Source organism: Ranitomeya variabilis, chromosome 5, assembly GCF_051348905.1.
Source record: "Ranitomeya variabilis isolate aRanVar5 chromosome 5, aRanVar5.hap1, whole genome shotgun sequence".
Lineage (NCBI taxonomy): Eukaryota > Metazoa > Chordata > Amphibia > Anura > Dendrobatidae > Ranitomeya > Ranitomeya variabilis.
The window spans coordinates 14,251,486-14,323,574 of record NC_135236.1 but is presented as its reverse complement, the minus strand read 5'-3'; the positions used below and the strand labels follow the sequence as shown (position 1 = coordinate 14,323,574).

At 44.0% G+C, this 72,089-nt stretch overlaps 1 protein-coding gene across 1 annotated transcript; it reads right to left on the bottom strand.

Moving 5' to 3' along the window:
• Nucleotides 1-39,552: 39,552 nt before the first annotated feature.
• Nucleotides 39,553-40,539, bottom strand: LOC143774618 (olfactory receptor 10A3-like). The gene has a single exon (XM_077262369.1). The coding sequence runs from the start codon at nt 40,537-40,539 to the stop codon at nt 39,553-39,555; it is 987 nt and encodes a 328-aa protein (XP_077118484.1).
• Nucleotides 40,540-72,089: the final 31,550 nt, after the last annotated feature.

Genomic DNA, 72,089 nt, shown 5'->3' with positions numbered 1-72,089 from the left:
GAAGTAAAAGCGGCTGGGCACACTGTACTGTGGGACTGCCAATGACATCAAGTCATGGAAGCTGTCAGTCTCCACCAGCCTGAATGACAGCATTTCCAGTGACAGAAGTTTGGCAATGCCTGCAGTCAGAGCCTGTGCTCGTGGGTGGTTTGACGAGAAAGGCCGCCTTTTCTCCCATGCCTGTACTACCGATGGCTGTAGACTGGGCTGGGAGTGTGTGGTTGACTGGGAAAGTGGTGCTGCGGGTGGAATGACAGCGGGTCTCTGGACAACAGGGCCAGAGGTTCTTCCACGGCGATCCTGGGAGGAAGCCGAACCAGCTGCGTGTGAGCTAGAGGAAGAGGCAACACGAGCTGAAGAGGTGGTAGCTGCCGCTGTTGGTTGGCCTAGCTCTTCAGTGTGTTTGTCTAACTCCGCCGGGTGCCTGTTGCGCACATGTTTCCACATGTTGGAGGTATTGAGGTTGGCGACTTTTTGACCTCTTTTGATTTTTTGATGACACACCTTGCATCTGACATAGCAAATGTCATCTGCAACTGTGTCAAAAAAGGACCAGGCACTGCAAGTCTTGGGAGCCCCCCTTTTGACTTTTGGAAGAGACATGCTCCTTACGGGTGCCAAAGCGGAGGCTGCAGGATCCGCAGTCTTCCCCCTCCCTCTCCCTCTTTGGGCCGTACGGGGAATCTCTTCCTCAGAGCTGCTCCCACCACCTTCCTGTCCCTGATGCCAAGATGGGTCAAGGACCTCATCATCTACACTACCCTCTGCCCCCAACTGCTCCTCCTGGGTAGTCTCAGCAGCAGAGCACGCACCAGTAAGTGGCACCTGAGTGTCATCATCAGCTGATGCGGCCTGCGAGGTGGTGACCGGAGCCACTGGCCCACCCGCCTCTTCAGAGGAAGACAGAAAAAGCTGTTGGGCATCACTGCACCCTGCCTCTTCTTCCATTTCTCCAATGCTGCTTGGCTGGCCCCCTGTTTCCAAGCCAAGAGATGATTCAGAGAACAGAAGTAGAGACTGCTCCTGTCCTGGGATCTCTGTCTGCCTGGGCAATTTTGCAGGTGGTGAAGAGACAGATGGCTGCTCTCCAGTGCTCTGTGTCTGAGAGGATGTGGCACTAATGGAAGTTGATGCATTAGCTGCCATCCATCCCACAACGGCTTCAATTTGGTCTTCACGCAGCAGCGGTGTACGGCGCTCGGCGACAAAGCTGCGCATGAACGACTGTTCCCTTGTGAAAGTGGGTGCTGATGACTCACCGGTGCCCGCAGCAGGCACAGAATCCCCACGTCCCCTCCCTGCTCCGCGCCCACGCCCACGCCCACGTGCCTTACTCACTGCCTTCTTCATCTTGGTTGACTGATAAAGATAAGCAGAAAAGTACTAACGGCTTTGTGTGCTTATTCCTGAGCAACTCCTCCTAACAGGTATAAGACACACTAATTTTCTAAAGTGTGGACTAGACTTGAATATGAGCTAATGTGGCCTACACAAATGTAAAGTGGTGTAACTGGTGTGTTTGGTGAACTTTATTATTTATTTATTTTTTTGGGGCTGAACTGACAACGGATAGAGCTGCAATCACACGGAGACCGTGCAGACAGCCGTAAACGGCGCTGCAAGGCCCAAAAACCCTCCTCTACTTTATCCTATCTAGTGTTTTTCCACAAATTAGCTGGAGACGGGTGGAAAGACACTAATAGGATTTTTTAAAATAAATTAGCAGCAGACTACACTACTTTGAAAAAAAAGAAAATTGATTTGGCGGTATGACGCAGTGAAAAACCCTGAGCTGCAGACAACCAGGCTATGGCTGCTCACAGACTACAGGGCGAGCTGCAGTCACACGGAGACCGTGCAGACAGCCGTAAACGGCGCTGCAAGGCCCAAAAACCCTCCTCTACTTTATCCTATGTAGTGTTTTTCCACAAATTAGCTGGAGACGGGTGGAAAGACACTAATAGGATTTTTTAAAATAAATTAGCAGCAGACTACACTACTTTGAAAAAAAAGAAAATTGATTTGGCGGTATGACGCAGTGAAAAACCCTGAGCTGGAGACAACCAGGCTATAGCTGCTCACAGATTACAGGGCGAGCTGCAGTCACACGGAGACCGTGCAGACAGCCGTAAACGGCGCTGCAAGGCCCAAAAACCCTCCTCTACTTTATCCTATGTAGTGTTTTTCCACAAATTAGCTGGAGACGGGTGGAAAGACACTAATAGGAATTTTTGGAAAAAATGTGCAGCAGCCTGCACTACTTCAAAAAAAAAAAAAAAAAGGACAGTATGAGGCAATGAACCACCCTCCCTGAACTGAATACAACCAGCTATGGATGGCCTATGTGGCTGCACTCAGACTAGAGAGTGGGCTGCACTCACACACACACACACACAGACCTTGCAGATCGCTGTGAAAACAGCGCTACAAGGCAAAAGGAAGGTGAATAGTAGGTGAACACAGCGGTTGCTAAATTAGCCTTTGGAAAGCACAAAGAAGCAAATCGCTATCTCTAAACTGTCCCTCAGTCAGCAAACAGCGTCCTGTCACTAACTGAATTCACAGCAGAGTGATCGCAAAATGGCGCCAGCGACTTTTAAACTGCATCATGACATCATTTCAGCAGCCAATCACAGCCTTGCCAGTAGTTTCATGCCCTCCATGCTAAACAGGATGTGCCCACACTTGGAATCTTTCTCATTGGCTGAATTTCTGAATTTTGAATCATTGAACTTCCGATTCCGGTATCCGATACGTGCCAAGTATCGGAATCCCGGTATCGGAATTCCGATACCGCTAGTATCGGCCGATACCCGATACTTGCGGTATCGGAATGCTCAACACTACTCCTTATCCCTACCTATTCTAATAACTTCAAAATGTATTGTGAGGTCCCCACCACGGTCTCTTTCAGCTTGTATGATACAGACCCCTTGGGTAATTTTTGGAAAACGTTGTGCAATGATCAAACTTCTACTCTCAATCTCTATACTGATGTTTTGGGTTGTCATTATGATTTAAAAAGAAAACACAGTAGTTTAACAAAAAATGGCTTCACCCAACCACTAACCATGAGCGGAGAAAAAGATTTGTTGTTATCATTCACATTCTCTCAAAGAAGGCCAAGAAAGCAAAAATTCTGCCGGGGTATGTAAACCTTTGAGCACAACTGGTAGCGCATCTAAGACACTGGATTAATACACTCCACAGACCTATTCAGGCCGCAGCTTTGCACATATTGGAACCTGAGCTCTATAGCACTGCAGGTCACCTGAGTAATACAGCTCTGGCAAAAATTAAGAGACCACTGCAAAATGTTAATGTTTTATCTCAGGGAGAGTTCAGAAATCAATATTTTGTGGAATAACCATAATATTTAATCACAGCTTTCATGCATCTTGGAATACTTTCCATCAGTCGTTCACACTGATTCTGGTACAATAATGTCAGCAGTTACTAATAATAATAATAATAATAATAATCTTTATTTATATAGCGCCAACATATTCCCCAGCGCTTTACAGTTTAACAGTTTCAAACACAACAGTCATAAGTGACAATGTTAGCAATACAATAATAAAGCAAAATAAGACAAAAAGTTCTTCTTTGTTTGATGGTTTGTGACTATCCATCCTCCTCTTGATTACATTCCAGAGGTTTTCAATGGGGTTCAGGTCTGGAGATTGGGCTGCCCATGACAGGGTTTTGATGTGGTGGGCTCTTAATTTTTGCCAGTGTAATACACTTCACAGACCTTGACACTCTCAGGGACATATCCTGGAATTTCTCCATTGTTGCTCAAAGCCATGCAAAAGATCCATTCTGCCTGGCTGTGTAGTTTCCAGAAGAACTGCTTGGTCTTGTGCAGATTGGTCAATGGCGCTCCTGGCTCTTTCCCCTGAGGAGGCTGCTTCCAAGCAAAATGAGGCTTGTACGTGTTCCTGACATGCGTTTCAGACCTGACCACAATACAGGCCCTCGCTTGTATACACTGTTGTCAGAATTTAATTCTAAAGCTTTTGGTGTCTGGTAGAAACCAATTTCTTGACATTGATCATACAGCTCCCCCAACTCCTGTATTATATTCACCTTACAGCAGATTCACTGGCTATGACAGTGGCTCCATAGGGATCTGGTGGCAAAATCGAACTGTGGACCTTACAAAACCCAGGTTTCACAACACCTGGTGGCCCTTTGAAAATTTAAAGTGAGGACCGCATAATGACATGGCGGTGGACTTTGTGGTGGCGGGCAAAGCCTAAAATTCAAATCAGCATGTTTGAAATGGAATTGTAAAGGGATGGGGAATATGTATTACACTATCCAAATGTATGATACAGGTCCATCTGCCGCCCTTACCAATCTCAGGTTTCACAGCACCTGCTGGCATTCTGCAAATTGCAAGCGAGAGTCGCATAATGACATGGTGGTGGTGGTGAGCAATAGCATTGTAAAAGGATGGGGAATATGTAATCCACTATTTTGCTAACTTTGTGGCATGAGGGAGGGACCTCCCAAATGTAGGAGTGAGAGCCCTCACAAATTAAAGGAAAAACTAAAGCCAAAATGATCCGTGTGAACATAAGCTAAAGGGGAGGTATAGTTTTTTAATGTTTTATTATTTTTATTTTGAGTTATATACATGTAACTATGAAGTAAATTATGTTTCTTAGCATTTTTCCCTTTAAAAAAAGTAGGTTTCGTTTGGTAGGTCTTCTTATAAATCCATAAAACCAGCCCAATAGTCTGACAACATTATTCCCAGATACCATATTTGAGTCAGAAAGGCATGCAGGAATCAGCATTTAGTTTTTGCTCTTTCCCTTCAATTTCAGCTGTTTTTTCATGCTCTCCTGTAATAAAAACCCAGGAAACTCCAAAGTATAGGCTCTGTAGGAGTGGCTACACTGGACAACAACTACAACTCTCCCCCACTGACTCTGTTGGTTACCATTTCCTGTGGCAACATGTGTTTCATAGAATTTACCTATTTGGACAGGAAATTTAATTCAACAGGCCATTGTGGAGGGGTATCAGATCCCCATTCAACATCTACAGAGTCCTTTGGATGTATCATATGTGGATAAGAAACCTCTATCCAAGGCTGTCATTTTCATTTCAGAACCTGTAGAACTTCAGGTAGAAATATTGCACTCTCAAAAAATCCATCTTTATGTACTATCAGGTCTGTACCATAATCTGCTCGTGGGCCTGCCATGGCTGCGTACACACTAGCCTGTCTTGGATTAGAAATATGGAGAATTACTTTTTTGGGGTTAGGCCTGTCCTGAGATGTCTTGTACCCATTCGTCCTGCTCGACTTGTGACTATCACATCACACTTACCTGGCTTGCCTCATGCTTATTGGACCTATGAGTATGTTTTCAATAAAATGGAGGCAGAGACGCTACCACCACACAGGCCGTATGACTGCCCTATACACCTCCTCCCAAGCTCTTCCCCTCCATAAGGCCATATCTACTCTTTTCCCATGCTGGGATCCAAGCCATGTCCAAAAATATCAAAGAGAACCTAGCCAGAGAATTTATTCTGAAGGCATCCTCTCCAGCTGGAGAAGGATTCCGCTTTGTAAAGGAGGATGGCTTGCTTTGTCCCTGTATTGACTGTAGGAATCTCAACCAGATAATGATCAAGAATAAATATAATCTGCCTTCTTTGATTGTCTCAAACTTTCCACAGACTTTAATACACTTTACGTGCGGTGGGCATATAACCTGACCTGACCAGGGGGCAAGTTGGAGACTGCCTTTAACTCCCTAGATGAAAATTATGAGTATTGTGCAATGCCGTTTGGGCTCTGTAATGCCCCAGCTGTCTTCGAAAAAACTGGTGAACAATATCTTCCGGGATCTTCTCTACTCTTTTGTAGTGGTGTACTTTGATGACATATTGGTGTTCTCTCCCAATCTGCCAACACACAGGAGAGAAGTCCACCAAGTTCTTCAAAGATTGAGGAAGAACCATTTGTATGTCAAGTTTGAGCAGTGTGTTTTTGAGAAAACCTCTTCCATTTCTAGGGTACATCATCTCTAAGACTGGACTCAGGATGGATTTGAAGAAAGTATCTGTTCTCCTGTCGGACAACGCCAATCTCTTATTATTTTTTTTTTTAAGATAAACATAAACATAAACCTCTTTTTTTTTTTTGAACGGTAACTCAAGGGAGCGGCTATGATCATTACATTATTATAGTATTCAGATGAATTCCAATATTGTCCATCGCTCAAAGTAGAAGTCTCCTGAGCATGAGTTAGGGAAATAATAAAAGAATAAACAGAGAAGACAGAGATATACGTGAACAAAGGAAGAGGGGGACGTATACAAGGGTAGGGGCGTGGAGGGTGGGGGAGGTGGGGGTGATGAATCTTGTTTTAGTTTAAGCGTCGTAGGTATTTATTCCTTTTTTGACTGTGACAACTCTCTGGCAGTGATCCAGGGATTCCATATCTCTCTGAACTTTGTATGTGTATGGTTTACTAGGGCCACTACTTCAGCTATGTGGTATAGCTGATCTATTTTCTTTAATAGTTGTTGAGAGTTTGGTATGTTTTTGGTCTTCCAGTATGTGGGTATTAGTAATTTAGCAGCAGCCAATATATTTTGGGCTAGGATGTTATCGCGTGTATGTCCAGGCCACACGGCGAAGTTCAGGAGTGTGACTTCTGGTGTTAAATTTACTTTTTTCCCTAAAATGTCTTGGATGGTTCTCTCCGTGAGCGACCAAAAATTGCGTATGTATGGGGCCAATCTCTTATTTAACTCACAAGGGAGCTAACCCTAGGGTGTGGACTCCGGAGACTGAAAGCACCTTTGTCTCCTTAAAATATGACATCTCCTCCTCTCCAGTGCTGCAATGACCTGACAATAGTAAGCAATTATGTTTGGGGGTTGATGCTTCTTCTTCTGGGGCAAAAACCATCCTCACTCAAAAATTTCCTTCCAGCCTATTGTGACCTGCAGTTTCTTCTCCAAAGGCTTATAGGCTCCAGTACACAACTACTTGATACTCGATAGGTACTTCCTATTGAGGAATTGTGCTTTTTGTCAGAAGGAGTTGTGCATCCAGTAATTATTTACACTGAACACAAGAACTTAGACTACCTGCAATCCACACAATGGCTAAATCGGCATCAAGCTAGGTGGTCTCTGTTCTTCATCTATTTTGATTTTATTCTTCATTTCCAGCCAGCATACAAGAAAGTCAATGCGGATGCAATTGGGAATGTATCAAGGAAATTCCTTTCTTCATTACCTTTGTGATACTTTGATAACCCTAACACCAAAACAGGTAAATTTTGGAGTAACCACTATAGTATCTGTCCAAAGACTTAGATTCATTGGTTAATGCTATACGCCAACCTTTGTCAATTATACATTACCTACTTCTTTGATAAGTATTTTTTTTTAGTTTTTATTCTTTATTTTTCACACTTTTGTTGTAAACCCTAATGATATGTATTCTACAACAAACAATGTCATACAATGTAGAAAAAGAAGAAAGATATGTGTAACTAAAATTTAACATTTATTCCATTAGTGTTAAATTATAATGTTTAAAATCACTGTACGCACATCCATTACTGGTGTATGTTGGGTCACAGAAAGAATATAATAATGTGACCCACTGATTCCTATAGGTATATTGATGTTGTGAAAATATGATCCTTGCAAGGGATTATGACTGTTGGCCCCATAAATTCACAGTCGAATACACCCACTAATACATCAGGATCATTGACGACAAGCACCAAAATATCTAACACATAATTTGAAGATGTCAGCGCAATAAAATCAGAGCAGTGTTCAAGTTAGAGCCACTGCTAATTAGAACCCACTCTAAACTAGTGTGCCAGAATTGATGATTGCGCTGTTATTCCCTTCAAGAATTGCTAAGGGTTAATTGTGTAATCTAGCCCACTACCATCGGGAGTGAACGCTGCCAGAAAGCCGCAGTAAATAATAATCTCCTGTGGTAGCTGTTGTGAATTCCGTTCTTGGGCTCCCTCCTGTGGTTATGAATGGTACTTTTGTGAGTTCTGCCCTTGGGCTCCCTCTGGTGGTTTCGAGTGGAACTGCTGCTCCTTGACGTTCTGCAGCAGCTGCTTTCACTAATCGGCTCCACTGGCCTTGCTATTTAACTTGGCTCTGGTCTGTAGTCCATGCCAGCTGTCAATGTTCTCTGGGTTGGATTCAGATCTTTACTTGGATTTCTCTGATGGCCTGTCCATTTCAGCATAAGATAAGTTCTTGCTAGTTCTTTGGTTGTCCATTTGCTTTGGACCTTACTGCTCAGTTAAGTTATGTTTCTTTTGTCCAGCTTGTCATTATGAAATATTCAGGCTATCTGGAAGCTCTGGGGAAGCAGATTTGCCCCTCCACACCGTGAGTCAGTGTGAAGATCATTTTTGTAAACTCTGCGTGGATTTTTAGTTTTTAATACTGACCGCACAGTATCCTTTCCTATTTTCTGTCTATCTGGATTATAATTGGCCTCCTTTGCTAAAATCTGATTTCATTTCTGTGTATGTCATTTCCCTCTCTACTCACAGTCAATACATGTGGGGGGCTATCTTTCCTTTTGGGAATTTCTCTGAGGCAAGATAGTTTTCTGTTTCCATCTTAAGGGGTAGTTAGTTCTTAGGCCGTGATGAGGCATCTAGGGAGAGTTAGGAACGTCCCACGGTTATTTCTAGTGTTGGTGTTAGGAGTAGGGTTTGCAGTCAGTAAAGTTACCACCTCCTCAGAGCTTGTCCCATGACTCATTTTACCCACCAGGTCATATCAGTGCTTCTCCGTAACCACCAGGTCATAACAGGTAGCATTGACAGATGTCTGCCGCTCAAAATTCCTGATGCAATCTCTCCGTGTGCAGTATCACGAATCACTGTGACCGCTATCCAAACCATCTGGATCTTCGTGAGAGAGATATGGATTATCTTCAAGTTGGACAGGTGAAGGATATGGTTATTTTTTTCTTCTTTTTCTGGTGACAAGGAAATCGGTGGATTAGGTGTAAAGGTGAGTATTATGATTGTTTTTTACTTTCTGCCTTTTACAGGTGACATTGACTTCTGCTTGTGCTTCTCCATAACCACCAGGTCATAACAGTACAGCTGGCCCACAATATGTTAAATGCATCTCAAAAGAGGGAAAAGAAAGTTCTGAGCCATTTTTTTTTCCTTTGCAGCTTGTTTTGTCTTTGTTTTCCCCTTAATCTTTGGGTGGTTCCGGATTTTGGTGCTGATATGGAGTTTCAGGGTTTGTTCTCGCATGTTGATCACCTCGCTGCAAGGGTACAGAGTATCCAAGATTATGTTGTTCAGACTCCGGTTCTAGAGCCTAGAATTCCTATTCCTGATTTGTTTTCTGGGGATAGATCTAAATTTCTGAACTTTAAAAATAACTGCAGATTGTTTTTTGCTTTGAGACCCCGTTCCTCTGGTGACCCCATTCAGCAGGTGAAGATTGTCATTTCTCTGCTGCGTGGAGACCCGCAGGACTGGGCATTCTCCCTAGAGCCAGGGAATCCTGCATTGCTCAATGTAGACACATTTTTTCAAGCACTTGGACTGCTGTATGACGAACCTAATTCTGTGGATCAGGCAGAAAAAATCTTGCTGGCTCTGTGTCAGGGTCAGGAAGCAGCAGAAGTATACTGCCAGAAATTTAGAAAGTGGTCTGTGCTCACAAAATGGAATGAGGATGCCCTAGCAGCTATTTTCAGAAAGGGTCTTTCTGAAGGCCTTAAGGATGTTATGGTGGGGTTCCCCATATCTGCTGGTTTGAATGAATCAATGTCTCTGGCCATTCAGATTAATCGGCGCCTGCGCGAGCGTAATGTTGTGAACCATATGGCGGTGTCCTCTGGGCTGAGTCCTGAGCCTATGCAATGTGATAGGATTTTGACTAGAGCAGAACGGCAGGAATTCAGACGTCAGAATGGGCTGTGTTTTTACTGTGGTGACTCTACTCATGCTATTTCTGATTGCACGAAGCGTACTAAGAGGGTCGCTAGGTCTGTTACCATTAGTACTGTACAGCCTAAATTTCTCTTGTCTGTTACCCTGATTTGCTCATTGTCGTCCTTTTCTGTAATGGCATTTGTGGATTCTGGCGCTGCCCTCAACTTAATGGACTTAGAATTTGCCAAGCCCTGTGGTTTTTCCTTGGAGCCTTTGCAGAATCCTATTCCCTTGAGGGAGATAGATGCTATGCCATTGGCCAAGAATAAACCTCAGTACTGGACACAGTTGACCATGTACATGGCTCCAGCACATCAGGAAAATATTCGTTTTTTGGTGTTGCATAATTTGCATGATGTTGTTGTGCTGGGTTTTCCATGGTTACAGCTACATAATCCGGTGCTGGATTGGAAATCTATGTCTGTGACTAGTTGGGGTTGCCAAGGGATGCATTGTGATATTCCTTTGATGTCAATTTCCTCTTCCCCCTCTTCTGAAGTTCCTGTGTTTTTGTCGGATTTCCAGGATATATTTGATGAGCCCAAGTCCAGTTCCCTACCTCCTCATAGGGACTGTGATTGTGCTATTAACTTGATTCCTGGCTGTAAGTTCCCTAACGGTCGACTCTTCAATCTGTCTGTGCCAGAGCATGCCACTCTGCGGAGTTATGTAAAGGAGCCCTTAGAGAAGGGGCATATTCGCCCGTCTTCGTCACCGTTGAGAGCGGGGTTCTTTTTTGTTGCCAAGAAGGATGGCTCCTTGAGGCCTGTATAGATTATCGCCTTCTCAATAAGATCACGGTCAAATTCCAGTACCCTTTACCTTTGCTTTCTGATTTGTTTGCTTGGATTAAGGGGGCTAGCTGGTTTACCAAGATCGACCTTCGAGGGGCGTATAATCTTGTTCGTATTAAACAGGGCGATGAATGGAAAGCAGCATTTAATACACCCGAAGGCCATTTTGAATATCTTGTGATGCCTTTCGGGCTCTCTAATGCTCCATCTGTGTTTCAGTCCTTTATGCATGATATTTTCCGGGATTAACTGGATAAGTTCATGATTGCATATTTGGATGATATTTTGGTGTTTTCCGATGATTGGGAGTCTCATGTGAAGCAGGTCAGGATGGTATTTCAGAACCTTCGTGCTAATGCATTGTTTGTGAAGGGGTCTAAGTGCCTTTTTGGAGTTCAGAAGGTTTCTTTTTTGGGTTTCATTTTTTCTCCCTCGGCTATTGAAATGGACCCTGTTAAGGTCCAGGCCATTCATGATTGGACTCAACCCACATCTGTGAAGAGCCTTCAGAAATTTTTGGGCTTTGCTAATTTTTATCGCCGCTTCATTGCTAATTTTTCTAGTGTGGTTAATCCTCTGACTGATTTAACGAAGAAAGGTGCTGATGTGGTGAATTGGTCCTCTGCGGCTGTGGAGGCCTTTCAGGAGCTTAAACGTCGCTTTACTTCTGCCCCTGTACTGCGTCAGCCAGATGTGTCTCTCCCTTTTCAGGTTGAGGTTGACGCTTCTGAGATAGGGGCAGGGGCTGTTTTGTCTCAGAGAAGTTCTGATGGCTCTTTGATGAAACCGTGTGCTTTCTTCTCCAGAAAGTTTTCGCCTGCTGAGCGTAATTATGATGTCGGCAATCGGGAATTGTTGGCTATGAAGTGGGCATTTGAGGAGTGGCAACATTGGCTTGAGGGAGCTAAGCATCGCGTTGTGGTCTTGACCGACCATAAGAATCTGATTTACCTCGAGTCTGCCAAGCGGTTGAATCCTAGACAAGCTCGATGGTCTCTGTTTTTCTCCCGTTTTGATTTTGTGGTTTCATATCTTCCGGGATCTAAGAATGTGAAGGCTGATGCCCTTTCTAGGAGTTTTTTGCCTGATTCTCTGGGAGTTCTTGAGCCAGCTGATATTCTCAAGGAGGGGGTTATTCTTTCTGCCATCTCCCCTGATTTGCGGCGGGTGCTTCAGGAGTTTCAGGCTGATAAACCTGACCGCTGCCCAGTGGGGAAACTGTTTGTTCCTGATAGATGGACTAATAAGGTAATTTCTGAGATTCATTGTTCTGTATTGGCTGGTCTGTTGTGAATTCCGTTCTCGGACTCCCTCCTGTGGTCATGAATGGTACTTTGGTTAGTTCTGCTCTTGGACTCCCTCTGGTGGCTTTGAGCGGAACTGCTGGTCACTGAGGTTGGCTTTATCAGCTGCCCTCGTTTATTGCTATGCTGGTTTCCCTATTTAACTCCACTCAGATCGTTACTTCATGCCAGCTGTCAATGTTCAGTATTGGTTCAGATCTCTCTTGGACTTCTCTGAAGACCTGTCTACTCCAGCAGAAGCTAAGTCTTTGCTAGTTCATTTGTTGTTACTGCTGCCTGAATATATTTCTTAGTACTGCTAATTCTAGTCCAGCTTGCTATCATGATATTTCCTTGCTAGCTGGAAGCTCTGGGAGTGCAGTTTTGCGCCTCCACACCGTGAGTCGGTGTGGGGGTCTTTTTGCATACACTGCGTGGTTTTTGTAGTTTTTTTGTGCTGACCACATAGTTTCCTTTTCTATCCTCTGACTATTTAATGAAGTCTGGCCTCCTTTGCTAAAACCTGTTTCATTCCTGTGTTTGTGACTTTCCTCTTAACTCACAGTCAATATATGTGGGGGCTGCCTTTACCTTTGGGGAATTTCTCTGAGGCAAGGTTAGGCTTCTATTTCTATCTTTAGGGGTAGTTAGCTCTTAGGCTGTGAAGAGGCGTCTAGGGAGAGTTAGGTACGCTCCACGGCTATTTCTAGGTTGTGCGTTAGGAGTAGGGTTTGCGGTCAGCAGAGTTCCCACTTTCCCAGAGCTTGTTCCGATTACTAGTTTACTCATCAGGTCATTCCGGGTGCTCCTAACCACCAGGTCCATAACAGTACAGCTGGCCCACAAAGTGTTAATGCATCTCAAAAGAGGGTTAAGAGGAGTTCTGAAACCATTTTTTTTTCTCTGCAGTGTGTTTGTCTCTCTTTTCCCCTTAATCTCTGGGTGGTTCAGGACTCAGGTGTAGATATGGATATTCAAGGTCTGTCCTCTTGTGTGGATCAACTCGCTGCAAGGGTCCAAAACATTCAAGATTATGTAGTTCAGAATCTGATGTTAGAGCCAAGAATTCCAATTCCTGATTTGTTTTCTGGGGATAGATCTAAGTTTCTGAATTTCAAAAACAATTGTAAACTGTTTCTTGCTTTGAAACCCCGCTCCTCTGGTGACCCCATTCAGCAAGTAAAAATTATTATTTCTTTGTTACGTGGCGACCCTCAAGACTGGGCATTCTCCCTTGCACCAGGAGATCCTGCATTGCTTAATGTAGATGCGGTTTTTCTGGCACTTGGATTGATTTATGATGAACCGAATTCAGTGGATCAGGCAGAGAAAATCTTGCTAGCTTTGTGTCAGGGTCAGGATGAAGCAGAGGTATATTGTCAGAAGTTTAGAAAATGGTCTGTGCTTACTCAATGGAATGAGTGTGCCCTGGCAGCAATTTTTAGAAAGGGTCTTTCTGAAGCCCTTAAGGATGTTATGGTGGGGTTCCCCACGCCTGCTGGTCTGAATGAATCAATGTCCTTGGCCATTCAAATTGATCGGCGTTTGTGTGAGCACAAGCTTGTGCACCATTTGGCGATGTCCTCTGAGCAGAGGCCTGAGCTTATGCAATGTGATAGAACTTTGACCAGAACTGAACGGCAAGAACACAGACGTCAGAATGGGCTGTGTTTTTACTGTGGTGACCCCGCTCATGCTATCTCTGATTGTCCTAAGCGCACTAAGCGGTTCGCTAGGTCTGTCACCATTGGTACTGTACAGCCTAAATTTCTTTTGTCTGTTACTCTGATTTGCTCTTTGTCATCCTACTCGGTTATGGCATTTGTGGATTCAGGCGCTGCCCTGAATTTGATGGACTTGGAGTTTGCCAGGCGCTGTGGTTTTTTCTTGGAGCCTTTGCAGTATCCTATTCCATTAAGAGGAATTGATGCCACGCCGTTGGCCAAGAATAAACCTCAGTACTGGACTCAGTTGACCATGTGCATGGCTCCTGCACATCAGGAAGATATTCGCTTTTTGGTGTTGCATAATTTGCATGATGTGGTCGTGTTGGGTTTGCCATGTCTACAGGTTCATAATCCAGTATTGGATTGGAAATCAGTGTCTGTGTCTAGTTGGGGTTGTCAAGGGGTACATGGCGATGTTCCGTTGGTGTCAATTTCTTCTTCCACTCCTTCTGAAGTCCCTGAGTTTTTGTCGGATTACCAGGATGTATTTGATGAGCCCAAATCCAGTGTCCTACCCCCTCATAGGGATTGTGATTGTGCTATAAATTTGATTCCTGGTAGTAAGTTTCCTAAGGGCCGACTTTTCAATTTATCTGTGCCAGAGCATGCCACTATGCGGAGTTATATTTAGGAGTCCTTGGAGAAAGGGCGTATTTGCCCGTCTTCATCACCGTTGGGAGCAGGGTTTTTTTTTTGTGGCCAAGAAGGATGGTTCTCTGAGACCCTGTATAGATTACCGCCTTCTCAATAAAATCACAGTCAAATTTCAGTACCCTTTGCCTCTACTGTCTGATTTGTTTGCTCGGATTAAGGGGGCTAGTTGGTTCACCAAGATAGATCTTCGAGGGGCGTATAACCTTGTGCGTATTAAACAGGGCGATGAATGGAAAACAGCATTTAATACACCCGAGGGCCATTTTGAGTACCTGGTAATGCCATTCGGGCTTTAAAATGCTCCATCTGTGTTACAGTCCTTTATGCATGACATCTTCTGAAAGTATCTGGATAGATTCATGATTGTATATTTGGATGATATTTTGGTCTTTTCGGATGATTGGGAGTCTCATGTGAAACAGGTCAGAATGGTATTCCAGGTCCTTCGTGCTAATTCCTTGTTTGTGAAGGGGTCTAAATGTCTCTTCGGAGTTCAGAAGGTTTCCTTTTTGGGTTTTATTTTTTCCCCTTCTACTATCGAGATGGATCCTGTTAAAGTTCAGGCCATTTATGATTGGACTCAACCTACATCTGTGAAGAGCCTCCAGAAATTCCTGGGCTTTGCTAATTTTTACCGTCGCTTCATTGCTAATTTTTCTAGTGTGGTTAAACCTTTGACTGATTTGACCAAGAAAGGTGCTGATGTGGTGAATTGGTCCTCTGCGGCCGTTGAGGCTTTTCAGGAGCTGAAACGTCGTTTTTCTTCGGCCCCTGTGTTGCGTCAGCCAGATGTTTCGCTCCCTTTTCAGGTCGAGGTTGATGCTTCTGAGATTGGAGCAGGGGCTGTTTTGTCTCAAAGAAGTTCTGATGGCTCTGTGATGAAGCCATGTGCCTTCTTTTCTAGAAAGTTTTCGCCTGCTGAGCGTAATTATGATGTTGGCAATCAGGAGCTGCTAGCTATGAAGTGGGCATTCGATGAGTGGTGACATTGGCTTGAGGGAGCCAAGCACCGCGTGGTGGTCTTGACGGATCACAAAAATCTGACTTATCTCGAGTCTGCCAAGCGGTTGAATCCTAGACAGGCTTGATGGTCGCTGTTTTTCTCCCGTTTCGATTTTGTGGTTTCATACCTTCCAGGTTCTAAGAATGTGAAGGCGGATGCCCTTTCTAGGAGTTTTGTGCCTGATTCTCTGGGAAATAAGCAAAGAACGGAGGGCACCATCGATGCATAATAGCTACGGTTATTAAACAGAGAGGGGGTCAACCCAAGCTTGACCTAAAGGAGTGCATATGGACAAGAGAAAAAAAATCAAGAATGAAATTAAAACTTGTGAAAACAAGCTAATTGATTTTGATAGGGACACCTTGGTAAGCCCTTTCCAATTGAAATTGAAAAATTTGATTGATACCTTTGAGAAAGAGGTCATTTCTCACAAAAGAAATAAATTCCACAGAGATAAGTCAGATTACACCAGTGGAAGAGCTTACAGATGGGTGCATTGGGGAAACAAAAGACCCCTTTTGGAGGACCCCAATAAGGCGCCCGAGAGCCAAAATGTTCAAGATATGTCTTCCAGTGATTTTTTATCATCAGACCCCAGCAACGTGGAAGGCGCCATCGGAGGGGTCGCAGGAAGACAAGGACAAAGCAGAAGGAGGGGCAGAGGGCACAAGAATTGGTCACCCTCATACAGGAGAGAGACCAGAGCCAACAGGAGGAGATGATGGAGAATTTACTGGAAACTGCCCAACCAGGTAATTTACAGATTGTGAATCTATCTTCATATGTGTTGTCTGAGCCAGACATCAAGGTTTTGTCAAGAGGTCTCTCATTCTCCCCCATGAACTCTCTAAATAAATTTGTATTGGTTAAAGATCTGTACCTCTTCTGTCGTCAACTTACCTTCAGGTTACTTTACCATCAACCCTCTCTTGTGGACACCTTCCCGGACAATGAGAAACAGGTTTTTCGGGACCTTATGGAATTATTACAAGAAAATGAATCTTCGCCTAATCGGGACAAATTCACCAAACGTCTTCCATCACAAGCCACCCCCTCCTTCTCTTTGTTCCCTGCAGTCCAGATATTTTTTGAGAAAGCATGTCGGGATATTGAGAGACTGAAATTGGACCCCCACAAGCATAACAATCTCAGCCGAGAAGAAAACAGGGCATTGCAGGATTTGAGGAAGAACAAGGAGTTTGTGGTACGGGAAGCGGACAAAGGGGGCAATGTGGTTCTTTGGCCACATGCCCTCTATATTGGGGAGATAACAAAACAATTGAGTAATGACAAATGTTACACTGTCTTACCTTCAGATCCCACAGATTTTTTTAAAGATCAACTTGATCATATTATCCACAGGGCCCTTCATGGGAATATAGTCACTAAAAAAGAGGCTGATTTTCTAAAAACACCTACCCCTGTTATACCCACTTTCTATGCTTTGCCCAAAATCCACAAATCCCTCAGTGAACCACCTGGCAGGCCAATTGTCTCTGGGATAGGGAGTATATTTGAACGTCCCTGTATTTATGTTGACCATTTCCTGCAGCCGCTTGTTTCCTCTTTGAAATCGTATACCAGAGATTCTACTCATCTTTTACAACTCATCGAGGACTGCGAGATCCCTGGAGGCACACTGCTTATTAGTATGGACGTGGAATCTTTATACACAAGCATTGCACACTCTGCAGGTATGCAAGCAGTGACATATTTTTTGGCAAAAGCAACAGGAGAACTCACAGACCATGATAACTTTATCTTGAGTCTGCTGTATTTCATTCTAGACAAAAACTATTTTGTCTTTGACAGAAAGTTTTTTAGGCAACTTTCCGGTACTGCCATGGGTGCTCGTTGTGCTCCTTCCTATGCCAACCTATTTCTTGGTTGGTGGGAGGAGACAACAGTATTTCAACATCAACAGTACAGCACCATGGTACATACCTGGCAAAGGTATATAGACGATATTTTGCTGATATGGACTGGTACCGTGGAGAGTTGTAACCAATTTATCATGGATCTCAATGTCAATGAGCTCAATATCAAATTGACTTCTGTGATTTCAGCAACATCTGTAGACTTCTTAGATCTGAGGCTTTCTTTGACAAATTCAAGAATCACTTGTGGATTAAATCGAAAAGCTACCGCCACTAACAGCCTTCTTCACTTTACCAGCTTCCATCTGCACCATCTCAAAAAGGGAATTCCAAAGGGCCAGTTCTTACACCTTAGGAGGAACTGCAGCATGGATGACGAACTTAAACATCAAGCAAGGGATCTCTCCAATCGTTTCAAACAGAGAGGATATCCCCAAAGAGTCATCTCAGAATCCTTCCGTCATGCGTCTCTACAAAATCGCAAACATCTTTTTGAAAAAAAAGGTACGTGAATCCTCTCGACCCCTTGCTCTTATTACCACTTATAACAACCAGTGGGCAGATATACGCGACCTTTTAAGCCAGAATTGGGACATTTTACTTAGTGACAAGAGGATTCCCCCCCTCATATCAAATTCACCTTGTATGGTAGCCAGAAGGGCCAAGAACCTCAGGGACGGTCTCTGCCATAGCCACTACCAACGACCGGCAGTAAGATTAAACCGTGGCACTAAGATTTTTGGTTCCTACCCTTGTGGTAGTTGTAATGTCTGCCAGTACATGATTTCTCAGGATGGTTATTCTATTTCCACCCTTCCTTTCTAGATCCGTCCAAAATAATTTTTTAATTGCAAATCGAGGAATCTGGTATATGCTATTCTTTGTGACTGTCCGAAGGTGTATGTCGGGCAGACAACACAGGAATTGAAGAGGAGAATACAGCAGCACCTCTCAAATATCTCAATGGCTGCCAGGGATCGTGAGAAGAACAAAACTTTATCGTCTGTGGCTGCACATTTCTTGGACCATCATCGCGGTAGAACTTTGAGCTTCAGAGTCATGGGACTTGAAGGTGTACACCTCAATATTAGGGGTGGGGATGTTACCCACCGCCTCCTCCGTTGTGAAACCAAATGGATCTTCAATCTGAAGAGTTTGGCTCCAATGGGCCTTAACGAAGAAATTTTATTTACGGGATTCTACAAACAACTGTGATGGACTTTTATCTGCATTTTGGCTCTATCTTTACCCCTTATCTGTATGTGTCTCGGGACTGCTATATTTTACCTACTGGTAAATGGTCCTCCATCAATTAATCAATTAATTTTTGGCATATTGGGAAAGTTATTTGGTTGCTTTATTTTTTTCCCTGTCTATGTGTAGGCCTATTACACCCATTGGGGCAGACCCCTTATTACAATTATTGGGATATAACTTGTTCTCTGTAAATTTTGGTTCGACTTCCTACGTATAACTAATGGCCCTGCTGATCCTCCGGTGTTTAACCACACCGGTACATCAATTTAGGGTTATCATTGAGATACCTTGGGTATTCCTGGAGTTAGGGTTATTGTACTTTGGGTGTTTTTTATTTTGTGTATATTTTGTTTTTTGTTTTCTATTTTGCGGCATTCCGTTTGGTTGATCACTGCTACTTCCTGTGTGAATGGAATCACACTGGGATTACTTTGGTAAATGTTTGGCACTTCTATACCTAAAAGTGTCATAGTGGACTAGTGCGAAACTTCTGAGACTTCATTCTCTTGCTATACATGCTTATATGGTTCCATTAATAAAAACTCTATCTATTTCCACACGTGTGATGTATACCAATATTGTGGAAACTCCTGTGTACTACTCCCAATACGTCCTTTGATGAGGCCATGGGGCCTCTTTTTGATACGCCTAGTAGTCTGTGTAAGGTCGGAGTAATAGTACTATATCCACTACTTTCCATTATTCTGACCAAGTGTTACATCTTTTTTTATCTGCTTTTATATAGGTGAATAGGACATTAGGGCCATCTTGGGCACTTTTGTGCCTTCAAATCCATAAACCTTATCTAGGATATATGTGTCGCGAGCCTGCCCTTGTCTTTGGCTATGGAATAATGTGCATAATCTGTTTCCTCAAAAGGATGGCACACTTGTGCTTTTGGCGCATGTATAATAATTTATTATCTCTTGCTCCTTTGAATTTGGGGCTTGACAAATGCGCAATCAACTTGTTTGTAGCCATATGGGCACTTTCATATCACAATATTGTGCCCATATCAATCTGGGGTCTGGTGCATGCGCAGTATGCTTCCTTGCGGCTATATTGATATATTTCAGCCTTACTTATGTGTACATATTTTCGCCGCTTGTTTATTCACAGGCAGTAGTGGTTGCGGAGTATTATTATTATTATTATATTGTCTTTCACAATTTCTCATGCACCCTTGCCTGAGCGCATGCGTTGTGTAATCTCTCCGCGTCCATATTGATACTTTAAGTCTTAATTATGCGCCTGTAGAAGCAGGGCGCCTGGCGCATGCACAGTGTATTTGCTCGCGGCCATATTGGTACACCCACGTTATGGGCTCTATGTACTCTGTTACTTCCGGCTTCCGGTACGCTAGGAGCTCACCGTCCATCTCCATGCTGTCTCGTTCTCAGCTGTCAGGGATTTGTTTAATAAGGTTGGTAACTCTACCGGTATATATGTTGGCTAAGCGTGGACACAGACACCTGCTCCTGACGAAGCCACTTTGGTGGCGACACGCGTTGGGCTACATGCCCCCTGGACTCTCTGTGTGATGGTGACTATGGTCATGTTCATTTAGCACGGCTATCTCTTTATTATTTGCAGTGTGACACTATTTGGTATCACACTTACTCATATGATACCTGCTTGGATTGCAGGCTGATTATGGGCTCTTTTCAAATAAGCATGTATAGGTCTATTTATTTGGTGTATTTTTTCCCTTAGGAGCCTAACTTAGAGTGTACATATGTTAGCTTTGGCCCTCTTTCAGTTGGTGGCTCATATCAGCAGGCACTTTCTAATATAATATATCGTCTCCTGTATGGGTGATTATTTTGTGTATCGCTACACCTCTAAGCGGTCTATACTTTTCCCATTTAGGTATCTTCATACATAAGGTGCCTTTAACACAGATATCGTCGCCTGTCATATACTGCTTTATGTGTTCATTCTCTAGTCTATAGACATTTTTTATCTTTAAACATCTATGTTTTGTTAAGGCTCATGTCAGCAAGTACTCTCTAATATTATCCATCCTCGCCTGCATGGGTGACTATGTGGTGTATTGTCACATACCCATGAAGTGATTGATGCCATGTTTGTACACCAACATATGATTCTCTCATAGTGTTGTTTTTGTAGCCGTGCTATTGATTTATCTGCTCTTAGGACAGACATATCACTGTCATCTGTACATGTACCATTACAGACTGTTAATATTGGCTCACATATTTTGCTATACCATACATGTCCAGGGGGGTGAGGTTCCTCATGTGGAACCCATGGTTTATCTGGGTTGTTGTTTTTAATTGTTTTTAATACAGTGGTGTTTGTGTCTCTTTAGTTGATTAATAAAATTTATATCTTTCATTCTCCGGGAGTTCCAGAGCCGGCTGGTATTCTCAAAGAGGGGGTAATTCCGTCTGCCATCTCCCCTGATTTGCGGCGGGTGCTGCAGGAGTTTCAGGCAGATAGACCTGACCGTTGTCCAGCGGAGAAACTGTTTGTCCCTGATAGGTGGACTAGCAGAGTTATTTCTGAGGTTCATTGCTCGGTGTTGGCCGGTCATCCTTGGATTTTTGGTACCAGAGATTTGGTGGCTAGGTCCTTTTGGTGGCCTTCCTTGTCACGGGATGTGCGTTCTTTTGTGCAGTCCTGTGGGACTTGTGCTCGGGCTAAGCCCTGCTGTTCTCGTGCCAGTGGGTTGCTTTTGCCCTTGCCAGTCTCGAAAAGGCCTTGGACGCATGTTTCCATGGATTTTATTTCAGATCTTCCTGTCTCTCAAAGGATGTCTGTCATCTGGGTGGTTTGTGATCGCTTTTCTAAGATGGTCCATTTGGTACCCTTGCCTAAATTACATTCTTCCTCTGATTTGGTGCCATTATTTTTTCAACATGTGGTTCGTTTGCATGGCATTCCGGAGAACAGTGTGTCGGACAGAGGTTCCCAGTTTGTCTCTAGGTTTTGGCGGTCCTTTTGTGCTAAGATGGGCATTGATTTGTCTTTTTCTTCGGCTTTCCATCCTCAAACAAATGGCCAAACCGAACGAACCAACCAGACTTTGGAAACCTATCTGAGATGCTTTGTTTCTGCTGATCAGGATGATTGGGTGACCTTCTTGCCATTGGCTGAGTTTGCCCTTAATAATCGGGCTAGTTCTGCTACTTTGGTTTTGCCTTTTTTTTTGCAATTCTGGTTTTCATCCTCATTTTTCTTCGGGGCAGGTTGAGCCTTCTGACTGTCCTGGTGTGGATTCTGTGGTGGACAGGTTGCAGCAAATTTGGACTCACGTAGTGGACAATCTGATGTTGTCCCAGGAGAAGGCTCAACGTTTCCCTAACCACCGTCGTCGTGTTGGTCCCCGACTTCGTGTTGGGGATTTGGTTTGGTTGTCATCTTGTTATGTTCCTATGAAGGTTTCTTCTCCTACGTTTAAGCCTCGTTTCATTGGTCCTTATAAGATTTCTGAAATTCTCAACCCTGTGTCATTTCGTTTGGTCCTTCCAGCTTCTTTTGCCATCCATAATGTGTTCCATAGGTCGTTGTTGCGGAAGTACGTGGCGCCTATGGTTCCCTCCGTTGATCCTCCGGCTCCAGTGTTGGTTGAGGGGGAGTTGGAGTATGTGGTGGAAAAAAATTTGGATTCTCGTATTTCGAGACGGAAGCTTCAGTACCTGGTTAAGTGGAAGGGCTATGGTCAGGAGGATAATTCCTGGGTTGTTGCCTCCGATGTCCATGCTGCCGATTTAGTTTGTGCCTTTCATTTGGCTCGTCCTGATCAGCCTGGGGGCCCTGGTGAGGGTTTAGTGACCCCTCCTCAAGGGGGGTACTGTTGTGAATTCTGTTCTCGGACTCCCTCCTGTGGTCATGAATGGTACTTTGGTTAGTTCTGCTCTTGGACTCCCTCTGGTGGCTTCGAGCGGGACTGCTGGTCACTGAGGTTGGCTTTATCAGCTGCCCTCGTTTAATGCTATGCTGGTTTCCCTATTTAACTCCACTCAGATCGTTACTTCATGCCAGCTGTCAATGTTCAGTATTGGTTCAGATCTCTCTTGGACTTCTCTGAAGACCTGTCTACTTCAGCAGAAGCTAAGTCTTTGCTAGTTCATTTGTTGTTACTGCTGCCTGAATATATTTCTTAGTACTGCTAATTCTAGTCCAGCTTGCTATCATGATATTTCCTTGTAGCTGGAAGCTATGGGAGTGCAGTGTTGCGCCTCCACACCGTGAGTCGGTGTGGGGGTCTTTTTGCATACACTGCGTGGTTTTTGTAGTTTTTTTGTGCTGACTTCATATTTTCCTTTTCTATCCTCTGACTATTTAGTGAAGTCTGGCCTCCTTTGCTAAAACCTGTTTCATTCCTGTGTTTGTGACTTTCCTCTTAACTCACAGTCAATATATGTGGGGGCTGCCTTTACCTTTGGGGAATTTCTCTGAGGCAAGGTTAGGCTTCTATTTCTATCTTTAGGGGTAGTTAGCTCTTAGGCTGTGAAGAGGCGTCTAGGGAGAGTTAGGTACGCTCCACGGCTATTTCTAGGTTGTGCGTTAGGAGTAGGGTTTGCGGTCAGCAGAGTTCCCACTTTCCCAGAGCTTGTTCCAATTACTGGTTTACTCATCAGGTCATACCGGGTGCTCCTAACCACCAGGTCCATAACACTGGTCATCCTGGGATTTTTGGTACCAGAGATTTGGTTGCTAGGTCCTTTTGGTGGCCTTCCTTGTTGCGGGATGTGCGTTCTTTCGTGCAGTCCTGTGGGACCTGTGCCCGGGCCAAGCCCTGCTGTTCCCAAGCTAGTGGGTTGCTTTTGCCTTTGCCGGTCCCTAGGAGGCCTTGGACGCATATTTCCATGGATTTTATTTCTGAACTTCCTGTTTCTCAGAAGATGTCTGTCATCTGGGTGGTTTGTGATCGGTTTTCTAAGATGGTCCATTTGGTACCTTTGCCTAAGTTGCCTTCCTCCTCTGATTTGGTTCCATTGTTCTTTCAGCATGTGGTTCGTTTGCATGGCATTCCGGAGAATATTGTGTCTGACAGAGGTTCCCAGTTCGTTTCTAGGTTTTGGCGGTCCTTTTGTGCTAGAATGGGCATTGATTTGTCTTTTTCGTCAGCATTTCATCCTCAGACAAATGGCCAAACGGAGCGAACCAATCAGACCTTGGAAACCTATTTGAGATGCTTTGTGTCTGCTGATCAGGATGATTAGGTGACCTTCTTGCCGTTGGCCGAGTTTGCCCTTAATAATCGGGCTAGTTCGGCTACCTTGGTTTCGCCTTTTTTTTGTAACTTTGGTTTTCATCCTCGTTTTTCTTCGGGGCAGGTTGAACCTTCGGACTGTCCTGGTGTGGATTCTGTGGTGGACAGGTTGCAGCGGATTTGGACTCATGTGGTGGACAATTTAACGTTGTCTCAGGAAAAGGCTCAGCGTTTTGCTAACCGTCGTCGGTGCGTTGGTCCCCGGCTTCGTGTTGGGGATTTGGTCTGGTTGTCTTCTCGTCATGTTCCTATGAAGGTTTCTTCCCCTAAGTTCAAGCCTCGCTTTATTGGTCCTTATCAGATTTCTGAAATTATCAATCCTGTGTCTTTTCGTTTGGCCCTTCCAGCTTCTTTTTCCATTCATAATGTGTTCCATAGATCTTTGTTGTGGAGATATGTGGTGCCCATGGTCCCCTCCGTTGACCCTCCTGCTCCGGTGTTGGTTGAGGGGGAGTTGGAGTATGTGGTGGAGAAGATTTTGGATTCTCGTCTTTCGAGGCGGAAGCTTCAGTATCTGGTTAAGTGGAAAGGTTATGGCCAGGAGGATAATTCTTGGGTTTTTGCCTCCGATGTCCATGCTGCCGATTTGGTTCGTGCTTTTCATTTGGCTCGTCCTGATTGGCCTGGGGGCTCTGGTGAGGGTTCGGTGACCCCTCCTCAAGCGGGGGGTACTGTTGTGATTTCCGTTCTTGGGCTCCCTCCTGTGGTTATGAATGGTACTTTTGTGAGTTCTGCCCCTGGGCTCCCTCTGGTGGTTTCGAGTGGAACTGCTGCTCCTTGAGGTTCTGCAGCAGCTGCTTTCACTAATCGGCTCCACTGGCCTTGCTATTTAACTTGGCTCTGGTCTGTAGTCCATGCCAGCTGTCAATGTTCTCTGGGTTGGATTCAGATCTTTACTTGGATTTCTCTGATGGCCTGTCCATTTCAGCATAAGATAAGTTCTTGCTAGTTCTTTGGTTGTCCATTTGCTTTGGACCTTACTGCTCAGTTAAGTTATGTTTCTTTTGTCCAGCTTGTCATTATGAAATATTCAGGCTAGCTGGAAGCTCTGTGGAAGCAGATTTGCCCCTCCACACCGTGAGTCGGTGTGGAGATCATTTTTGTAAACTCTGCGTGGATTTTTAGTTTTTAATACTGACCGCACAGTATCCTTTCCTATTTTCTGTCTATCTAGATTAGAATTGGCCTCCTTTGCTAAAATCTGATTTCATTTCTGTGTATGTCATTTCCCTCTCTACTCACAGTCAATACATGTGGGGGGCTATCTTTCTTTTTGGGAATTTCTCTGAGGCAAGATAGTTTTCTGTTTCCATCTTAAGGGGTAGTTAGTTCTTAGGCCGTGACGAAGCGTCTAGGGAGAGTTAGGAACATCCCACGGCTATTTCTAGTGTTGGTGTTAGGAGTAGGGTTTGTGGTCAGTAAAGTTACCACCTCCTCAGAGCTTGTCCCATGACTCATTTTACCCACCAGGTCATATCAGTGCTTCTCTGTAACCACCAGGTCATAACAGGTAGCATTGACAGATGTCTGCCGCTCAAAATTCCTGATGCAATCTCTCCGTGTGCAGTATCACGAATCACTGTGACTGCTATCCAAACCATCTGGATCTTCGTGAGAGAGATATGGATCATCTTCAAGTTGGACAGGTGAAGGATATGGTTATTTTTATCTTCTTTTTCTGGTGACAAGGACATCGGTGGATTAGGTGTAAAGGTGAGTATTATGATTGTTTTTTACTTTCTGCCTTTTACAGGTGACATTGACTTCTGCTTGTGCTTCTCCGTAACCACCAGGTCATAACAGTACAGCTGGCCCACAATGTGTTAAATGCATCTCAAAAGAGGGAAAAGAAAGTTCTGAGCCATTTTTTTTCATTTGCAGCTTGTTTTGTCTTTTTTTCCCCTTAATCTTTGGGTGGTTCCGGATTTTGGTGCTGATATGGAGGTTAAGGGTCTGTTCTCACGTGTTGATCAGCCCGCTGCAAGGGTACAGAGTATCCAAGATTATGTTGTTCAGACTCCAGTTCTAGAGCCTAGAATTCCTATTCCTGATTTGTTTTCTGGGGATAGATCTAAATTTCTGAACTTTAAAAATAACTGCAGATTGTTTTTTGCTTTGAGACCCCGTTCCTCTGGTGACCCCATTCAGCAGGTGAAGATTGTCATTTCTCTGCTGCGTGGAGACCCGCAGGACTGGGCATTCTCCCTAGAGCCAGGGAATCCTGCATTGCTCAATGTAGATGCATTTTTTCAAGCACTTGGACTGCTGCATGACAAACCTAATTCTGTGGATCAGGCAGAAAAAATCTTGCTGGCTCTGTGTCAGGGTCAGGAAGCAGCAGAAGTATACTGCCAGAAATTTAGAAAGTGGTCTGTGCTCACAAAATGGAATGAGGATGCCCTAGCAGCTATTTTCAGAAAGGGTCTTTCTGAAGGCCTTAAAGATGTTATGGTGGGGTTCCCCATACCTGCTGGTTTGAATGAATCAATGTCTCTGGCCATTCAGATTGATCGGCGCCTGCGCGAGCGTAAGGTAGTGCACCATATGGCGGTGTCCTCTGGGCTGAGTCCTGAGCCTATGCAATGTGATAGGATTTTGACTAGAGCAGAACGGCAGGAATTCAGACGTCAGAATGGGCTGTGTTTTTACTGTGGTGACTCTACTCATGCTATTTCTGATTGCACGAAGCGTACTAAGAGGGTCGCTAGGTCTGTTACCATTAGTACTGTACAGCCTAAATTTCTCTTGTCTGTTACCCTGATTTGCTCATTGTCGTCCTTTTCTGTAATGGCATTTGTGGATTCTGGCGCTGCCCTCAACTTAATGGACTTAGAATTTGCCAAGCCCTGTGGTTTTTCCTTGGAGCCTTTGCAGAGTCCTATTCCCTTGAGGGAGATAGATGCTATGCCATTGGCCAAGAATAAACCTCAGTACTGGACACAGTTGACCATGTACATGGCTCCAGCACAGCAGGAAAATATTTGTTTTTTGGTGTTGCATAATTTGTATGATGTTGTTGTGCTGGGTTTTCCATGGTTACAGCTACATAATCCGGTGCTGGATTGGAAATCTATGTCTGTGACTAGTTGGGGTTGCCAAGGGATGCATTGTGATATTCCTTTGATGTCAATTTCCTCTTCCCCCTCTTCTGAAGTTCCTGAGTTTTTGTCGGATTTCCAGGATATATTTGATGAGCCCAAGTCCAGTTCCCTACCTCCTCATAGGGAATGTGATTGTGCTATTAACTTGATTCCTGGCTGTAAGTTCCCTAAGGGTCGACTCTTCAATCTGTCTGTGCCAGAGCATGCCGCTATGCGGAGTTATGTAAAGGAGTCCTTAGAGAAGGGGCATATTCGCCCGTCTTCATCACGGTTGAGAGCGGGGTTCTTTTTTGTTGCCAAGAAGGATGGCTCCTTGAGGCCCTGTATAGATTATCGCCTTCTCAATAAGATCACGGTCACATTCCAGTACCCTTTACCTTTGCTTTCTGATTTGTTTGCTCGGATTAAGGGGGCTAGCTGGTTTACCAAGATCGACCTTCGAGGGGCGTATAATCTTGCTCGTATTAAACAGGGCGATGAATGGAAAACAGCATTTAATATGCCCGAAGGCCATTTTGAATATCTTGTGATGCTTTTCGGGCTCTCTAATGCTCCATCTGTGTTTCAGTCCTTTATGCATGATATTTTCCGGGATTATCTGGATAAGTTCACGATTGTATATTTGGATGATATTTTGGTGTTTTCCGATGATTGGGAGTCTCATGTGAAGCAGGTCAGGATGGTATTTCAGATCCTTCGTGCTAATGCATTGTTTGTGATGGGGTCTAAGTGCCTTTTTGGAGTTCAGAAGGTTTCTTTTTTGGGTTTCATTTTTTCTCCCTCGGCTATTGAAATGGACCCTGTTAAGGTCCAGGCCATTCATGATTGGACTCAACCCACATCTGTGAAAAGCCTTCAGAAATTTTTGGGCTTTGCTAATTTTTATCGCCGCTTCATTGCTAATTTTTCTAGTGTGGTTAAACCTCTGACCGATTTAACGAAGAAAGGTGCTGATGTGGTGAAATGGTCCTCTGCGGCTGTGGAGGCCTTTCAGGAGCTTAAACATCGCTTTACTTCTGCCCCTGTACTGCGTCAGCCAGATGTTTCTCTCCCTTTTCAGGTTGAGGTTGACGCTTCTGAGATTGGGGCAGGGGCCGTTTTGTCTCAGAGAAGTTCTGATGGCTCTTTGATGAAACCGTGTGCTTTCTTCTCCAGAAAGTTTTTGCCTGCTGAGCGTAATTATGATGTCGGCAATCGGGAATTGTTGGCTATGAAGAGGGCATTTGAGGAGTGGCGACATTGGCTTGAGGGAGCTAAGCATCGCGTTGTGGTCTTGACCGACCATAAGAATCTGATTTACCTCGAGTCTGCCAAGCGGTTGAATCCTAGACAAGCTCGATGGTCTCTGTTTTTCTCCCGTTTTGATTTTGTGGTTTCATATCTTCCGGGATCTAAGAATGTGAAGGCTGATGCCCTTTCTAGGAGTTTTTTGCCTGATTCTCCGGGAGTTCTTGAGCCAGCTGGTATTCTCAAGGAGGGGGTTATTCTTTCTGCCATCTCCCCTGATTTGCGGCGGGTGCTTCAGGAGTTTCAGGCTGATAAACCTGACCGCTGCCCAGTGGGGAAACTGTTTGTTCCTGATAGATGGACTAATAAGGTAATTTCTGAGATTCATTGTTCTGTATTGGCTGGTCATCCAGGGATTTTTGGTACCAGAGATTTGGTTGCCAGGTCCTTTTGGTGGCCTTCCTTGTCGCGGGATGTGTGTTCTTTCGTGCAGTACTGTGGGACCTGTGCCCGGGCCAAGCCCTGCTGTTCCCGTGCTAGTGGGTTGCTTTTGCCTTTGCCGGTCCCTGGGAGGCCTTGGACGCATATTTCCATGGATTTTATTTCTGATCTTCCTGTTTCTCAGAAGATGTCAGTCATCTGGGTGGTTTGTGATCGGTTTTCTAAGATGGTCCATTTGGTACCTTTGCCTAAGTTGCCTTCCTCCTCTGATTTGGTTCCATTGTTCTTTCAGCATGTGGTTCGTTTGCATGGCATTCCGGAGAATATTGTGTCTGACAGAGGTTCCCAGTTCGTTTCTAGGTTTTGGCGGTCCTTTTGTGCTAGAATGGGCATTGATTTGTCTTTTTCGTCAGCATTTCATCCTCAGACAAATGGCCAAACGGAGCGAACCAATCAGACCTTGGAAACCTATTTGAGATGCTTTGTGTCTGCTGATCAGGATGATTGGGTGACCTTCTTGCCGTTGGCCGAGTTTGCCCTTAATAATCGGGCTAGTTCGGCTACCTTGGTTTCGCCTTTTTTTGTAACTTTGGTTTTCATCCTCGTTTTTCTTCGGGGCAGGTTGAACCTTCGGACTGTCCTGGTGTGGATTCTGTGGTGGACAGGTTGCAGCGGATTTGGACTCATGTGGTGGACAATTTAACGTTGTCTCAGGAAAAGGCTCAGCGTTTTGCTAACCGTCGTCGGTGCGTTGGTCCCCGGCTTCGTGTTGGGGATTTGGTCTGGTTGTCTTCTCGTCATGTTCCTATGAAGGTTTCTTCCCCTAAGTTCAAGCCTCGCTTTATTGGTCCTTATAAGATTTCTGAAATTATCAATCCTGTGTCTTTTCGTTTGGCCCTTCCAGCTTCTTTTTCCATTCATAATGTGTTCCATAGATCTTTGTTTGAACAACAAAAGAAAGAAGCCACTAAGAAATATTCGCACACCACCAGTATAGCATATCAAAAGGAACAACTTTATTGGAAGCACAGTATAAAAACAATTAAAACCAATACAAACAACACCTGCCCCACCAGACCTGTTCAACACTGTGTATATTGCACAGATGCCATAAAAGTGTGTTAAGTGCTATACAAAAATGTGTGCATATACAAACAGCTGTGGGGACACACTGCAAGAAATCAAGGCACGGCATTGGGTGTGGCTATAAACACATATAGGGAATATCAATTCTCAAATAGAAATAAATGAGTAGTCCCACACATCCCTACCTAGTGCACGAATAAAAACCCAAGAACTAGCACCCCTCACAAATATAAAGGCCTAGTGAGGAAAATATGGCCCAAGTACCTCCAGAATGAGGGTAAATGCCAGAGGAATCATGTGAGGGATGAACAACTCGAGCACTGCAGTGCGCGCCCAGCCACCCTAGGTTCACCTGAAATGGAGGGGGTGACTCGGCAGCCAAAAGTGTGACAGGAACCAGGAGGCAGGTGAGCCCAACGTGTATCGCGGTACGCAAGACCGCTTCGTCAGGGGAAGTGCTTACCTCCACAGCTAGCTTCCTTATAAATGCATGCAGTAACGATCAGACGCTGACCTGGGCGCCGCCATGGTCCGGAAACCAGGAAACCGGAAATGACAAGTATACAGCCATTCCCTCCTGCGCAGAGAGTAGAGAATGTTTAGAGTGGGCAGACGTCTCTGCCCACACTGATCCAATGCGCATGTGCCGGTAATGGAACCGGCGGTCCGCAAAGGAACCATAAGCTTAAGGGGCCATAATGATTGTTACGGAGGTACAGGAGTGGAACATAACCATAACGCAAATAGTAACGCTGGAGAAAGCCAGAGGGAATGGGGACAGGGGGACAGAACAATGGGGGCAACATGAATTGTTGGAGGGTCAGAAAGTGGAACATAACTACTGTATAAGTAACAATGACAGGTAAGAACAACAAGACTACAGAGGAAAGACCAAAAGATAAAAATAATAAAGAAATAGAAAGAAAAAAAAACACCAATGACCCCAGCCAAGGGCACAGAGACGTGCACTGTCATAAAGGGCACAGAGGCCCCTGAATAGATTAGAGCCAAACAAGACATAATACAGAAAAACTAATATAGATATAACATGCAGTAGACATATTACGAACATAGTTGCATATAGTGAAGCTGTTTGTCCCACACAGGGACTACCAGTTATGGAAAACACTCTCAATGTCCATGGGCAACCCACAAAAGTCCAAGAGCATGGGTTCTGCTGTTAATCTTCTTATTGATGAAAATCCAACAAATCTTGTCCGTAAGTCCTCACTATAGGGCTGTGCCCCTGAGCACCAATCAAAAAGGAAGCAGGAGTCAGGACTAGACGTAGAAAGTCTACCCCAAAAAGCCCATAAAGAGCAAGTCCTCATTCATCCCCTGGGGCGCTGTAGAATGAAGGAAGTAAATCCATCGTGACTCCGTTTGTAGAAGTCGTTTGTGCAATGAGCCACCTCTACCCGAACTCCTGACGTGCTCCAGGCCAATCATCCTGATGTTGGCATAATTGCCCTCATGATGCAGAAGAAAGTGGGATGCCACCGTACTAAGCGTCTTGCCCTTACGGTTATCCCCTGCTGCCGTGTTGATGGTGGAGAGATGACTCTGTATTCTTCGCCGTAGTTCCTGTGATGTCTGGCCTACATAGATACAAGGACATGGGCAAATCAGGGCATAAATTACATGGGAGGTTTTACAGTTTATGTAGGCCTTTAATTTGTGTTGTATTTGATCAACCGGGTTACGAAAAACATCACGAGTGGGATACATAAACTGGCATATGCTGCAATCTCCACACGGAAAGGAACCTCTCAAAACCATCCCACGATTGAGCCTCTGTGTTGGTCTCCTATAGTGGCTCTGAGTAAGTATGTCCCTAAAGTTGGGTGCCCTCCTAGCAGTGATCAATGGCCGGGTGCTGATGACCTGAGATGTTAGTGTGTCAGAGGTTAGATTTCTCCAATGATCGTTGAAAATCCTACTCACCTCTGACCAATGGGTATGATACCCGCACTGCAGTGCTCGAGTTGTTCATCCCTCACATGATTCCTCTGGTATTTACCCTCATTCTGGAGGTACTTGGGCCATATTTTCCTCACTAGGCCTTTATATTTGTGAGGGGTGCTAGTTCTTGGGTTTTTATTCGTGCACTAGGTAGGGATGTGTGGGACTACTCATTTATTTCTATTTGAGAATTGATATTCCCTATATGTGTTTATATTCACACCCAATGCCGTGCCTTGATTTCTTGCAGTGTGTCCCCACAGCTGTTTGTATATGCACACATTTTTGTATAGCACTTAACACACTTTTATGGCATCTGTGCAATATACACAGTGTTGAACAGGTCTGGTGGGGCAGGTGTTGTTTGTATTGGTTTTAATTGTTTTTATACTGTGCTTCCAATAAAGTTGTTCCTTTTGATATACTATACTGGTGGTGTGCGAATATTTCTTAGTGGCTTCTTTCTTTTGTTGTTCAGATATGGTCATTGCCACTTTTTTTCGCACCCCTATTTGCTTTTGGATAAGTACATTAACAAGATAGTGCGCCAGCTTCTTTCATGATATTTGGTTCCGTTTTTTGAACATCCCTTTGATGTTCTTTCTTGCTTGGCAGCACACGGTGTATTAGGACCGTTGTTATATTGATTTTTTCTTTATATTCTGTATCTTGTGCAGTTCTCGGTTGGACGCCACTTGCTGGGTGCGTGATGGACTGGGATGCCAGAGAGGCCGCATGGAGGGCTTCGGCCTCTGCGGCGTTCATGGATAATGTGCAGAGTTGTCCTGATTCGGACTTTACACGTGTCACCTCTAAGCTTATGGTGGCCCAGAAACAGGGGATCAAACTGTTATGGAACATCAGGTGTTTGGAGGAATACCTTAAATTGAAATTGGTGCCAAGAGGTCTAAGAATCCCCATTTTTCCTGCGTGGGAGCCTTCAGACAGCTTTCGGGCCACCTGGGAGGGGGGTCTTCTACAATACTCATATATTCTGATCAATCTGCTGATCACACATGATAGGGACCTCCTGAGCCAGGTTAAATTGGAGATCAAAAGTCTGGAGAGCGATCTCAGTAAATATGATGAGGTGGCACAAATCCAGCCCTTTAAGGTCAAATTAAAAGAGGTTCTGGATAAATTTGATAGAGAAATCATGGACAAAAAGAAATCCAAATTTCTGAGAGACAAATCAGACTTTGACCGGAAGATGGCCTTTAAATGGAGGCATCAGGGTAACCAGCGACGGGGCCGGGACAACACAACCAATGCTAGTGAATCAGCTCACAACAATTCAACCTTTGCAAGACTTTCGTCAAGTGATTTTTTATCTTCCGCGGAAAGCGAGCCAGAAGCAGGGTCAGGACCAGGCGAGGATGGAGGAGACACAAATCTCTTCACCCGGATCACCAGGAATGGAAACTACAGGCCAGCTTACCACAATCAATGGAGGAAGAATCGCAAGTAACCTCTGAGACCACCGATGATGTCCGTGAGTATGATTGTTCTATCGATAATGACCCTTTACAAATTATTAACTTATCTGAACATCTGATAAGCCCCATTGAATTGTCTGTGCTTAGGAGGGGCTTGACTTTTTCGCCATCACAGGGTATGGATAAATTTATGCTCATTAAAGACCTGTTTCTTTTTTGTAGAAAAATCATTCTACAGGTCCTGCATAATCAACCGGGTTCTACATCAACTCCTGACCATACTGAACAAAGAGTGTTTCAGGACCTCCTGGATTTGCTGCAAGAGGGGGATTCCATCAGAGGTAGGCCACGATTTCCATCTAGAAATAGATCCATGGTATGTCCTCCCCTATCTACAATACCAGCTGTAAAAATCTTCTTTGAGATGGTTAAACAGGACATTGAGGCATTATCCACAAAATCCCATGTTGGTGCCAATCTCACTAATCAAGAGCGACAGGCTCTGTATGGTCTGAGGAATAATAAGGAATTTGTGATCAGAGAGGCGGACAAGGGGGGCAATATTATCTTATGGCCCCACCATATGTATGTCGAGGAGGCTCACAGGCAGTTGGAGGATCTACGTTTTTATCATAGACTTCCCTCGGATCCCACAGGGGTGTATTCCATCAAGCTGAGAGCATTATTGGACAAAACTTTTGAATTGGGGATCATTAACATGCATGAGCGGGACTTTATTTGGGTAGACCAATCTATTATGCCAACTTTTTATATGCTGCCTAAAGTTCACAAGTCTATCACCAAGCCCCCTGGTCATCCCATAGTCTCAAGCATTGGTAGCCTGTGCGAAAGGGCATGTACTTATATTTATTTCTTTTTACAGCCCTTAGTAATCACACTCCCTTCATACGTAAGAGATTCCTCACATTTCATCAAAATGCACAAAGGGGTATCGCTGAGTCCGGGTGACCTCATGGTTACGTGCGACGTCGAGTCGCTATATTCTAATATCAATCACGATGACGGCATGAGGGCAGTCCTATTTTTTCTGGACCAACAGGTAAATTCTGACAGATTACATGATTCCTTTATTATTGATTTGCTTGATTTTGCGTTAAGGCACAATTTTTTCTTATTGGACAGGGTATATTATTTACAGACATCCGGTGTGGCGATGGGGGCGCGTTGTGCCCCCTCATTTGCAAATCTTTTTTAAGGGTGGTGGGAAGCCACTATTGTTTTTGTTTCTGATTTTTTCAAGAATAGAGTGCGAAAGTGGTCGCGCTTTTCTGATGACATTTTCTTTATTTGGTCTGGCTCATTGGAGGAACTTCTCCAATTCATGGGCTTTCTTAACAATAATTCCATCAATATTTTTTTGACTCACCAATCTTCCTCCTTTACAGTCAACTTTCTGGATCTGGAGGTCAGATGTCGGGACGGTACACTGTGCACATGCCTTTATCGCAAGCCCACGGCCGTCAATGGATTTTTGGATTATCGGAGCTTTCACCCCAGTCATACGAGAAATGGGGTTCCGACGGGCCAATTCCTCAGAGCTAGACGTAACTGCACTCAGGACTCGGATTTCAGGAAAGAGGCCCAGGATCTTACAACCAGGTTCAAAATCAGGAATTATCCTAAAAAGTGCATCTCTCGTGCATACCAGAGGGCAAGTCGGCAATCGCAGGATTCTTTACTTGCGGTTAACAGCAGGAGACCTGATAGCTACGTACGGTTCATCAAGGGGTATCATACCCATTGGTCAGAGGTGAGTAGGATTTTCAACGATCATTGGAGAATTCTAACCTCTGACACACTAACATCTCAGGTCATCAGCACCCGACCATTGATCACTGCTAGGAGGGCACCCAACTTTAGGGACATACTTACTCAGAGCCACTATAGGAGACCAACACAGAGGCTCAATCGTGGGATGGTTTTGAGAGGTTCCTTTCCGTGTGGAGATTGCAGCATATGCCAGTTTATGTATCCCACTCGTGATGTTTTTCGTAACCCGGTTGATCAAATACAACACAAATTAAAGGCCTACATAAACTGTAAAACCTCCCATGTAATTTATGCCCTGATTTGCCCATGTCCTTGTATCTATGTAGGCCAGACATCACAGGAACTACGGCGAAGAATACAGAGTCATCTCTCCACCATCAACACGGCAGCAGGGGATAACCGTAAGGGCAAGACGCTTAGTATGGTGGCATCCCACTTTCTTCTGCATCATGAGGGCAATTATGCCAACATCAGGATCATTGGCCTGGAGCACGTCAGGAGTTCGGGTAGAGGTGGCTCGTTGCACAATCGACTTCTACAAACGAAGTCACGATGGATTTACTTCCTTCATTCTACAGTGCCCCAGGGGATGAATGAGGACTTGCTCTTTACGGGCTTTTTGGGGTAGACTTTCTACGTCTAGTCCTGACTCCTGCTTCCTTTTTGATTGGTGCTCAGGGGCACAGCCCTATAGTGAGGACTTACGGACCAGATTTGTTGGATTTTCATCAATAAGAAGATTAACAGCAGAACCCATGCTCTTGGACTTTTGTGGGTTGCCCATGGACATTGAGAGTGTTTTTCCATAACTGGTAGTCCCTGTGTGGGACAAACAGCTTCACTATATGCAACTATGTTCGTAATATGTCTACTGCATGTTATATCTATATTAGTTTTTCTGTATTATGTCTTGTTTGGCTCTAATCTATTCAGGGGCCTCTGTGCCCTTTATGACAGTGCACGTCTCAGTGCCCTTGGCTGGAGTCATTGGTGGTTTTTTTTTCTTTCTATTTCTTTATTATTTTTATCTTTTGGTCTTTCCTCTGTAGTCTTGTTGTTCTTACCTGTCATTGTTACTATACAGTAGTTATGTTCCACTTTCTGACCCTCCAACAATTCATGTTGCCCCCATTGTTCTGTCCCCCTGTCCCCATTCCCTCTGGCTTTCTCCAGCGTTACTATTTGCGTTATGGTTATGTTCCACCCCTGTACCTCCGTAACAATCATTATGGCCCCTTAAGCTTATGGTTCCTTTGCGGACCGCCGGTTCCATTACCGGCGCGTGCGCATTGGATCAGTGTGGGCAGAGACGTCTGCCCACTCTAAACGTTCTCTACTCTCTGCGCAGGCGCGAATGGTTGTATACTTGTCATTTCCGGTTTCCTGGTTTCCGGACCATGGCGGCGCCCAGGTCAGCGTCTGATCGTTACTGCAAGCATTTATAAGGAAGCTAGCTGTGGAGGTAAGCACTTCCCCTGACGAAGCGGTCTTGCGTACCGCGATACGCGTTGGGCTCACCTGCCTCCTGGTTCCTGTCACACTTTTGGCTGCCGAGTCACCCCCTCCATTTCAGGTGAACCTAGGGTGGCTGGGCGCGCACTGCAGTGCTCGAGTTGTTCATCCCTCACATGATTCCTCTGGCATTTACCCTCATTCTGGAGGTACTTGGGCCATATTTTCCTCACTAGGCCTTTATATTTGTGAGGGGTGCTAGTTCTTGGGTTTTTATTCGTGCACTAGGTAGGGATGTGTGGGACTACTCATTTATTTCTATTTGAGAATTGATATTCTCTATATGTGTTTATATCCACACCCAATGCCGTGGCTTGATTTCTTGCAGTGTGTCCCCACAGCTGTTTGTATATGCACACATTTTTGTATAGCACTTAACACACTTTTATGGCATCTGTGCAATATACACAGTGTTGAACAGGTCTGGTGGGGCAGGTGTTGTTTGTATTGGTTTTAATTGTTTTTATACTGTGCTTCCAATAAAGTTGTTCCTTTTGATATACTATACTGGTGGTGTGCGAATATTTCTTAGTGGCTTCTTTCTTTTGTTGTTCAGATATGGTCATTGCCACTTTTTTTCGCACCCCTATTTGCTTTTGGATAAGTACATTAACAAGATAGTGCGCCAGCTTCTTTCATGATATTTGGTTCCATAGATCTTTGTTGCGGAGATATGTGGTGCCCATGGTCCCCTCTGTTGACCCTCCTGCTCTGGTGTTGGTTGAGGGGGAGTTGGAGTATGTGGTGGAGAAGATTTTGGATTCTCGTCTTTCGAGGTGGAAGCTTCAGTATCTGGTTAAGTGGAAGGGTTATGGCCAGGAGGATAATTCTTGGGTTTTTGCCTCCGATGTCCATGCTGCCGATTTGGTTCGTGCTTTTCATTTGGCTCGTCCTGATCGGCCTGGGGGCTCTGGTGAGGGTTCGGTGACCCCTCCTCAAGGGGGGGGTACTGTTGTGAATTCCGTTCTTGGGCTCCCTCCTGTGGTTATGAATGGTACTTTTGTGAGTTCTGCCCTTGGGCTCCCTCTGGTGGTTTCGAGTGGAACTGCTGCTCCTTGAGGTTCTGCAGCAGCTGCTTTCACTAATCGGCTCCACTGGCCTTGCTATTTAACTTGGCTCTGGTCTGTAGTCCATGCCAGCTGTCAATGTTCTCTGGGTTGGATTCAGATCTTTACTTGGATTTCTCTGATGGCCTGTCCATTTCAGCATAAGATAAGTTCTTGCTAGTTCTTTGGTTGTCCATTTGCTTTGGACCTTACTGCTCAGTTAAGTTATGTTTATTTTGTCCAGCTTGTCATTATGAAATATTGAGGCTAGCTGGAAGCTCTGGGGAAGCAGATTTGCCCCTCCACACCGTGAGTCGGTGTGGAGATCATTTTTGTAAACTCTGCGTGGATTTTTAGTTTTTAATACTGACCGCACAGTATCCTTTCCTATTTTCTGTCTATCTAGATTAGAATTGGCCTCCTTTGCTAAAATCTGATTTCATTTCTGTGTATGTCATTTCCCTCTCTACTCACAGTCAATACATGTGGGGGGCTATCTTTCCTTTTGGGAATTTCTCTGAGGCAAGATAGTTTTCTGTTTCCATCTTAAGGGGTAGTTAGTTCTTAGGCCGTGACGAGGCGTCTAGGGAGAGTTAGGAACGTCCCACGGCTATTTCTAGTGTTGGTGTTAGGAGTAGGGTTTGTGGTCAGTAAAGTTACCACCTCCTCAGAGCTTGTCCCATGACTCATTTTACCCACCAGGTCATATCAGTGCTTCTCCGTAACCACCAGGTCATAACAGGTAGCATTGACAGATGTCTGCCGCTCAAAATTCCTGATGCAATCTCTCCGTGTGCAGTATCACGAATCACTGTGACCGCTATCCAAACCATCTGGATCTTCGTGAGAGAGATATGGATCATCTTCAAGTTGGACAGGTGAAGGATATGGTTATTATTATTATTATTATTATTATTATTATTATTATACATGTGAGGAGGGGTATACATAATAAAAACAAGTACAATAATCTTGAACAATACAAGTCATAACTGGTACAGTAGGAGAGAGGACCCTGCCCGCGAAGGCTCACAATCTACAAGGGATCGGTGAGGATACAGTAGGTGAGGGTAGAGCTGGTCATGCAGCGGTTTGGTCGATCGGTGGTTACTGCAGGTTGTAGGCTTGTCGGAAGAGGTGGGTCTTCAGATTCTTTTTGAAGGTTTCGATGGTGGGCGAGAGTCTGATGTGTTGTGGTAGAGGGTTCCAGAGTAGGGGTGATATGCGAGAGAAATCTTGTAAATGGTTATTTTTTTCTTCTTTTTCTGGTGACAAGGACATCGGTGGATTAGGTGTAAAGGTGAGTATTATGATTGTTTTTTACTTTCTGCCTTTTACAGGTGACATTGACTTCAGTGGATTAGGTATAAAGATGAGTATAACTTTGGTTTATTATTTGAAATTTAAACAAAAGTTGTCTGTGTCTTTATTTTAATTAAAGGGCTTTATTCAGGGTGTATTTTTTACAATATGACTACTGGGTTAGTAATGGAGGCATCATATAAATGATTCTCCAATGCTAACCCCTTCGCTTGATGGTCTGCTAGCAATGCAAATCTGACCTCAATCACAATATTCTTATCCCACTTACCAACCACCAGCACAAGTGAGAAGAGTGAGGCTACTTATGGATACGCCATTTCTGGAGCAGCTGAGAACTGACATTTTTAGTCTGGTTGGAGGCCAGACTGACTTCCCGCCAATGAGAGCAACCAGTGCTTCTTGAGCCGTCACACAAATGACATTGTGGGAAACATCCAATGTTTGGGGTGACTAAACATGAACAGTAACACAGACTTCTAGGAGAAGTCTGTATTCGGGGTCCATGTATGGCCACTAAGTGTACTATATGGACCCCGACCATAACTGTTCTGGTTCGCCCATCTCAGGAAATAACATAACCAGTGTCCTTTTAAGATTATTTAAGATTTATTTCAACATAGAAAGCATGATAGACCATAAACAATGTGACCATATTATTGCATCTTTAATTCAAATTGTTCAATAAAGATTACAAATCCTTCTACGAACAATTATAAAGCTATGCGTAACAAAGTATATAAAAACACAGGAGCAAAAGAAACCAAAAAGGTATCCTGCCACTAAATCCAAGCTGTTTAATATCTAGAATTATTTGTACTTTACATTAATTTCAGGATGCTGCCAACCTACCAGAAATGTGGTGGACATTTTACTCAGGAGGTTTCTAAAAGTCTGACTGATTTCTCTATTCGTAAGACTGTATATTATAGGATTGAAAAGTGGTATAACTACCGTGTACACTAGGGAGAGAATCTTATTTGCATTAATCGAATTCGGAAACAAGTAGATAATAATTGTTGATCCATAAAATATAGAAACAACAGCCAGGTGAGAACTGCAGGTGGAGAAGGTCTTCTGCCTCCCCGTTGTAGATGAGATCTTCATTATAGTGAAGATAATGTAGATATATGAGACAATAATCACAGCAAATGGACAGATTGCTAGGGGTATCATAAAGAACATGCTTTCTGCCTTCACTAGTGAAGTATCTGAGCAGGAAAGTTCAAGAATCGGGTCTCTATCACAGAAGAAATGGTCAATGATATTTGGCCCACAGAACTGCAAATAACTCATGGTTATTGAAAGAACCAAAATTACTACCAAAATTAGCAACCAAGACAGAAAAACGGACCTTAGACAAAATGTGAGGTCCATGACTGAGGTGTAATGTAGAGGGTGACAGATGGCCTGATACCGGTCATAGGACATCACAGTCAAGATGAAAGTTTCTAACATCCCAGAAGCTGAATAAAAGTAAAATTGTGTAAAACATCCAATAAGAGGCACAGAACTTCCCTCATACAATGTAATGTGGAGCATGTTGGGTGCAATGGTGGTGGAGAGAAGAATATCGGAGAAGGAGAGTTGTGTGAGGAAGAAGTACATGGGAGAGTGGAGCGATCGGCTGCAGGACACCACCAGAGTGATCAGGAGGTTTCCACATACAGTCACAAAGTAAATCACCAGAAAAATAAGAAACAGGATCATTCTTAAATTATGAAATTCCTGAAATCCCATAAGAAATATTACAGTCACTGAGCCAGTTTTATTTTTCATATAACTTTCATATTCCATATGATATAACAGCAAATGTTCAGTTCAATCAAATTGTTTGTCTGGGACGGATGTTACCTACATAAATAGCACAGAAAAAATATGTATTAATTTTATGTTTTTAATTCAGTTGTTCACATTTTGCACTATGAAAATTCAATAATTCATAATAAAACATGAAATCTTTATTCACCTAATACTGAAATCATTAAAATTACATTACACAGTTGATAGGATGAAAGAATCAAGTCTCAAGAAAATCCAATAGCGTTAATCGAGTAAACACAACAAACCTTATGTTTGCTTACAATTTAGTCCGCAATTTAACCAAATTAAAGATATAATAAACAAAAGGTTACCTGTTTTATATGAGGATAATACGCTCATGAATATTCTGAAAGATGGAGTTAGTATAGTGGCCAGAAGAGCGCAGACCATTGGAGACATAATTGCCCCCAATTCACACACGTTTAAATCTAAATCAAGCACTTGGCTTGAATGTAAAGGTTTTTTTAAGTGCGGCACTTCAGCCTGCAGTACGTGTGCTCATGCGCAATTGGGCAATACATTTCAAAACTCTGAAAGAACGAAGATTTATAATATAAATAGTTTCATAAATTGTCACACTAAAAATGTGGTTTACAAAATGGATTGTGTAGCATGCCATATTTCTTACGTAGGATGCACGTCAAGGAAATTAAAAACACGTGTCACGGAACATTTGAGAGATGTTAGCAATTGCAATATAGTGAATAGAAATATTTCCATGATTTCGCGACATTTTGACACTAAACACAATGGGGATATCACAAATTTAAAAGTACATGGTATTGAAAAAATGTATCCTCAAAGCCGCGGTGGAGATATTAAGAGACGCCTTCTTACTAGGGAGGCGTTTTGGATTTACAATCTTAACACTCGCTTCCCCGCGGGTCTAAACAAATGAAACGAAATATTGTATCATTATTGCTGAAATTTTACAGCTTTTTAACAATGTGCTAGATGTTTTAATGGTAATTTGTTGTTCTGTTATATGTAACATTAGGACCTTCTCGGGTTAATCACGTGATTATGTGAAATCCTGTGATAGGTCTAGGATCACTATATGTTTAGTACTCACTTTTGAATGTTACTGGCATGAGTAAGATCTACTGATCGAAACACGTTGCCATATAATTCTTTGCAATCACCTGGACTGTCCACCATATGTAAGGATATTCCTTTTTTAAGATGATTTTGGATGAATAAAGAAATTTACCATTTTACTGGAGCTGGAGTATCCACGTCTTTCAAATTTGCTATTAATCGAGTAAAACCTTCTTTTGCGTAGATGCCAATGCTTTATAGTAAAGGGAAACAAATCTTACTAGCTCAAAGTATGGAAATAAGAATACATTTCGGGTTCAATAATCTGTCTGAGTATCACATAGGAAAACTTTCAAATACTTTTAACAAGTATACAGCCTCTTAACTTGTTGACAAAATCAGTCATCACTTCATGAATAGAGATGAGCGAATATTTCAATGTTCGGTTCAGAATAAGAATGTTAAATTTGCAATATTCGACAATTTATTCATCAAATATTCACCGAACATAACCAAATGCCAATCATGTCAATGGGAGGCAAAAACAAACGCATACATAACACTTTAAAATGGGCCCAAAAGCTGCCAATACACATCAAATGATGGACATGCACCAAGAAAATGGCCTCAATTCATCCAAAGTACAAATTGTAGCATGGAACTGCAGCAATCAGCCAGGCATGAGGTATCGGGGTCTGGGACAGCATTTACAGCTTTGAATTGAACATCAACCTAAGACAAGGTGGGTGAAGGATCAGTGTTGGCCTGCTGCAATGGAAGTCCTGATACCACATGCAACAGCTCAACCTGCTTTCATGCTCAGCCACACTCAGGTGGCACAAATATATGTTTTGTAGACAACTATTGTCAGAAAAATCTAAGGTTAGTAACTGACTCAAAGGAAGTGGAGGCCTGAGGGTCTCCTAAGCCTACGGCTACAGGCAACACGCATGAAGTAGACCAAAAAAGGAGTCTACACATTTCCAAAAATTTGTGGCAGACACCAACAAAGTATCAATTGCAAAAGAGTAGAAGTAGTGTATAGGGGACTGACACCTCTACCATTACAGCCAACCTAGTAGATGTAGACGGTAATGGGCAAGGTGGTGGAACCACTTTGTCGTATCTCTAAGAAAGCTGGGAGATGGTTAACTAGGTGGCCTACCAAATCCCAACTTTAGTAAGTACCAGCAGGTGAAAGCTGTGACCCAAGGACGGGACAAGGAGATAGCACAAGGTGATACTCCATGGCTGACCTACAGAAGGTGGCAGATGACCCCCTACAGCTGGTACGCTGGTACAGCCTGAGTAGGGATGAAAAATGCAGAGAGGCACTGTAGGGACACTGGAACTATGGGTGTAGATGGAACTGGCTGAGGATAAGAAAAGAACTGGCAGGTGTGGGCTGGACGGGCATTAGACAGATGGGCACTGGCAGGTGCCATCTGGATGGCTGTTGGGCAGAAGAGCTCAGACAGATATGAGGAGATGGGCACAGAAAGGAAAGAGAAAAAGGATAGAGGGTTGTCTAGCAGACAGGCGGATCTGGGGAACCTGACAAATAGCAAGCATGCAAGGCAAATTAACTATGTGGCTCAGGCACCTCCATATTGGAGGAGAAGCCTTAAATAGAAGGTGAAATGAGGAAGAGTTGGAGGGTACTACTAAGCAACACTTTCGGGGTTCTCCATAGGCATATGAAAAAAGCTATCAGAAGAAAAAGAAAAAGGTCAAGCCCACAAGATGGGAATACCGGCAACAAGTGAAAGATCTAAACTATATATATATATTGTTTTTACCTAACATATCTTTTCTGTGAGCCATTTTATATGTACTTTTATGCTTTGAGGGGATGTTTTGTAGGTTGTCATTGCCTCTATACAAAGACATGACTAGTTTATGAACCCTTGGTGGTTTTTAAATGTTTTTAACACTGTTGTTGCTGTGTCTTGTTCAAATTGCGTATTTTTTGGATTTGATAATAAAGTTTATGTTTTTCACTTGTTGCGGGTGTTCCCATTTTGTGGGCATGTCCTTTTTCTTTTTCTCCTTAAATAAAAGGTGTTGCCCAGCTATAGGCTGGGAATACCTTAGGTTGAAGTGGGAGGTCCCTTTAAGAGGAAGGGTGCGGGCTCTCTAAGCATTGCGGCCGGTCCTACAACTGAACCTTGGGTGACACCGACACATAGGGGGCGAGATGACGAGGTAGTGTGTAAGAGGGAGACAATGAATGTCCTGTCTGTTAGGTATGAGGAGCTCTAACAAAGGGCCAAGTCTGCAATGTGAGCAGATCAGAAAGTCTATAGTAAGAGGGAATGATCCACTGTGTCAAAGACAGATGCCGGGTCCATGAGAAGGAGGAGGACAAACTCATATCGCTTTCATTTGGCAGTTAGTAGGTCATTGGTCATTTAAGTCAGGTCAGTTTCAGTGGAATATTTTCCCACACCTTTTACTGAAGTTTCACGAATCCGAATGTGCCATATTTGTGCCCAATTTATGTTTGGCGATCGTTTTTTGAACAAATTCGGTCATCACTAATCATGAAAAAGTGAAGGGGTGAAGATAAGAGCATACTCAATTCATCAAAGTACACTGCTGGCAGTTCCCTTTGTAATTGTCGACCAATTACGTCCAAGATATGCAAGTCCAGAAATGATGAAGTGCATGCGTGTTCTTTTGTTGAACAATGGCTTCTGGGCCACTTCATAGAAATTGTCTATTAACAATATATCATATCATAACTGGAATGAAAATTAGAGGGTGCAGGTTACCATACATTATGCCATCCCGCACAATAATGCAGAGAGTAGAATAGGTGTAATGTTCCCTCATGAAGAACTCTTCATGGCATTTGCTGCATGGACTTATAAGATTTAAATAATGGTGCATAGCAATTTATTCTGTACTATAAGTGAAATTAGATGTCACACACTGAGCCTAAGGCATCACGCATTATCTACATGAACCAACGGAAGGTGCTTGCAAGACATTGGATTATGAGACAGACATCTAGGTTCAGGTGGACATCTAGGAAGAGGTAAGCTATAGGCTGGACCACGGTGAGTCATTGGACGTGGTATATCTCGATTTTTCCAAAGCGTTTGATACCGTGCCGCACAAGAGGTTGGTGCACAAAATGAGAATGCTTGGTCTGGGGGAAAATGTGTGTAAATGGGTTAGTAACTGGCTTAGTGATAGAAAGCAGAGGGTGGTTATAAATGGTATAGTCTCTAACTGGGTCGCTGTGACCAGTGGGGTACTGCAGGGGTTGGTATTGGGACCTGTTCTCTTCAACATATTCATTAATGATCTGGTAGAAGGTTTACACAGTAAAATATCAATATTTGCAGATGATACAAAACTATGTAAAACAGTTAATACAAGAGAAGATAGTATTCTGCTACAGATGGATCTGGATAAGTTGGAAACTTGGGCTGAAAGGTGGCAGATGAGGTTTAACAATGATAAATGTAAGGTTATACACATGGGAAGAAGGAATCAATATCACCATTACACACTGAACGGGAAACCACTGGGTAAATCTGACAGGGAGAAGGACTTGGGGATCCTAGTTAATGACAAACTTACCTGCAGCAGCCAGTGCCAGGCAGCAGCTGCCAAGGCAAACAGGATCATGGGGTGCATTAAAAGAGGTCTGGATACACATGATGAGAGCATTATACTGCCTCTGTACAAATCCCTGGTTAGACCGGACATGGAGTACTGTGTCCAGTTTTGGGCACAGGTGCTCAGGAAGGATATAATGGAACTAGAGAGAGTACAAAGGAGGGCAACAAAATTAATAAAGGGGATGGGAGAACTACAATACCCAGATAGATTAGTGAAATTAGGATTATTTTGTCTAGAAAAAAGACGACTGAGGGGTGACCTAATAACCATGTATAAGTATATAAGGGGACAATACAAATATCTCGCTGAGGATCTGTTTATACCAAGGAAGGTGACGGGCACAAGGGGGCATTCTCTGCGTCTGGAGGAGAGAAGGTTTTTCCACCAACATAGAAGAGGATTCTTTACTGTTAGGGCAGTGAGAATCTGAAATTGCTTGCCTGAGGAGGTGGTGATGGCGAACTCAGTCGAGGGGTTCAAGAGAGGCCTGGATGTCTTCCTGGAGCAGAACAATATTGTATCATACAATTATTAGGTTCTGTAGAAGGACGTAGATCTGGGGATTTATTATGATGGAATATCGGCTGAACTGGATGGACAAATGTCTTTTTTCGGCCTTACTTACTAACTATGTTAGGTGTTCTAATAAGCTCATGCCACTGTTCTCAAAGGCTATTATTGTGGCAATAATGACAATGTGACTACTGATGGCAATTGAGGCTGGAATGGAGGGCTCTACTCCTGAGCAATGAGTCCCTTTTTTCTTAGATGCAATTATAATCAGAAATTGGCTTGGGGCCATGTGGACAAGGTCATGAAGGGTACTTCACGAGAGAATGGGAAAGTGTCTCTGAAGCTGGTTCTCAACACAGTAGCTTTTGTACATGGAAAACTGGTACCTGGATGTTATGTATGTGATATCTAATGTGATATCTAATTTTACTTTCAGTATAGAATAGATCACTAACTATTTTTCAAATCTGATGAGACCACATGGGCAACACTATGATAAGAGACCTTCACAAGGGAATATCACACTGGTCATACTACCTAGGCTATGTGGTGGTGTTAAATACTGTATGCTAGTCAAATCCTGTCTTTTGCCGTCAATTAACAGACACTAACAGTTTGGTGTTACATTGATGTGGTGAAGGATCTAGTGGTAAGACCACTTCTCCAATGTGTTCCAAAAGCCATTCTTCAAGACACAATTCTATGTTTCTCCAGATATTGAGAGCAGCCCGCGTGGCTAAAATGTGCTAGCATTTCTTGCAGCATTTACTGACTTGTCTCTCATTGAGCACATCTGGTACATCATTAACAGCCAATTGAACAGGGAGCTGCCAGCATCGGATTTTGATTTTGATGATTTGCCTAAGTGCATTCAATATGGCAGAACATTAATAACCTAATTGAAAACATTTTAAGGTGTTGAAGTGCACATATTTGACATACATAAGTTATAAATTTGAATGTCCTTACAGTTTAACCCTTTTCCGACATGGGGCATAATAGTACACCGATATCGGACTCCCTCCATTTGATGTGGGCTCCAGTGCTGAGCCCACATACTTTCTGGCACATGTCAGCTGTTTTGAACAGTTGACATGTGCCTCTAACAGCCACAGATGGAATCACAATCTAGCTGTTAACTAGTTAAATGCTGCTGGCAATCTATGACAATTGCACTTAATGCCCGCTTCTGGCAAGCTCACCGAAAATCCCGTCCATCAGTTACCCCACCCGTCAACATGACAACAAGAGATCTCCAGCAGACTTCAATCTTTGTCACTGCCAGATTGCGATAAGCGTCGTCCGTTGATCGGCGCTCATAGCAAGTGAGCAATTCTGCTACATGCAGGTGATCTAATCTTTGCCTGAATGAAGCAGAGACAATCGTTTTATGGCAGCTTCTAGTCTCCCATGGAGACTACTGAATCATGCCAAAAAAGTGTTTAAAAATATTAAAAAATAAAAATTATATAAAGGTTCAGATCATCCCCCTTTCGCCCCATTTATATAACAATACAAAAAATGCACATATTTGGTATTGCATCATTTAGAATCACCCGATCTATCAAAATAGAAAATAATTTACGTGATCGCTAAATGGCGTAACGAGAAAAAAAATCAAAACGCCTGAATTACGTTTTTTAGGTCACCGCGATATTGCATTCAAATGCAATGATGGGCCATCAAAAGATCGCATCTGCACAAGAATGGTATAATTAAAAATGTCAGTTTGGCACATAAAAAATAAGCCCTCATCCAACCAGAGATCACTAAAAATGAAGACTCTACAGGTATCGCAAAGTGGCACTTTTTTTAATGAACTTTGGAATTTTTTTCAGCACTTAAATAAAAAAGAACCTAGACATGTTTGGTGTCTTGGAACTCGTAATGACCTGTAGAATCATAATGGTAGGTCACGTTTAGCATTTAGTGAAGTATATCGTGGCACAGCTGTGTTGGTGCTCAAGATAGGTTGCCCACACCAGTAACGTATATATAATAAATAACTTGGCACTCAACTTGTATGTGATGATGATTAAAGGAAAATAGATATTTAGGCGGACCTCTAGAGATTGACACAGTATGTCCAAACACGTGACGCACTTCCGGTTTGGCGGCAACATCATCCCGCCCCTGTACATTCAACTAGCGGCGGACACCGCGTTGATGTGCACCCTGTACCTGCCTTACCCTGGTGAGTTACTCTTCACTTTCGTTTTCCCCCACAGCCCGTATAGACTATAACTTACACTTCACTGTATTATAGGAGCCACAGACATAGGCATTCCTATTCCAGGATAACTCATAGATGAGCCCTACACTAATGGGTGAGTCATTTTCTCACTTTGCAACCGGGTACAGCAATTAACTAATACATATAACGCCATATCATGTATTGTTTAGGTCTTATGCTAATACACTGACAACTGATTGTCTATTTATGAGATTCGGTCTCCCTCCACTGAATATCCAATACGTCCTATTCCCTGATATAACGGACGCATATACTCCAGCATTACTGTGCTAGGTAAGAATCCTCACATTTTCCTGGTGATATTTATTCACTCTATGACATCAGCTTCTATTATATGTCCATATGTTGTCTTACAGTTCATATACTTACCAAATTCTACTCCACTGGATGCATGGAACGCTAGGCATACTTGCCCAGCTTACTTGGTTAGTAACTTACCACTACCTCACTCGCCTACCATTTATTCCATCATTACTATAGGGAAACATTCTCTCCTCCTTTTCTCTTTCCTGGAAGGTCCATCACAACCATTGTATAGGACCCAATTATTGCCCAGTGATATCCTATTTCATATAAGCAGTCGGGTATGTTAAAATTATTACCTTGTCCTATTCCCATCTTCCCTCCCTTCTATTTTGTCACATGTCACACCATTATTGTGAGATTTATCTTTTTGTTAATCTACCCTTTGTCATTTTGTATACTCATTATTGTTTTGTTATATGTTTGTAATGCAGTTTACTGAGGAAGGTCTTAGGATTTTGACCGAAACATTTTTTGCTGGACTGCCATTCAAGTAATAAATATCTATTTTCCTTTAATCATCATCACATACAAGTTGAGTGCCAAGTTATTTATTATATATACGTTTAGCATTTAGTGATCTTTTTTGAAATTTCACCACAGTTGAATTTTTTTCCCTGTTTTCCAGTACATTACTGTATATGTTAAAATGAATGGTGCAGTTCAAAAGTACAACTTGTTCCACAAAAAAATAAGCCTTCACATGGCCATTTGGACAGACAAATAAAAAATTAATGGCTCTGGGAAGAAAGGGAACAAAAAACAAAAGCACAAACACGAAAATAAAGTTGTGCTCAAAAGTTTACATACCCTGGTACATTGTACATCATATACCCTGGTAGAATTTTTGCTTTCCTGACCTTTTTTCAGAGAATATGAATGATAACACCAGATCTTTTTCTCCACTTATGGATAGTGGTTGGGTGAAGCCACTGACATTTTTGGATTGTGAGTCATAAGGAAAGTAAAGAATTGTCAATGGATCTACAATAAAAGGTAGTTGAATTGTATAAAACAGGAAAGGGATACAAAAAGATATCCAAGGAATTGATCATGCCAGTCAGCAGTGTTCACACTGTGATTATCAAATGGAAAATCAGGGGCTCTGTAAAAACAAAACCACGGTCAGGTAGACCAACAAAAATATCATCCACAACTGCCAGGAAAATTGTTCGGGATGCAAAGAAAAACCCCCAAATAACATCAACTGAAATACTGGACTCTCTGAAAACTAGCGATGTGGCTGTTTCAATATGCACAATAAGGAGGCACTTGAAGAAAAATGGGCTGCATGGTCGATTCACGAGAAGAAAACAATTACTGCGCAAATGCCACAAAGTATATCGCCTACAATACGCAAAAGAGCACAGAGACAAGCCTCAAAACTTGTGGAACAAGGGAATTTGGAGTAATGAGACCAAAATTTTACTATTTGATCACAACTATCAGTTACATTTGGAGAGAGGTCAACAAGGCCTATGATGAAAGGAACACCATTCCTACTGTAAAGCACGGAGGTGGATAATGATGTTTTGGGGATGTGTGTTACAAAGGCACAGGAAACTTTGTCAAAGTTGAAGGAAAGATGAACGCAGCACGTTATCAGCAAATACTGGAGGCAAATTTGTACTCATCAGCCCGGAAACTGCACATGAGACGTACTTGGGCATAGCAACATGACAATGATTCGAAACACAAGGCCAAGTTGACCTGTCATTGGGTACAGCAGAGCAAAGTGAAGGTTCTGGAGTGGCCATCTCAGTCTACTGACCTCAATTTTTTGAGCCAATCGGGGAGATCTCAAGCGCCCAGTTCATGCTAGACAACCCAGGAATTTACAGGAACTGGAGGCTTTTTGATAAGAAGAGTGGGCAGCTTTACCATCTGAGAAAATAAAGAACCTCATTCACAAAAACCACAAAAGACTTCAAGCTGTTATTGATGTTAGAGGGGCAACACATTGTATTAATAAAGGTAAGACTTTTGATCAGGGTCATTTGGATGTTTTGGGTTGTCATTGTGATTTATAAAGAGAAAACACAATAAATGGCTTCACCCAACCACTAACCATGAGTGGAGAAAAAGTTTTGGTGCTATCATTCATATTCTCTGAAAAAAGGCTAAGAAAGCCAAAATTATGCTGGGGTATGTAAACTTTTGAGCACAACTGTACCTCGGGTCATGAAGAGGTTAATGTTTTGCAGTGGTTAAAAAAAACAATCAGATTCTTGATGGATAGAAAAGTAATTTTTCTACTTCACAAAATCTTCTGAACCTTTTCATGCTTTCTGCTTTTATACGTGTTTAAAAAACATTTTAAAATATGAAAATTAGGAAATATTTGGCCGTTGATTGCTGATCATGACTGAATCCTGAAGGAAATTATCATTGTTGGTTGCAGATACTACTCTCCCAATTCTAAAGGTTTACTTAATAAAATCTTCCATGGCAGAGCTATAGCCAAAGCCAAGTGTTCTATTTTTCCGTTGCTGTGATGTATCGCAGGCCTTCGTGGGGTGTTATTATGTGATTGTCTTCGCTTTTATATATAAACATACAGTGAATTTACTACACCGTGGCATCATGGGGAATCTAATAATGAACCCACGTGGGAAATCTAATGTTATAAATAATTGGTCTTTACGGAATTATAGTAACTGACAATAAAATTACGCAGCAAATGTTTCCATCATTTATTAGATTGATATTGTAATGATGATATGAATAAATAATAAATGTCTAAAATGCAAACACCATACAAATCACATGATCTGGCCAGATGTATGACCCCAACGCTCCTAATTCATCATTATTGAGTGTTCTGCTTGTGACTATTTCTCCTGCCAACCATTATACACTATAATTGTCTGCAAATGTCTTTCAGTACCAGATAGAGAGCCTTGAAAAAGTATTCATACCCCTTGAACTTTATAAATAATTTTCACTTTACACCCACAAACTTATATCTTTTTTATTTGACCTTTCTGTGACACAAACACAAAGCAACAATTACTTGAGAAGAGTAAAGGAAATTAGACATGGTTTTCCCAATATTTTAAGAATATTAGTCAGAAATCTGTGAGGTGCATTTGTACTTAGCCCCCCCGAGTCAATACTTTGCTCAACCACCTCTTGCTTCAATTACTGCTGCAAGTCTTTTAGGGTCTGGCTCTACCAGCTTTGTACATGTTGAGGGATATTTTTGTCTCTTTTTCATTGGCTCCTCGCTCTCGCTCAGTGAGATTGGGTGGAGACGTCTGTCATCAGCAATTCTCAAGTCTTGCCACAGATTCAGGTCTAGGGATTTCAGTCTAGGGATTTCAGTCTAGATTGTGACTTGGCCGTTCACACACATGAATATGCTTTGATCTTAACCATCTATTGTAGCTCTGGTAGGATGTTTAGGGTTGTTGTCCTGTTGGAAGGTGAGCCTATGTCCCAGTCTCAAGTCTTTAGCATCCTCTAGCATATTTTCTTCTATAATTGCCATGTATTTAGCTCCATCTTTCCAACAACTCTAACCTGCTTCCCAGCCCCTGTTGAAGAAAAACCTTCCAACACCATGATGCTGCCACCACAATGTGTGACGGTGGGGATGGTGTTTTCATCGGGTTGTGCAGTGTTGTTTTCCCCCACACATAGCACTTTGCAATTAGCCCCAAAAGTCCTAAACTGGTTTCATATGACCAGACCACCTTCTTCCATATGCTAGCGGTGCCCTCTATATGGCTTCTTGCAAACTACAAACTGGACATCTTATGACTTTCAAAAATTTATTTCTTCTTGCCACTCTTCCACAAAGGGCAGATTTGTGGAGTACACAACTAAATAGATTTCCTTTGGACACATTTTTTCCAACTGATCTGTGGATCTCCGCAGCTCCTCCAGAGGAGGGCTTCTCGACTGCTTCTCTAATTAGCGCTCTCCTTGCTTGGGACAGTTTAGGTAGATGACTTTGTCTTGGTATGTTTGAAGCTGTGCAATACTCCTTCTATATTTGAATGATGGATTGAACAGTGCTCCTTGAGATGTTCAGCGCTTGGGCTGTTTTTTACAGTCTAGCCCTGCTTTACTCTTCTCCATAACTTCACCCCTGTCCTTTCTGATGTGTTCATTGGTGTTCATGATGCTGTTTGAGACTAAATTACACACAGGCGGACTTAATTTAATAATTATTTGATTTCGGGAGGCGATTAGTCACTGAGGATTTTATTTAGAGGTAACAGATTACATGGGGCTGAATACAAATAAACCTCACAATTTCCAGATGTATATAGTTAACCCCTTAAACACCACAGGTATTTCGGTTTTTGCATTTCCATTTTTGGCTCCCCTACTTTCCATGGCCATAACTTTTTTATTTTCCAGTCAGCAAGGACAAGTGAGGGCTTGTTTCTTGTGGGAGAGGTTGTATTTTTGAATGGCACAGTTGATTTTACCACATAATGTACTGGAAAACAGGAAAAAATTCCAAATGCAGTGAAATTTCTAAAAAGTGTAATTGTTTTTTGGATTTTTTTTACCATGTTCACTAAATGCTAAAACTGACCTGCCATTATGATTCTTGAGGTCATTACGAGTTCACAGACACCAAACATGTCTAGAATCTTTTTTCATTTAAGTGGTGAAAAAAAATTACAGAATTTGTAAAAAAAAAAAAGTTGCCATTTTCCAAGACCAGTATTGTTAGGGGTCGAGTTCCCTCCTCTGCACAGGGGGAATCTCGGCCCATCTCCGCTGCGGTCTCCCATTCTTCTCCTGCCGCAGTGGAGCCTGCTCAGTGGAGATGTCGGTCCCAGCGTCTCACTCAGTCTGACTCTGTGCTAAGAGTTACTGCTCCCTTTCCTGCTTCTGCCATTGAAGTTGGTGCTGGGCAGTGGCGAGCAGACGCTTCTGGGTCTAAGTCCTGCTTTGCTCGTTCTGAGCATGCCCAGAGTAGGATCTCTCAGTGGAGATCGAGGGTCACATGATCTGATACTGCAGCGAAGGTCATTGGCTCCTTCAGGAAGGTCCTGTAGGTGCTCACGCTCTGGTGTAGCTTCTCATTGGTCCTTCTAGGAAGGTCCTGTACGTGCTGCAGCTATTTAAGGTTCGCATGGCCGCATGGCCATGCGCTAGTATTGTTCTTTGTTAAGAGCTTTGCGCCAGTGTGGTCACGAGAGTATGTGTTCAGGGACCCGGCTGAAATAAGCCCCTAGAATGCTGGCACCTCCGGCGAGGAGTTTTGTGTGCATGTGTGACCACTGACTGCTCTCTGTGTGGGCAGTTAGCCTGTGCCTCTGTGAAGCCTAACATGGCACATTGCTTTTCCTTCACAACTACTCAGTGAAGTAACTGAGTTAGTCCATACCGCCATATCGTGCCGCCGTTGCTAGCAGCAGGTGCTCCTGCATGGTGGACCCCGGGCTGCGAACGCACCAATATCAATAAAAACATCTCTATTTATTCGGTGTGTTCTGCTAGCCGTAACATAATACTAGCGCCAGGGTTTGGCTAGTAAATGGCGGACATTCAGCAAACTTTGCGGTATATCCAGCAGCTGGCGGGTAGGTTGGCGGCTCTCGAGAGCTCAACCCCAGCTGTGGATGTTACCGCCGTTGCGGTACAGGCTGCTAGCATGGCTGCAGCTACCTTGTCCATTGCCACCCCTGTCCATTGCCACCGACATTATCTCGCCTCCCGCTGCCGGAAAAATTTTCTGGAGACAGCAAATCTTGTAGGGGTTTCGTGAGTCAGTGCTCTATTCATCTCGAGCTCCTGGCTGCACGTTTCCCTACAGAGCGGGCTAAGGTGGGATTTATTCTGTCTCTCTTGTCGGACAGGGCGTTGGAGTGGGCTACGCCGCTGTGGGAGCATGGCGATCATGTGGTGCAGAGTGCTCCATGGTTCCTGAGCACTCTGAAACAGGTCATTTTAGGACCTCAAGTCACCCATGACACGGCGCTCCAACTGCTGGCATTAACTCAGGGTGAGTCCATGGTCAGCCATTTTGCCATCCGATTTCGGACTCTGGCTTCTGAGCTGGAGTGGTCGGATAAAGCCCTTATCCCCATATTTTGGAGGGGCCTGGCTGATCAGGTTAAGGACGCTCTGGCCACTAGGGAGATTCCTGCCACACTGGAGGAGTTAATATCGGTCTCTACTCGATTTGACCTCCATTTTAACGAGCGGAGGTTAGAGCAAGCCCAGTGTAGGCAGAGGTTTCGGCTGGCTCCCACCTTCGCCAAACCTCTCGAATCTCCGGTCATGGTACCTGAGTCACATGATGCCATGGAAGTGTCACGAGCGGGTTCTAAGTCCCAGACTGCTCGTGCACTCCAGGTTTGTCATGTTTGCCAGGAGTCAGGACATCTTGCCACCAGATGTTCTCAGCGGTCGAGGAAACATCAGCGTCTAGTGGTAGTAGGTGGAGGTACACTAGACACGGCGACGTTTGCCTCCAAATTGTCCTTTAAGGGGACAATTATTATTGGCTCATCCTCCTACTCGGTAGAGCTCTGTGTGGATTCTGGGGCGGAGGCCAATTTTATGTCTTCTGCCTTCGCCCAACGTCACGCAATACCCCTGGTTATGCTTGCTCAACCAGTAACTTTACGAGTGGTGAATGGGTTGACACTGCCCTCACAGATAACACACCAGACCATCCCTTTTACTCTGTCCATGTCGCCATCCCATCAGGAGATTATATCTCTGCTCGTCATTCCTGAGGGAATTGATGAGGTCCTGTTGGGGATACCTTGGTTACGGTACCACTCTCCTCATATCGAGTGGTCCTCAGGCAGAATTTTGGGATGGGGTGAATCTTGTGGGGGTAGGTGTCAGAGGGAGTGCGTTCAGGTTGCTACTACAGAGGTACCCGCAGATCTATCCTCTCTCCCCAAGCAGTATTGGTCTTATGCGGATGTGTTCTCCAAAAAGGTGGTGGAGACCCTTCCGCCCCATCGCACCTATGACTGTCCTATCGATCTCTTGCCTGGTGCTGAGACTCCTCGGGGTTGTGTTTATCCATTATCTCTCCCGGAGATGGAGGCAATGTCTCAGTACATTCAAGAGAATCTGGCAAGAGGGTTCATCAGGAAGTCAGTGTCACCTGCTGGGGCTGGGTTCTTCTTCGTGCAGAAGAAGAATGGGGAACTGCGTCCATGCATAGACTACAGGGTGTTTACTAAACTAGATCTGCGGGGTGCTTACAACCTGATTCGCATCCGTGAGGGGGATGAATGGAAGATGGCTTTTAACACCAGGGATGGGCACCATGAATATCTGGTGATGCCCTTCGGCCTCTGTAATGCCCCAGCCATTTTCCAAGACTTTGTGAACGACATCTTCCGGGATATGCTCACCACCTCGGTCATAGTCTATCTGGATGATATTCTCATCTACTCTCCAGATATTGACTCCCACCGGAGAGATGTTTGCAAAGTCTTCGACCTCCTACGGGCAAACGTCCTCTATGCCAAGTTGGAGAAGTGTGTTTGAACAGAAGTCCTTACCTTTCCTGGGCTATATCATCTCCGCCCAGGGATTGGCCATGGATCCTGCCAAACTACAGGCTGTGATGGACTGGCAGGAACCCCATTCTCTTAAAGCGGTGCAGCACTTTATGGGGTTCATAAATTATTATCGTCAGTTTATTCCGCACTTCTCGACTTTGGTAGCTCCCTTGGTTGCCCTCACCAAGAAGGGAGCAAATCCCAAATTGTGGTCTGTGGAGTAGGGTTGAGCGAAACGGATCGTTCATTTTCAAAAGTCGCCGACCTTTGGCAAAGTCGGGTTTCGTGAAACCCGACCCGACTCCAGCGTGGGATCCGCCACGTGGTCGGCGATCTTGGCGCCAAAGTCGTGTTTTGTATGACGCCTTCCCCGCCATTTTTTCAGCCAATTAAGGAGTGTGGGCAGCGTGATGACATAGGTTCCGGTCTGGTTTCTGCGGCATCATAGAGCCATATTACCGTTTGGGCTGCAGTGATTTCCGCAGTCAAACACAACATATGCTTTGCACGGAGGGGAGAGAGAGAGAGAGAGAGAGAGAGAGAGAGAGAATAATCCACAGTGACTTGCATTGGGTTTCGTGTTCCGGTTCGGAACCCGACTTTACAGTAGAATCGGCCGATTTCACGCGATCCGACTTTCGAGATGGTCGGGTTTCACAAAACCCAACTCGATCCTAAAAAAGCAAAAAGTCGCTCAACCCTACTGTGGAGGTCTCCAAGGCCTTTAACTCCATAAAGTCTCACTTCGCTAGCGCTCCCATCCTACATAGCCCCGATGTAGATAGGCCATTTATCATGGAGGTGGATGCCTCATCTGTTGGTGCTGGAGCAGTCCTCTTCCAAAAGGATGCTCAAGGTCGGAAGCATCCTTGCTTCTTCTTTTCTAAGACCTTCTCACCAGCAGAAAGGAATTATTCCATCGGGGACAGGGAGTTGCTAGCCATGAAGTTGGCATTCTCGGAGTGGAGACATCTCTTGGAGGGAGCTCGTTTTCCCTTCCAAGTCTACACAGATCACAAAAATTTGGTGTACCTGCAGACAGGTCAGCGGTTAAATTCTCGCCAGGCCAGATGGTCCTTGTTCTTCTCCCGGTTTCATTTCACCCTCCATTTCCTTTCTGGGGAGAAGAACATTCGTGCCGACGCTCTCTCTCGCTCCATTGTGTCATCTGTGGAGGAGGAAGAGGAGCCTCGGCTTATTGTCCCCACCGAGAGCCTGAGAACTGTGGCCCCGGTTTCGCTAGAGTCTGCGCCTCTGGGCAAGACTTTTGTACCATCCGGTTTGCGACCGGAGGTTCTCTCTTGGGCACACTCGTCCAGGGTGGGTGGACATTTTGGTTCCAAAAGGACATCTGAGTTACTGGCGAGGACATACTGGTGGCCGCATATGGCTCGTGATGTCGCAGACTATGTTTGGGCATGTGTCTCCTGCGCCAAAAATAAGTCTCCTCGACAATGGCCAGCTGGGTTATTATATCCTCTGCCGGTGGCAGATAGGCCCTGGGAGATGGTCGGAATGGACTTTGTGGTGGGTTTGCCTAAGTCTTGTGGCTGTACCGTCATTTGGGTTATCAACGATCATTTTTCTAAAATGGTGCACTTGGTGCCGCTTCCACGGCTACCTTCTGCATGGGCGTTGGCAGCGTTGTTTATTAAACACATCTTCCGCCTACACGGTATGCCAGACAAAATTGTCAGTGACCGGGGTCCCCAGTTTGCGTCTCGGTTCTGGAGAGAGCTTTGTCACCTTCTCAGTATTGTGTTAAATCTCTCTTCTGCTTATCATCCTGAGACAAATGGGTTGGTAGAGAGGGCCAACCAGACCTTGTTCACATATCTGCAACATTTTGTCTCAGCCAGGCAGGATGACTGGGCATCCTTGCTATCGTGGGCAGAGTTTGCACTGAACAACGCTGTAGCCGACTCCACTGGACAGACGCCATTCCTCCTTAATTATGGTCAGCATCCGCGGGTACCTGTGCCCATTCCCGTGTCTTCCGCCGACTCCAGGGTGGCAGACTGGGCTGTGGAGGCACGGAACATTTGGGACCACACTCAGGATGCCATTCGGGCCTCCAAGGAGAGAATGAGGTATTCCGCCGATGCACATCGGCGCCCCGCTCCGACCTTTGCTCCCGGCAATTTAGTGTGGCTCTCCGCCCATAACATCAGGCTGCGTGTTGAGTCCACTAAGTTTGCTCCTTGCTACTTGGGTCCCTTCAAGGTCCTCGAACAGGTTAATCCTGTGGTCTACCGTCTAGCTCTTCCTCCACGCCTAGGTATCACCGACACCTTTCATGTGTGCCTCCTTAAGCCCGTATACATGTCCCGGTTTTCTGAGTCATCTGCCGGGACATCGGGTTCGTCTACGGACAATTACGAGGTGAACGCTATTTTGGGGTACAGGATGGTTCGTGGCAAAAAATTTTATTTGGTGAACTGGAAGGGTTACGGTCCTGAGGATAGGTCCTGGGAGCCCCTGAGCGCATTCAGGCTCCGCAGCTCATTGCTGCCTTCGAGCGTAGCGAGGCCCAAGGGGGGGGGTAATGTTAGGGGTCAAGTTCCCTCCTCTGCACAGGGGGAATCTCGGGCCATCTCCGCTGCGGTCTCCCATTCTTCTCCTGCCGCAGTGGAGCCTGCTCAGCGGAGACGTCGGTCCCAGCGTCTCGCTCAGTCTGACTCTGTGCTGAGTTACTGATGCCTTTCCTGCTTCTGCCATTGAAGTTGGTGCTGGGCAGCGGCGAGCAGATGCTTCTGGTTCTAAGTGCTGCTTTGCTCGTTCTGAGCATGCCCAGAGTAGGATCTCTCAGTAGAGATCGAGGGTCACATGATCTGATACTGCAGCTAAGGTCATTGGCTCCTTCAGGAAGGTCCTGTAGGTGCTCACGCTCTGGTGTAGCTTCTCATTGGTCCTTCTAGGAAGGTCCTGTACATGCTGCAGCTATTTAAGGTTCGCATGACCGCACGGCCATGCGCTAGTATTGTTCTTTGTTAAGTGCTTTGCGCCAGTGTGGTCACGAGAGTATGTGTTCAGGGACCCGGCTGAAATAAGCCCCTAGAATGCTGGCACCTCCGGCGAGGAGTTTTGTGTGCATGCGTGACCACTGACTGCTCTCTGTGTGGGCAGTTAGCCTGTGCCTCTGTGAAGCCTAACAGGGCACAGTGCTTTTCCTTCACGACTACTCGGTGAAGTAACTGAGTTAGTCCATACCGCCATATCATGCCGCCGTTGCTAGCAGCAGGTACTCCTGCACGGTGGACCCCGGGCTGCGAACGCACCAATATCAATAAAAACATCTCTATTTATTCGGTGCGTTCCGCTAGCCGTAACACGTACTGTCTCCATTTTTTGGGATCTGGTGAGGGCTGAGGGCTTACTTTTTGTGTGATGATCTGATGTTTTTATTACTACCATTTTGTTGTGTATGCGATCTTTTGATCACCTGTTATTGCAATATTACAGCGACCAAAAAATTGTAATTCTGGTGCTTCGATTTTTTTTCTTTCTATGCCATTTACGGATTGGATTGCCTCTTTTTATATATTGATAGTTCGGGCGACTCTGAACATGGCAATATTAAATATGTGTATTTGATTTTTTTCTATTGTTTTATTTTAAATGGGGCAAATGGGGTGATTTTAACTTTTGTATATTTTTTTATATTTTTAAAAACATTTTTTTTACTTTTTACTTGCTTCTATATTCTACATGGGAGACTAGGCTGCACTTGTCTGATTGCTTGTGCTACATAGACAAGGGCTGCAGCCCTCCTCAATGTAGCAGAAATGCTCACTTGCTATGAGCACTGACCGCTGGGTGACGCTCATATCTATCCAGAAAGACAACCACAGAGGTCTCCTGCTGACCCCAGGTTGTCATGCCAACCCATTGGTGACCCACTGTCATGTGACATGGGTGCTCATGCGCATGCATATTAAATGCCACTGTCGGAGTTTGACAGCAGAATTTAACATGTTAACAGCCGCGGGTAGATCGCGATTCCACCCGCGGCTGTTAGGGGCACATGTAAGCTGATCAAACGGGGAGGCATCCAATGACGGACACTGCACATCATTTGATATTAAGGAATTAAATTAATTTGTAAACCTCATATCATTTCATTTACACTTCAGAGATATTTGCTACTTTGTGCTGTATTTACATTCTAATTCACATTTTTATTCACATAAAATCCCAATAAAATAGATTTAATATGAAAATAATTGGAAAAGGGCATGAATTCTTTTTCAAGGCACTAACTTTAGCTTTATCTCAAACCTCTCTCATGTGACTTCATCCCCTCTAACTAGATTTTGCCTGGGCATAAATAACAACACCAGATAAGTAGGGACAATGCAGCACTTTAGCCATAGAAGAATTGTATGGATGAGGGTGCTTTGGTCGAAATTCTGCTGACTGACTGATTTTTCTCGTATTGTAGAATTTTAAATTGGTCCGATAACCTGTAAGAAGGATAGGTACTCCAGAGGAGATAGGCTTGGTTTTATCTAGTAAAATCAGAGGGTTGAGATTTTGTCATTTTCAGTCCTAAAAGACACAGTTCGATGTGGTTCTGTACCGTTTGCATATACTATATGGTTTTATCCATTTTGTAAAGTCTGTATATTTTTTTTCTAAGCAACTCCTACATTTTAGATTAAATATCTGAAATGTAATAGCTTTGCTCCTGTTGCTCTAAAAAACACATCCCTAAAGTCATGCGCTACCTGTAACAGGTGTCATAGAATCATAGAATGTTAGAGTTGGAAGAGACCTCCTGGGTCATCTGGTCAAACCCCCTGCTCAAAGCAGGATACACTAAATCATCCCAGACAGATGTCTGTTCAGCCTCTGTTTGAAGACTTCTATTGAAGGAGAACTCGCCACATCTCGTGGCAGCCTGTTCCACTCATTGATCACCCTAACTGTCAAAAAGTTTTTTCTAATATCTAATCTGTGTCTCCTCCCATTCAGTTTCATCCCATTGCTTCTAGTTTTTCCTTGTGCAAATGAGAATAAAGATGATCCTTCTATAATGTGACAGCCCTTGATATATTTGTAGACAGCTTTTAAGTCTCCTCTCAGTCTTCTTTTTGGCAAGCTAAACATTCCCAAATCCTGTAACCGTTCCTCATAGGACATGGTGTGCAGACCGGTCACCATTCTGGTCACTCTTCTCTGAACTTGTTCCAGTTTGTTGATGTCTTTTTTAAAATGTGGTGCCCAAAACTGGACACAGTATTCCAGATGAGACAAAACAAGGTTATTAATGCGAATGCACACAATGCTTAAATGAAGAAGTCCAGCAAAACTTGATCTCATGTGCGCGCAGTACTTGTTAGTAGGAGTCCAATAATTTGCAGATGGTGCGTTGTGTGAATGAAGTCCTGGGAAAGAGAGGACGAGGGAAAAAGAGGGAGAGCGCTATCTAAGCATAGAAGATGAGTAAATCTTTCTTGGAGAGAAAAGCACAAATTGAATCTTGCTCACTTGGTGTGGTTGTGCAAAGAGGCACAACACTGGGAAAAGTTTTGCAAACAAAGGAGATCCCTCAACTGGTGTGCTGCCAGTCACAGCAGTTCCAGAGGCGAGAGGCAGCTGATTGGGGTGAGGCAGACCACAGAGTAATGAGCAGCAGAAGCAGGTAGTTCACCAGCAAACAGGCAGAAGCTCAGGAGCCAGCAGCGCAAAATACTCAGGCACTGGAGAACACATGACCTGAACTTAAGTAATTAGGACAGACAGGAAGTTTCATGATAGGGCGAGAGCCAAGACTCCATCTTGGATCAGGGCGAACAGGCTCAAGGATAGTCCGGAATCCTTACACTAAGAGTTGCTTTGTCCTTTCCATACTTAGTCATTTTTTCAATAAGAATGGTGTGAGATACTTTGTCAAATCCTTTGCTGAAGTCAAGATATATTATATATACTGCATTTCCCTGATCCACCCAGTCAGTGATTCTGTCATAGAAGGAAATTAAGTTTGTCTGACATGACTTATTAGTTACATTAGATTCATTGGTTGATTCTATATGCCAACCTTTGTCAATTATACATTACCCACTTTTTTTTTTTTTAGTTTTTATTCTTTATTTTTCACACTTTTGCCGTAAACCCTAATGATATGTTTTCTACAACATACAATGTCATACAATGTAGAAAAAGAAAAAAGATATGTGTAACTAAAATGTAACATTTATTCCATTAGTGTTAAATTATAATGTTAAAAATCACTGTACGCACATCCATTACTGGCGTATGTTGGGTCACAGAAGGAATTTAATAATGTGACCCACTGATTCCTATAGGTATATTGATGTAGGGAAAATATGATCCATGCAAGGGATTATGACTGCTGTCCCCATAAATTCACAGTAGAATACACCCACTATTACTTCAGGATCATTGACAACAAGCACCAAAATATCTAACACATAATTTGAAGATGTCAGCGCAATAAAATCAGTGCAGTGTTCAAGTTAGAGCGACTGCTAATTAGAACCCACCCTAAACTAGTGTGCCAGAATTGATGATTACACTGTTATTCCCTTCAAGAATTGCTAAGGGTTAATTGTGTAATCTAGCCCACTTCCATCGGGAGTGAACGCTGCTAGAAAGCCGCAGTAAATAATAATCTCCTGCGGTAGCAGTGACAGATGTCTGCTGGTCAAAATTAATGATGCAATCTCTCCATGTGCGGTGCTACGAATCACTGTGACCGCTATCCAAACTATCTGGATCTTCGTGAGACAGATATGGATCATCTTCAAGTTGGACAAATGAAGGATATGGTTATTTTTTTTCTTCTTTTCTGGTGACAAGGACATCGGCGGATTAGGCGTAAAGGTGAGTATTATGATTGTTTTTTACTTCTGCCTTTTACAGGTGACATTGACTTCGGTGGATTAGGTGTAAAGATGAGTATAACTTTGGTTTATTATTTGAAATTTAAACAAAAGTTGTCTGTGTCTATATTTTAATTAAAGTGCTTTATTCAGGGTGTTTTTTTTTACAACATGAATACTGAGTTGGTAATGGAGGCATCATATAAATGATTCTCCAATGCTAACCCATTGGCTTGATGTCTGCTGTCAACACAAAGCTGACCTCAATCACAATACTATTACCCCACTTGCCAACCACAAGAGCAAGTGAGAAGAGTGAGGCAACTTATGGATACGCCATTTCTGGAGCAGCTGAGAGCTGCCATTTTTAGTCTGGGTGGAGGCCAGACTAACTTCCAGCCTATCAGAGCAACCAGTGCTTCTTGAGCCGTCACACAAATGACATTGTGGGAAACATCCAATGTTTGGGGTGACTAAACGCGAACAGTAACACAGACTTCTAGAAGAAGTCTGTATTCAGGGTCCATGTATGGCCACTAAGTGTACTATATGGACCCCGACCATAACTGTTCTGGTTCACCCATCTCTAGCAATAACATAACCAGTGTCTAATTCACATAGCAACAATGAGACGATAGGTTCCATTTAAGATTTATTTGGACATAAATAGCATGATAGACCATAACCAATATGACCATAATATTATATCTTTAATCCAAATTATTCAATAAAGATTACAAATCCTTCTATGAACAATTATAAAGCTATGTGTAGCAAAGGATATAAAAGCATAGGAGCAAAAGAAACTAAAAACCAACCTGCCACTATATCCAAGCTGTTTAATATCTAGAATTATTTGAACTTTATATTCATTTCAGGATGCTGCCAACCTACCAGAAATGTGGTGGACATTTTACTCAGGAGGTTTCTAAAAGCCTGACTGATTTCTCTATTCGTAAGACTGTATATTATAGGATTGAATAGTGGTGTAACTACCGTGTACAATAGGGAGAGAATCTTATTTGCATTAATCGAATTTGGAAACAAGTAGATAATAATTGTTGATCCATAAAATAAAGAAACAACAGCCAGGTGAGAACTGCAGGTGGAGAAGGTCTTCTGCCTCCCCGATGTAGATGAGATCTTCATTATAGTGAAGATAATGTAGATATATGAGACAATAATCACAGTAAATGGACAGATTGCTAGGGGTATCATAAAGAACATGCTTTCTGCCTTCACTAGTGAAGTATCTGAGCAGGAAAGTTCAAGAATCGGGTCTCTATCACAGAAGAAATGGTCAATGATATTTGGCCCACAGAACTGTAAATAACTCATGGTTACTGAAAGAACCAAAATTACTACCAAAATTATCAACCAAGACAGAAAAACGGACCTTAGACAAAACGTGAGGTCCATGACTGAGGTGTAATGTAGAGGGTGACAGATGGCCTGATACCGGTCATAGGACATCACAGTCAAGATGAGCGTTTCTAACATCCCAGAGGCTGAAAAAAAGTAAAATTGTGTAAAGCATCCAATAAGAGACACAGAACTTCCCTCATACAATGTAATGTGGAGCATGTTGGGTACGATGGTGGTGGAGAGAAGAATATCGGAGAAGGAGAGTTGTGTGAGGAAAAAGTACATGGGGGAGTGGAGCGATCGGCTGCAGGACACCACCAGAGTGATCAGGAGGTTTCCACATACAGTCACAAAGTAAACCACCAAAAAAATTAGAAACAGGATAATTCTTAAATTATGAAATTCCTGAAATCCCAAAAGAAATATTACAGTCACTGAGGCGGTTTTATTTTTCATATAACTCTCATATTCCATATGATATAACAGCAAATGTTCAGTTTAATCAAATTGTTTGTCTGGGATGGGTGTTACCTACATAAATAGCACAGAAAAAATATGTATTAATTTTATGTTTTTAATACAGCTGTTCACGTTTTGCAAAATGAAAATTCAATAATTCATAATAAAACATGAAATGTTTATTCACCTAATACTGAAATCATTAAAATTACATTACACAGATGATAGGATTAAAGAATCAAGTCTCAAGAAAAATCCAATAATATTAATCGAGTAAAACCTTCTTTTGCGTAGATGCCAATGCTTTATAGTAAAGGGAAACAAATCTTACTAGCTCAAAGTATGGAAATAAGAATACATTTCGGGTTCGATAATCTGAGTATCATATAGGAAAACTTTCAAATCCTTTTAACAAGTATAAAGCCTCTTGTTGACTAAATCAGTCATCACTTCATGAATAGAGATGAGTGAATATTTCAATGTTCGGATCAGAATAAGAATGTCAAATTTGCAATATTCGCCAATTTATTCATCAAATATTCACCGAACATAACCAAATGCCAATGACGTCAATGGGAGGCAAAAACAAACGCATACATAACGCTTTAAAATGGGCCCAAAAGCTGCCAATACACATCAAATGATGGACATGCACCAAGAAAATGACCTCAATTCATCCAAAGTACAAATTGTAGTATGGAACTGCAGAAATCAGGCAGGCATGAGGTATCGGGGTCTGGGACAGCATTTCCAGCTTTGAATTGAACATCAAACTAAGACAAGGTGGGTGAAGGATCAGTGTTGGCCTGCTGCAATGGAAGCACTGATAACACATGCAACAGCTCAACCTGCTTTCATACTCAGCCACACTCAGCTGGCACAAATATATGTTTCGTAGACTACTACTGTCAGAAAAATCTAAGGATAGTAACACGGGTAGCTGACTCAAAGGAAGTGGAGGCCTGGCGGTCTCCTAGGCCTACTACTTCAGGCAATATGCATGAAGGAGACCAAACCAGGAGTCTACACATTTCCAAAAATTAGGGGCAGACACCAACAAAGGGGTATCAATTGCAAAAGAGTAGAACTAATATATAGGGGACTGACACCTCTACCATTACAGCCAACCTAGTAGATGTAGATAGGGTTGAGCGAAACGGATCGTTCATTTTCATAAGTCGCCGACTTTTGGCAAAGTCGGCGTCTCATGAAACCGAGCCGATCCCTGTGTGGGGTCTGCCATGCGGCGACTTTCGCGCCAAAGTCGCGTTTCAATGACGCTAAAAGCACCATTTCTCAGCCAATGAAGGTGGACGCAGAGTGTGGGCAGCGTGATGACATAGATCTCAGTCCCCACCATCTTAGAGAAGGGCATTGCAGTGATTGGCTTGCTTTCTGCGGCATCACAGGGGCTATAAAGGGGCGTTCCCGCCGACCGCCATCTTACTGCTGCTGATCTGAGCGTAGGGAGAGGTTGCTGCAGCTTCTTCAGAAGCAGGGATAGTGATAGGCAGGGTACATAAAGCTACAAACCGCTTGTGCTGTAGCGATTCCCACTGTCCAACACCACCTTTTGTTTGCAGGACAGTGGAAGCTACATTTTTTTTTCCTCAGCGCTGTAGCTCATTGGGCTGCCCTAGAAGGCTCCCTGACCCTGATAGCTGCGTTGCTTTGTGTGTACGCCGCTGTGTAAACCAACTGCTTTTTTCAAAGCACAAATCCTGTTTTTCCTTCCTTTCTGCACAGCTATCTTGTGTGTTTGTCCACACTTTTGTGTGCAGCAGTCCTTTTTACAGCTGCCTGCCATACTTTTCTGTGATAACTGCAGGGAGATAAATATTGGCAAGTCTGCCTCCGTGCCATTGCTGTGTGTGGCATCTCTCTCTCATTGTGTGCCACTGAAAACACTGTGTAATACTTGGCCTTTTTTTTTTTTTTCTAAATTCTCCCTTTCAAAAAAAAAAAAAATATTGGGAGATAAATATTGGCAAGTCTGCCTCCGTGCCATTGCTGTGTGTGGCATCTCTCTCTCATTGTGTGCCACTGAAAACACTGTGTGATAGTTGGCCATTTTTTTTGGGGGGGGGTACATTCTCCCTTTAAAAAAAAAAAATTATTGGGAGATAAATATTGGCAAGTCTGCCTCCGTGCCATTGCTGCGTGTGGCATCTCTCTCTCATTGTGTGCCACTGAAAACACTGTGTAATACTTGGCCATTTTTTTGGGGGGGGGTACATTCTCCCTTTAAAAAAAAAAAAATTATTGGGAGATAAATATTGGCAAGTCTGCCTCCGTGCCATTGCTGTGTGTGGCATCTCTCTCTCATTGTGTGGCACTGAAAACACTGTGTAATAGTTGGCCATTTTTTTGGGGGGGGTACATTCCCTCTTTAAAAAAAAAAAAATTATTGGGAGATAAATATTGGCAAGTCTGCCTCCGTGCCATTGCTGTGTGTGGCATATCTCTCTCATTGTGTGGCACCGAAAACACTGTGTAATACTGGGCCTTTTTTTTTTTTTTAGGGTAAATTCTCCCAGAAAAAAAAAAAATTAGTGGGAGATAAATATTGGCATTTCTGCTTGAGTGCTGGGCCTGTGTGTGCCATCTGTCTCAAATTATTGGGGCACAGAAAACCTAGTGTGTAACATTGGGCCTGATTCTCCTTTCAGTGTCAGGCACCTATAAAGGTATATATAAATCCTACAGAAGTTTGAGTTCACCTTATAAGTTGTTTTACAGTAACAAATAGTGTTACTTTGGTTACGTTTTGCAAGCAATGAGGAAGTCTAGTGGAAGAGGTCATGGCCGTGGGCGGTCATTGTCAGCTGGTAATGATGGTAGTGGTGGTGGAGCATCAGGTGGTCGTGGTAAAAGCAGTACAGCACCTAAGTCTCGAGTTGTTCAGCCAGGTTCGTTGTCTGGCTACACAAGGCCTCGAACGCTCTCTTTTCAGGGAGTAGGAAAACCACTTTTGAAGCCGGAGCAGCAGGAACAAGTATTTGCTTTCATTGCTGACTCTGCCTCTAGCTCTTTCGCCTCCTCCTCGCAAAGTGCCAAATGTCAGAGCAGTGCATCGTCAGTGGATGCTCCCGGTCAGGGACAAGTCGCTTCCTTGTCTTCTTCACCCAGAACAAGAGAGAAGGATGCGTCAGGAGACACAACGGGTTACTCCATGGAGCTCTTTACACATACCGTTCCTGGGTTAGACAGTGAAACAGTTAACAGGCCATGTCCATTAGAAGTTGAATCGGACATGGAGTGCACAGATGCACAGCCACAGCCAGATTACTATGCTGTTCCTTTGACTCAGACCAGAAAATTGCCCTCGAAGTGTACTGAGGCAGAATCAAACCCAGCGGAGACTATGGTGCCCCGTCACGGACGCTATACCACCGGCTTATACGGTGACACAGACAAAATCGCACACGACATAGAAGAGGAGGTCATAGATGACCCAGTTGTGGACCCTGATTGGCAGCCATTGGGGGAACAGGGTGCAGGCGGCAGTAGTTCTGAAGCGGAGGAGGAGGAGCCGCAGCAGGCATCAACATCACAACAGGTTCCATCTACCGGGCCCGTATCTGGCCAAAAACACGTGGCAAAACAAAAACCAGTTGGAGGACAGCGTGGCCATCCGGTTAAAGAAGCTCAGTCTGCAATGCCTGAAAAGGTATCCGATAGTAGAAAGAGTGCAGTCTGGCATTTTTTTAAACAACATCCAAATGATCAGCGCAAAGTCATCTGTCAAAAATGTTCAACAACCTTAAGCAGAGGTCAGAATCTTATAAGTCTAAATACAAGTTGCATACACAGACATTTATCCACCATGCATTTGCAAGCCTGGACTAACTACCAAACGTCCCTAAAGGTTGCAGCACCCTCGGCCAATGAAGCTAGTCAGCAACGCTACATCCCTTCCCTCCCTGTAAGCCGACCATTTCCCACACCACCTGCAGTATCTGTGCAGCTTTCGTCGCCAGGCCAAAGCAGTCAGGGAATCACCAGGTTAGTAGTAGGAAACACTGCATGTAGGGCACCGGCAAGAATACCATCTCCAACCCTCTCTCAGTCACCCATGTCCACCGGCACCACCGGTAGTTCCACGATCTCCAGCGCTCCAGTCCAGCTCACCCTACATGAGACTCTTGTTTGGAAAAGGAAGTACTCATCCTCGCATCCGTGTACACAGGGTTTGAACACCCACATTGCTAGACTAATCTCATTAGAGATGATGCCCTACCGGTTAGTTGAAAGCGAAGCTTTCAAAGCGCTGATGGACTACGCTGTACCACGCTACGAACTACCCAGTCGGCACTTCTTTTCTAGAAAAGCCATCCCAGCCCTCCAACAGCATGTTAAAGACCGCATCGTCCATGCACTCAGGCAGTCTGTGACTAGAAAGGTGCACCTGACAACAGATGCCTGGACCAGTAGGCATGGCCAGGGACGTTACGTGTCCATTACGGCACACAGGGTGAATGTGGTGGATGCAGGGTCCACAGGGGACAGCAATATTGGGACAGTTTTGCCAAGTCCACGGTCAAGGAAAGAGTTGGCCTAAGGCGTTCGCCCCCCCTCCTCCTCATGCAGAAGCGAGAGCTCGTCCACACACCGCAGTCTCACATCCACTCCATCCGCAGCTGCCACTGTTGCACACCAGGTGTGCCATTATGGGACAGCTAGTGGCAAGCGTCAGCAGGCTGTATTGGCAATGAAGTGTTTGGGCGACAACAGACACACCGCGGAAGTTCTGTCAGAGTTCTTGCAGAATGAAACTCAGTCATGGCTGGGCACTGTACATCTTGAGGCAGGCAAGGTTGTGAGTGATAACGAAAGGAATTTCATGGCTGCCATAGCCCTTTCCCAACTGAAACACATTCCTTGCCTGGCTCACACCTTAAACCTGGTGGTGCAGTGCTTCCTGAAAAGTTACCCGGGGTTACCCGACCTGCTCCTCAAAGTGCGCAGACTTTGCTCGCATATCCGCCGTTCGCCCGTACACTCCAGCCGTATGCAGAACTATCAGCGGTCTTTGAACCTTCCCCAGCATCGCCTAATTATCGACATTTCAACAAGGTGGAACTCCACACTGCACATGCTTCAGAGACTGTGCGAACAGAGGCGTGCTGTTATGTTTTTGTGGGAGGATACACATACACGGGCAGGCAGTTGGATGGCAGACATGGAGTTGTCAGGTGTGCAGTGGTTGAAGCTACAAGACCTGTGTCAAGTCCTTCAGTGTTTTGAGGAATGCACATGGCTGGTTAGTGCAGACAACGCCATAATAAGCATGAGCATCCCCCTAATGCGTCTGCTGATGCAAAGTTTGACGCACATAAAGGAGCAGGCGTCTGCAGCAGAGGAAGAGGAAAGCCTTGATGACAGTCAGCCATTGTCTGGTCAGGGCCGTGTAGAGGACGCTGTAGCGGGCGAAGAGGAGGAGGAGGACGAGGAGGATGATGGGGATGAGTACTTTTTTAATGAGGAAGCTTCTCCTGGGCCAACAGAAATTAGTGGCGTTGCAAGGCCGGGTTCTGTTTTTTTAAGGGAGACAAGTGACGTAGATTTGCCTGTAACTGCCCCTCAAACCAGCACAACCGCAGATTTGCCAACAGGAACTTTGGCCCACATGGCGGATTATGCCTTACGTATCCTCAAAAAGGACCCACGCATTACTAAAATGATGAGCGATGACGATTACTGGTTGGCCTGCATCCTTGACCCTCTCTATAAAGGCAAATTGCAAAATATTATGCCACATGAGAACCTCGAACAAATCTTAGCAACCAAACAAGCTACTCTTGTAGACCGTTTGATTCAGGCATTCCCAGCACACAGCGCCGGTGATGGTTCTCACACGAGCTGCATGGGGCTACATGGCAGAGGTGTTAGAGGTGCACAGATCAGAAGTGGCATTGGACAGAGGGGTTTTCTGACCAGGTTGTGGAGTGATTTCGCAATGACCGCAGACAGGACAGGTACTGCAGCATCTATTCAAAGTGACAGGAGACAACATTTGTCCAGTATTGTTACTAACTATTTTTCTTCCCTTATCGATGTTCTCCCTCAACCGTCATTCCCATTTGATTACTGGGCATCAAAATTAGACACCTGGCCTGAATTGGCAGAATATGCGTTGCAGGAGCTTGCTTGCCCAGCAGCTAGTGTGCTATCAGAAAGAGTATTCAGTGCTGCTGGTTCAATATTAACCAAAAAAAGGACTCGTCTGGCTACCCAAAATGTGGATGATCTCACCGTCATTAAAATGAACCACTCCTGGATTTCAAATTATTTTGCCCCACCTTTCCCGGCTGACACCTAGCTTTCCTATAAAAAGGTCTTGCTTGTGGACTGGTCTTACTGAGTGTTCCAATCTGTTAATTTGCAGCAGCAGTTTGTCCAGCATACGACATGTTTACACCTCCCCCAATGGGAAAAATCCCCCCACGGGGCCGTTGTCTCGCCACTTGGCGCAAGCACCCGTTACAGTGCTGTTTGTCTGAGGAGGCGGGTGTGCCCGCTTTTGGTTGACGGCATTGCCACTGGGTCCCTCATAGTACAATGTAGTGTCTCTGGCGGTGGTGGTGCGCACCCAACGTCAGACACACCGTTGTAACATGAGGGGCCCTGCGGCGGTACCGCCGGCCACAAGAGAGTTCCCCCCCCCAGCTCAAACTGTGCTCTACCACGTGCAAAATTATCTCGCACAGCTCCACCAATGTTTTGTCTATGCACTGACATCATTCAATGCCTGGCACTGACAAACAATACCAATTTGTTTGCATCTATGATGCTAGTTAAAGTAGTCTGGGTCAGTGTCCTATATTGACACCAGTAAATACTAATTTACTGCCAAATTACTTTGTCATAAACTCTGCAGATGAGCCCACCCCTGTACCTAAGTATGCCACCCTTTTTTTTACTTATAGTTGTTTTGCGAGACATTAACATCTATTTATTTTTTTGGAGTACTAACTGTGTCAGACACTCCTTGCAATACTCCTCCACTGACCACAATGCTGCCTGCCTGTGTATCCATGTAACCGATGTAAAACTGCCATGAGCCTATTGTTTGTTATTTTAGGCCTTTGTGAGCCTGTCTGCGGCCCCTACTTGCAATACTCCTCCACTGACCACAATGCTGCCTGCCTGTGTATCCATGTAACCTGTTATGACCCCAATGGCGAGGGTCTCAGAGGAACGTGGAAGTCTGCAGAATACAAAAATCCAGCTCATAGGGCAGTGGTAACTGGGTTGACCATATATCTACTCCTAACGCCAACACTAGAAGTAGCCGGGGATCATTCCTACGTTGATTCTAGATGACACGCGCCAGCCGGAGAATCTAGCTACCCCTAGTAGAGGAAAACAAAGACCTTTCTTGCCTCCAGAGAAGGGGACCCCAAAGCTGGATAGAAGCCCCCCACAAATAATGACGGTGAGGTAAGAGGAAATGACAAACACAGAAATGAACCAGGTTTAGCACAGAGAGGCCCGCTTACTGATAGCAGAATAAAGAAAGGTAACTTATATGGTCAACAAAAACCCTATCAAAATCCACACTGGAAATTCAAGAACCCCCGAACCGTCTAACGGTCCGGGGGGAGAACACCAGCCCCC

Excerpts from the sequence above, each read along its gene's own strand:
- LOC143774618 (XM_077262369.1), bottom strand. The coding sequence starts at position 40,539 with ATGGAATATGAAAGTTATATGAAAAATAAAACTGGCTCAGTGACTGTA.